This window comes from Coffea eugenioides, chromosome 8 (genome assembly GCF_003713205.1).
Source record: "Coffea eugenioides isolate CCC68of chromosome 8, Ceug_1.0, whole genome shotgun sequence".
Classification (NCBI taxonomy): Eukaryota; Viridiplantae; Streptophyta; class Magnoliopsida; order Gentianales; family Rubiaceae; genus Coffea; species Coffea eugenioides.
Window position 1 is genome coordinate 31,170,852 of NC_040042.1, and position 66,969 is coordinate 31,237,820.

The 66,969-nt window shown below is 35.0% G+C and overlaps 6 protein-coding genes and 1 long non-coding RNA gene across 12 annotated transcripts; 2 read left to right on the top strand and 5 right to left on the bottom strand.

Annotated features, from left to right (window-relative positions):
• Positions 1-1,231: 1,231 nt before the first annotated feature.
• On the bottom strand, positions 1,232-3,148 carry LOC113781176 (premnaspirodiene oxygenase-like). Of its 2 annotated transcripts, XM_027327048.1 has the most exons (3): positions 2,490-3,148; positions 2,163-2,390; positions 1,232-2,071 (listed from the first exon to the last, which is right to left on the bottom strand). In XM_027327048.1, exons 1-3 carry the CDS (start codon positions 3,063-3,065, stop codon positions 1,460-1,462), a joined length of 1,416 nt encoding a protein of 471 aa, XP_027182849.1. In that variant the 5' UTR covers positions 3,066-3,148; the 3' UTR covers positions 1,232-1,459. The 2 variants fall into 2 exon arrangements, with proteins under 2 accessions (XP_027182849.1, XP_027182848.1); XM_027327047.1 differs by having other exon boundaries at positions 2,163-3,148.
• Positions 3,149-4,114: 966 nt separating this feature from the next.
• LOC113781092 (premnaspirodiene oxygenase-like) lies at positions 4,115-5,947 on the bottom strand. Of its 2 annotated transcripts, XM_027326940.1 has the most exons (3): positions 5,726-5,947; positions 5,043-5,647; positions 4,115-4,949 (listed from the first exon to the last, which is right to left on the bottom strand). In XM_027326940.1, the coding sequence occupies exons 1-3, from the start codon at positions 5,943-5,945 to the stop codon at positions 4,338-4,340; spliced, it is 1,437 nt and encodes a 478-aa protein (XP_027182741.1). In that variant the 5' UTR covers positions 5,946-5,947; the 3' UTR covers positions 4,115-4,337. The 2 variants fall into 2 exon arrangements, with proteins under 2 accessions (XP_027182741.1, XP_027182740.1); XM_027326939.1 differs by having other exon boundaries at positions 5,043-5,947.
• Positions 5,948-32,927: 26,980 nt separating this feature from the next.
• LOC113781261 (premnaspirodiene oxygenase-like) lies at positions 32,928-34,844 on the bottom strand. Of its 2 annotated transcripts, XM_027327168.1 has the most exons (3): positions 34,186-34,844; positions 33,859-34,086; positions 32,928-33,767 (listed from the first exon to the last, which is right to left on the bottom strand). In XM_027327168.1, the coding sequence occupies exons 1-3, from the start codon at positions 34,759-34,761 to the stop codon at positions 33,156-33,158; spliced, it is 1,416 nt and encodes a 471-aa protein (XP_027182969.1). In that variant the 5' UTR covers positions 34,762-34,844; the 3' UTR covers positions 32,928-33,155. The 2 variants fall into 2 exon arrangements, with proteins under 2 accessions (XP_027182969.1, XP_027182968.1); XM_027327167.1 differs by having other exon boundaries at positions 33,859-34,844.
• Positions 34,845-35,666: 822 nt separating this feature from the next.
• On the top strand, positions 35,667-36,242 carry LOC113779078. The gene is made up of 2 exons (XR_003469433.1): positions 35,667-35,779; positions 35,975-36,242. It is a non-coding gene; the product is annotated as an uncharacterized LOC113779078 (long non-coding RNA).
• Positions 36,243-36,671: 429 nt separating this feature from the next.
• Positions 36,672-38,504, bottom strand: LOC113781091 (premnaspirodiene oxygenase-like). Of its 2 annotated transcripts, XM_027326938.1 has the most exons (3): positions 38,283-38,504; positions 37,600-38,204; positions 36,672-37,506 (listed from the first exon to the last, which is right to left on the bottom strand). In XM_027326938.1, the coding sequence occupies exons 1-3, from the start codon at positions 38,500-38,502 to the stop codon at positions 36,895-36,897; spliced, it is 1,437 nt and encodes a 478-aa protein (XP_027182739.1). In that variant the 5' UTR covers positions 38,503-38,504; the 3' UTR covers positions 36,672-36,894. The 2 variants fall into 2 exon arrangements, with proteins under 2 accessions (XP_027182739.1, XP_027182738.1); XM_027326937.1 differs by having other exon boundaries at positions 37,600-38,504.
• Positions 38,505-39,957: 1,453 nt separating this feature from the next.
• On the bottom strand, positions 39,958-40,356 carry LOC113780526 ((S)-N-methylcoclaurine 3'-hydroxylase-like protein). Its single transcript, XM_027326322.1, has one exon. It carries the CDS (start codon positions 40,354-40,356, stop codon positions 39,958-39,960), a length of 399 nt encoding a protein of 132 aa, XP_027182123.1.
• A 2,989-nt stretch (positions 40,357-43,345) lies between these two features.
• Positions 43,346-51,387, top strand: LOC113781746 (cis-abienol synthase, chloroplastic-like). 2 transcript variants are annotated; one of them, XM_027327739.1, is made up of 15 exons: positions 43,346-43,512; positions 43,608-43,657; positions 43,734-44,022; positions 44,624-44,804; positions 47,829-48,031; positions 48,151-48,271; positions 48,366-48,463; positions 48,529-48,743; positions 49,062-49,171; positions 49,270-49,368; positions 49,442-49,657; positions 49,752-49,893; positions 49,967-50,212; positions 50,854-50,988; positions 51,026-51,387. In XM_027327739.1, the coding sequence occupies exons 1-15, from the start codon at positions 43,422-43,424 to the stop codon at positions 51,203-51,205; spliced, it is 2,376 nt and encodes a 791-aa protein (XP_027183540.1). In that variant the 5' UTR covers positions 43,346-43,421; the 3' UTR covers positions 51,206-51,387. The 2 variants fall into 2 exon arrangements, with proteins under 2 accessions (XP_027183540.1, XP_027183541.1); XM_027327740.1 differs by having other exon boundaries at positions 43,346-43,497.
• Positions 51,388-66,969: the final 15,582 nt, after the last annotated feature.

The window sequence follows — 66,969 nt, forward strand, 5'->3', positions numbered from 1 at the left end:
AATAGTTAAAGTGAACTTTTATATTCTTTCTTTGCTTTAGGCTCCATTTAGAGTTGAGGTGCTTTTAGTAAAAAAGCTCTTTTAGGTACAAAAAGTACTTTTAAATTGTTTGGTGAATATCATTCCATAAAATTAGGAGTAAAACTTTGATTTTAAAATACTTATAGCAAAAACTTAAATTTGATGCTTTTAGAGTAGTTTTGTGATTTAAAAAATAAAATATCAAATTTAATCATTTTATCCTATATTATGAACCAAATAAAGAGATAAATACTTTTAAAAATTTTTAAATTACACATTATCCAATACAATAAGTACTTATTAAACTTTATCTCCAAATAATAAATTTAAAAGTACTAAAGCAGTTAATAAGTATTTTTATTAAAAACTCTATTAATAAATTACTTTTCAATAATTATTGCAACCCCAAACGAGCCCTTAAGTGGATATTACAAAAAATCAAAGAATGATATCCTATTGTGATATATTTTTTTAAACTAGAATCCATGCTATGCCTTATTCATGCTTCACACACGTTTCTAAAGCGATTCTGTGTCAATCACCGTAACTTGAGATCCTTTTTTGTCTATTTTCCATTTTACAGAAAACTATATATATACTGGAGATTAATTAAGTAATGCAGAATTAAAAGAGGATAGTGTGATAAAATGCGAAATCACATGGCAGTAAAAAGTAATTTATCCCCTTTCGGGGTTTTAGTGGTTTGGGAGTTTTACACGAATATTTCTCTTGCAATATGACACCGTTGGTAAGGGAATAATTGCTAGTGAAGCACGTACCATTCTTGCATTGACGACAGGCGAAAACGAGAGAATCTGACAACAAAGTTGTAACACAACTCCTCCCAATATGCCTAAATTGAACCACTGAACTTGGACTCAATGGCCATAAAAAAGAGACTTAATTCCTATTTGGATTGTAGGTCGGAGTTATATACCTGCTAGCCCCTTACTCAGTCTCTTTGCCATCAAAAAAAAAAAAAAAAGATATGCCTGAATTGACTGTTTTTTCCAATCCCAATTAGAATTATTTTCTTTCAGGGATAATTTGAGAAATTCCTCTCATTTTCTCCTCTCATTTTCTGACTATTTTGCTTAGCACCTTAAGATTTTGAATGCTATACTTACCTTCTATAGTTTAAGATTTCAAGTACCAAAATTAGCCGGTATGCGTAAACTCTGATAAAAGTTTAATGCAGTTTCATTCCCAACATACTCGAGTGTTGTAATCAAAGACAGCTATGCTTTAGCCTTATCAAGGCTTAGGTTGAAATTACATCTTCTATCAACAACAATTGTATTTCAAACATAAACAGAACATATGCCCCATAATATATTGATAGCAAATTAAAATCGAGAATCGAAAATGTGACAGAATCATGAGAGCCCAGTCGCAGCTCATGTGTTGAATCCACAGAAGCTTAATATGGCTTTTGAAGCTAAGGATCATATGATGTGGCTAGCAAACGAAGGCTATCTTTTCTTGATGCTGTTATTCCTACTGTCTCTGACATGTCTAAGTCACAGGGATCAAGGCCATTCGGGAGTTTCCAGTTGAAGTGGTAAAGCAGAAGAGCTAAAGGAAGGTCAACATTAGCTAAGCCAAATGAAATTCCAGGGCACATCCTCCTGCCTGCACCAAACGGTAGATACTCGAAGTGAGTTCCTGTGAAATCAACTGGATTGGTTTTGAATCTGTCTGGTTTAAAACTCTCCGGATCATCCCAATACTCAGGATCTCTCCCTATTGCCCAGGCATTGACTAAGACTCTTGTCTTGACGGGAATGGTGTATCCCTCAATTTCACATTCCTCCCTGCATTCTCTAGGAACTAGCAAAGGGACTGGAGGATGTAACCTAAGAGTTTCTTTGATCACTAACTTTAGGTACTTCAATTCTTGAATATCAGTTTCTTCAATTTTTTTCTTTCCCTTGAAGGCTGTCCTTATTTCAGATTGAGCTTTGGCCATAACATTTGGATTTCTAACCATCTCTGACATAGCCCATTCCACAGTCGTGGATGAAGTTTCAGTTCCGGCTGAAAACACGTCCTGCATTAATCCCAAAAGAAACAAGTTAAAGGAGTCTAGGGAGTTGAACGATGCAGAAATTAAGGTGAAATTTTACTGCATCAGTGCTTACTATTACAATAGCCTTGATGTTATTATTGGCGATTGGAAATTGAAGGTCACCGCTTTCTTTAACTCGAAGTAAAACATCAATTAGATCTTCATTGCCGGATTCACCAGTGGCCATATTTGTTCTGGCTAGGTTGTCGATGTGCTGATCAATTATGTTGCCAAGCAGTTTATCCATCTTAAGATGGATCTTAACCAGTTGGCTCTTGACCGAAAGGAGGGGATGAAGAATCTTGAAAGATGGAAACAGATCAGAAATATCGAAGGTACTTGAAAGGGGTGCTGATTCACTCGTTAGCTGTAAGAATTCACGGTGAAGGTCTTTGCTTACTTTCCCAAATGCTGCTCTGCAAACCATAGAACTCGTGTACGAGTACAGTTTCTCGCTTATGTTAACTAGTTTTCCAGCAGCAGCTAAAGCCTGAACAGATGCCACAAGATGCGAAGCCTCATCTTGCCTGATGGAGCCAAAAGATCGGACATTTTTAGCACTAAGGAGTTCCAGAGTGCAAATTTTTCGCATTTGTCTCCAGTAGTCACCGTATGGGCAGCAAGCAATGTCTGAGCTGTTATACATTAAGATCTTGCTCGTTAGAAATTCTGCCCGATTCGCGAAGGCAAGATCATGAGTTTTCATGATCTCTTTAGCCAAATGTGGCGATGATACAACGATTGAAGAAATTTCACCGAGTTGAAGGTGCATCAGAGCTCCATGTTGCCTAGCTAATTTTCTTAGAGCGTGATGGGGTGGGGAACCGACCAAATGGTGCATGTTTCCAATAACAGGTAGCTTTAAAGGAGATGGTGGAAGCTTTTGGGCTGCTTTGGATCTCTTCCATTCCTTGATTAAACATAAGACAAAGGCAAGGAAAAGAAAGAAGGCAATGAAGTTGAAGGGGAGTTCCATTGTTTGGCAATATGATCTTTGAATCCCAGTGGTGAAAGTAATATATCTCTTTCTTAAGATAAAACAGATAATTAGAAAATTTTGAGTCAGATGTGACTAAATAGATGAAAATAGAGAACTGGGCAAAGATCCTATTGTTGAGTGAAATCAACTTTGGCATGCGGAAAAAAGGTAACACTTCCTCTGCACGGAGTTTCTTTTCCGTCTTGGGTTCTAATTCCCCTTCTCTTTTTCCTTTCTCAAATCCCATCGCTCTTCCATTAAAAAATTTTTTAAAAAAAAAATGAAGAAAACGAGTAGTATCAGTTTCTACGTTTGTGTTTCCCGACTCTGCTCTACCAACTAATTAACCTATAGCCTGATTTTCAGCAATAAATCCACAAAGAGCTAAGAAATATGACTTTAGCCACCCAATTTTGTGACTTTAAAGCACAAAGAGATTGAATCTTTTTTCTTTTTTATTATCAGGTTGTAATTTGGAAGCACTGAAATCTGCATAGGCCAATTTTCTTTTGTCCTCCAAAATAAATTTCAAGGAAAACCGCTAGCAGATAAAGGCAGAATGAAGGCTTTAATAAGAATCCTTATATATCATATGGCTTGCCTAAAATAAGATGATTGGGTCAATCCGAGGTGCTTTCATCTATTTTCCAATTTAAAGAAAATTGCAAGGGAGTTAAGTGAAAATAATTGAACAATCGGGGATAGTATGGTAAAACGCGAAACTACAAAGGGGTAAACCATGTTGATGAAAAACAATATTGTCATATTGCCAGAGATCTTGCTGGAAGCGCAAGTATTTGGAATAGAGGCATGAAAGATAAATCTTGATTAAAGTTAGTCAAATTGTTAGAGAATCAATTTACTTAGATCAATCGCAAGCTGCAATGCATAATTTTTATTTTTTATTTTCTGCCCGTCTCCATGTAGGGCCTTACTGTTTAGAACTATGAAAGCACAAAATTGTTTAGAGACAATTTAACTAAATCCCCTTTCCTTTAAAAAGAAAAAATTAATTCATCCTAAAGAAATGTGATCTAACGCTTGAAAATTAAAATCACACACAAAATGGATAGAGCTACATAAGGCATTACCACCAACATCAGCCAAACTACAAACTTACCAATTCAAAACTTGAACTAATTAAACCAAAATTTATTCTGAATAACTCAAAATGTGAAAATGGAAATCTGGTAAGATGACTAAAATGCTGTTGACCGTCAAAAGATATGCCAATATGTCCGTCTTTGGAGGTTACAGTGCCCTATCAAGTTAAGGATCATATAGAGTGGCCAGCAAGCAAAGGTCATTTTTCCTAGTTGTAGCAATTCCAACGCTCTCTATCATGTCTAAGTCATCAGGGCTCAGGCCATTTGGGAGCCTCCAGTCAAAATGATAGAGCAAAAGAGTTAAAGGAAGCTCAACATTGGCTATACCAAATGATATTCCCGGGCAAATCCTTCTTCCTGAACCAAATGGTAAAAGTTCAAAGTGATTTCCTGTGAAATCAATTGAACTGTTTTCGAATCTCTCTGGCTTGAAACTCTCTGGATCATCCCAATATTCAGGATCTCTTGCGATTGCCCAAGTATTAACAAACAGCCTTGTTTTCACGGGGATGCTATATCCATCTATTTCACATTGCTCCCTGCATTGTTTGGGAACTGATAAAGGGGCAGGAGGATGTAACCTCAAAGTTTCTTTGATCACTAGCTTTAAGTATTGCAACTGCTGTATCTCATTTTCTTCAATGGTCTTCTTCCCCGTAAAAGCTTTCCTTATTTCATTCTGAACCTTGGTCATCACATTTGGATTTTTCATCAGCTCGGACATCGCCCACTCCAATGTAGTGGACGAAGTTTCGGTCCCCCCTAAAAACATGTCCTGCATCAAGTGTTGAATCCTCTTTGTCAGAAAGCAAACGTATTAATTAAACTTTAGATCAGGAAGCCAAAAATTTGCTAAACTACTGCTTACAAATAGGACTGCTTTGACATTGTTTTTGGTAATTGGAAATTGAAGGTCACCACTTTCTTTAACTCTTAGTAGAACATCAGTTAGATCTTCGTGGCCGGATTCGCCCATCGTCATCTTTGTTCTTGCTAGGTTGTCAATATGTTGATCAATAATTTTGTCCAAAATGACATCCATCTTATGGTGGACCTTCATCAACTTTGTTTTGGCTGAAAAGAAGGGATGAAGAATCTTGAGGGAAGGAAACAAATCAGATATTTCAAAAGCACTTGAAAGGGGCAGTGCTTCCATAACTAACTGTAAGAACGCTTTGTGGTCGTCCTTGCTGACTTTCCCAAATGCTGCTCTGCAAACCATGGAGCTCGTGTATGAGGCCAGTTTCTCTTTTAGATTGACAATTTTTCCGGCACCAGCCAGAGTCTTGATCGATGAAATAAGGTTCAAAGCCTCATCTTGACGAATACAACCAAACGATCGAACACTTTTTGGACTCAGGAGTTCCTGTGCACAAATTTTGCGCATTTGTCTCCAGTAGTCACCATATGGAGCAGAAGCAACATCTCCATAGTCATAGCACAGTATCTTGGTTGCTAGAAATTCAGCTCGATCTGCAAATTCAAGATCATGAGTTTTTAATAGCTCTTTTGCAAGACGGGACGATGATACGACAATTGAAGAAACTTCACCGAGCTGAAAGTGCATTAGAGGTCCATGTTTTTCAGATAAATTTCTGAGAGCATGATGGGGTGGGCAACCTATCAAATGATGCAAGTTTCCAATTAAGGGTAGCTTCCATGGAGATGGAGGCAGCTTTTGGGCTGCTTTGGATCCATTCCTTTGCTTGATTAAAGTTGAAATGAAGGCTACCAAAAGAAAGAGAGCAATGAAGTTGAAGGGAAGTTCCATTGTTAGGGGATGATCCGTACTCTACTCACGCTACTCCTATCCGAATTTATCTGGCTGGGCAGTTGTTGACCGGAAAGAAAAAATGATTACGTTGTCATACGATAATAAATTGGGTTAACCTTTTATCCGTTTACCGTGCATACGCCAACCAACAGTATTGGATGCATATAATAGAGGGCAAATTAAATTTTATTCCCCTAAAATTTAGTGCTTTTTTACATAATTCCATGTAATTTTAAAAACTATACATAATGCTCTCATGGTTTGAATTAAAATGTCAAAACAATGAAATTTGCATGCCATAATTTAGTCAACTAAAATGTTAAAAGTATCCCTATGTAATGTTGAAAATTATTTATTAACCATAAGGATAAAATACACTTTACTTTTCTGTGGTTTAACAATTTTTCACATAATCCCTATAGTTTCTAAAGCTATATATAACCCTTATAATTTGGACTAAATTGTCAAAGTAACAGAAATGATCCTCTGTAATGGAACCCAAGAAAATGTTGAAACTATCCTTGTTTAAAAATTAAAATAATTGAAATTCCAAAATATATAAACATAATATGCACGACACTTTAACCCTACGTGGTTTTATGTTTTATCATATAACTCCTTTATGATTTAGTGTCATAACTCAAAACCCCCTTATGATTTTCAAAACATATACATAACCACCTTGGTTAATAAATAATTTTCAACTTTACAAACATATACTTTTAGCATTTTAGTTGATTCCCTTATGAAATGCGGATTCCATTATTTTGGCACTTTAATCCAAACTATCAGGGGTTTATGCATAGTTTTTAAAACTATAGGGAGATTATGTGAAAAAGTGCTAAATCACAAGGGAGTAAAGTGTATTTTACCCTAACCATAACAGGGTTATGTATATATTTTAAAAACCATAAAGAGATTATATGACAAAGCACTAAACCATAAGGGGGTTATGTAGTAAAACACAAAATCATAAGGGGTTAAAATGTCATGCATATTATATTTATATACTTTGGTCAACTTAGTCATTTTAGTTTTTAAACAAGGATAATCTTGAAATTTCAATGGTTCCATTACAAATGACCATTTCCGTCACTTTAACACTTTAGTTCATACCATAAGAATGTTATATATAGTTTTCAAAACCATAAGAGGGTTATGTGAAAAAATGCTAAACTATAGGGGGTAAAGTGTATTTTTACCTTATCATATATGCAAATTTGAACTTTAAGTTTAAATTAAGAAAAATGACTTGTTTCATCCTTCACATTTTGGGAAAAAAAATTTGTTTTCCTTACTTTTGAAATGAAGCAAATCAGTCCCTCACATTCTAAAAACAAAGCAAAAGAAAATAATTTTTTGGGGCAAACAATGGCTATTTTCTTATTATGAGAGAGGACACAGTTTGTACACCAGGTTAAGAAACCTCAAATACATTGAAGACAACAACTAAACTATTAGACACTACCAAATCTAGGCCCCAATCGAAGTATATTCACTAGGTAAAACATGAAAAAGATATGCTTCAAAAAAAAAATGAAAAAGATACACCCCATGCCGCAATTAATTCCCAATTTTCCTTTGTTCTAGGAACCTTCCCCAATGTCAAGGCCACATGTTGCGCTGTGTATAATGTCTCCCATTATCCCGGTAGGTGGAGCCACGCAGTTAAAAAGACACGGGTAGGAGAGGGAAAAATACCCGCTAACCTTAAAACCCACCGTATCGATTCAATCTAATCTAAAAATTAGGATATTTGATTCATATTATTTGATTGGATCAAAAGAGAGTCGAACACCCGCTTAGATGCGGCACGAGTCAGAGTCAAATAATTAAAAATTTGCGGATATCTGACTTGCACTACATATATATGTATTTTTATTTTTATACACATACTATAAATAATATTTTTAGAGTAAAATAAGTAATTTCATTGAAAAAAAATTGCATTACAAATATGGGAGAATATAGTTTGTCTGCAAAATTCATTTGCAGAAGTCATGATCTTGTATCTTTTAGAAAAGAATTTAGTCAATGTGAAATATATATTTAACAAAGAGTGCTACATATTTCAAATTTTTGTTAATTTTGAATTCTTTTAACTTTTTTCATTTTTCTTGTATTCTCCTCACATGTTTGTTTTTTGGTGGAAGACTTTTTTTGAGAAAAATCTTGTATTAAATCTTAGATGAATATGTAAAATACAAAAACAAATTAGTATAAATTATTTTTTTAAAAAATAAATAATAAGTGGGGCGGAGCGGATATCCGTTGGTCTGATCCTAATTATGCGGGTACTTGGGTCCCCTATAACCGAATGCCTGCTAATATGGAGGATTGGTAAGGATTAAAAATAGCTAACTCACATGGTACAAGTCAAGCCAGCCAAATGATGCACAGGTCGACACGGGTTGCGCACTTTTCAATGGGAGACAGCAATCCATAAAAGAAGTCGATTCAATCGGTGAATAAAAGAGGCAGATGGCCAATATTTAGTTGTCCATCTCAATTCTTTATCCCAGGAATAAGAGCCCCTGTAGGTAAGACACATTCGTTGCACTTTTTACCATCCAACCTTAGTAACTCTGCTACTTAAAAAAAATGTACTTTTTTTTTTTAGGGTGTGATCCAAACTTTCAGCATCCTAAAAAAACGAAGCAAATTAGTTCTACAATAATAACTCAATATAAATTTTTGGGGTAAAATTAGAATATTACTTTAGTTTCTTCCAGATCTAGCTACACCTATTATGCACATCTCATTAAGTCAACATAAAAATTAAAAAAATTAAAAATTATAATGTCAGAAACAAACCTTCTCTCTAAAAAATTGGTACTAAGTCAACATAAAAAGGAAAAAAATTAAAATTATAAAATAAAAAACAAACCCTTCTCGCTAGAAAAACATAAATCACAATCTTGCAAGCGAAGCTTCAAATCAAGACATTGAAGTTTTTGGTGTTGGATCCGCCATTCCTAGTTCATGAAGATCAAGAAGCGGATCAAAGCTGCTGTTTTGAGTCATTTTCTAACTTAGTTATTTTGCTTAGTTAGTCGTTTGTGTTAAGAATAAAAATTGGACCAACTTGCATGTAAGTTAGATCCATGTAGTTGCTTGTTTTAATTGGGTCGTTTAAGCATCTTAGATAGGTAGAATAATTCAGCCAGCTTATGTCTAAGATGGGGTTTAATTAGTCCATTAGTTGGTTAGTTAAATAGTTTGTAAAGGAATCGTTCAAACCCTAACCCTAAAACCTTAATTCCTAAACCCAAATACGTAAATCCTAAACCCTAACCCTAAAAGCCTAAAATTTAATTTACCTACAAAAATTGTGCTAATTTCATCAACGGTGATTAATCATCCTATAAAAATTCGTTAAGGCTCCGGTTGAAAATAAAAAATTAATTGAAAATGAAATATGCCCAAGTCGTCCATTTTTAATTTTTTGGTTTTAATGTTAATGTAAATAATGATCAATAATATAGCATTCAACACATTTTTTAAATAACTTTATATTATTGCTTGAACTTGTTCTGAAGTCTTTGTTCAAAACTAAATCAGAGCCAAGCCTTTGTTAGTAATAGATGTCCAAAATATTAGTTCTTGGTTAGTACCTGAGTTTTTTTTTTCTTGTTTTTGCTACTTGCAGAATGTCTGTTTTCCTTTCTTCTTGGTTGATTTTCTTTTTGTCCGCATTAATATGCAATCTGCTAACTTGCCTCATATACTGTCAGTTGGGAAATAATTTGTTACTGAGTTGGAAACAGCTAAAAGCACTTATCGCGCTCCATTCTTCGCGATGAAAATTGTATTTACAAAAGATATGATTTTATTTAAAAATAAGTGAAAAAGGACCTAGAATGGTACTTAAAAAAATGCGACAGTTTAGGTCCAAAATTGAGTCTAAAAGGGTTTTTTAAAAAAATAGGAGTCGCCACTTGGTATCGAGTTTGGGTATATCAAGTCACCCAAAAAAATATTTTTAACAAAATACACTAAAATAAAACCCTTTTCGATAACTCCAGGTCTTTGAAAACAAGAGAAAATGAGTTCGGAAGTCACGATTGAAGAAAGAGAAGGCAAATATTCGATCGACTCAAACCTAAGGCACCCTTTCAATTTAGTATAAACTAGTTGCGAGATTTAATCAAAAATTTTTCTAGTCTAACTCTTAAATTTATCACGTTTGGATGTTTCCTATATGGATGCAAATCTAAATTTAGAAAATGTCGAAAGGGACAAAATATCCATTCAAGAGTTTAATTGATACCAATCACATTAATTGCGAAGTCCAAAATAATCCCTTGAAAGGATCACGAGCATGCAAATGATGAAATTAAAAGAAAAGAAAAGAAAATTAAATTATATACATTGGTATAGGTGATCAAAGAAAAAGGAATGCAGCATAATGGTACGGGAGGCAAAAATTCATGACATAATTTTCCTATACAGGGATTGATGGGATATTTAAACCAAAAAGTTATAATCACCCATTTCCTATGTTTGAAGAGTAATTTTCCTAACATAAACAAGCAAATGAACTAGCTTAAATGAGATGCAATTCTAAATGATATGATTAATACATATAAAGGGTAAGGGGTAGAGGATAATATAATAGGAAATATCATGCAAATGAGAAAAAATCCTAAAAAATGTGCATGAAAATATAATGAATGTCACGCAAGAGATGAATCTAATGCATGAACGATTTAAGAGTTAAGTGTTGGACTAGCCCATTTTTAAAGAATCTTACTAGCGTTAGACTAGCAAGTAGACGGAAGGAGAAGCCACAACTAGCGTTGGACTAATGTGGTGACGTCATGCATTAATAATACATAGTAAATCAAATAAGGGATACATTAAAACAAATAAACACATAAGAGCATGTAGCACGTAGCACGTAACACGTAAGCATAATATCTAGATGCAAAAATCCTAAAGAAAGTGGATAAAACATATAACACATGAGCTACATAAACATACAAAACCTACCTATTACAACGGAGAATCAAACTATAATCTAAAATGGGGAAATATAAGAAAATAAACCTATCTATTCTATCTATTACAATAGGGGACCTAATTACAATCTAAAGTGGGGAAAATATGATAAAATAAATCTATTTATCCTATCTATTATATTGGTCTATCTAATTACAATTTTTTGCAAAAATATTAACTATCTATTACATCTTGAGATATTTAAACACCTCTCAAATAATTATAAAATTAACTAAACAAACATAAAAAAATTTGAATGAACATTTGAATCAAATAAATAACAAAGCATATAAAAATATATAAACACATAGGAGCACGTAGGAGCATATAAAAGCACATAATTGACATTTAAATAATAATAGGGGTCCCTCCCTTTTTGAAGTGGTGACTAAATGGAGTCAAATTGCCCTATTTATACTCAAAATGAGCAAAAGAATCATGACACCAATTTAATTGAAAATAATAATAATGATAAAAATACTAAATTCACATTAATATGTCAAACATAAAGAAATTTAAGAACATCTAAAAATTACAAGTTAAATGTATTCAACAGTAACATAATTAGCTATTAAAGAAAAGAAACAATTATAATAGAGAGAGTAAAAAATTCACTAGGGACTAAATTGCAAAAATAGAAAAACTTTAGGGTCAAAAATATAATTTTTTTGAAGTTTAGGGGTCAAAATTAAATAAAAGATAAAGTTTAGGACCCAAATGCAATTAATTTAGGGACCTAAGTGAAAGATAATTAAAAGTTTTTGGGCTACAATAAAATTACTCCAAAAATCAGGGGCTAAAGTACAAATACATTTTTCTGATTTTTGTAAGAATGAGCTTTGGATCATTTATTTTTATTTGCTTGGACCGAAACCACCCAGCTTGAAAGAAAAATGTGGGTTGTCTTCATAAAAAATAAACACAAGTCCAGATGAAAAAGCCCCAATAAAACAAACTCTAACCCAACCAAAATTAAAGAAATTGGCCCATCAGAAAACCAAACATCAGCCCATTCATTTTTTTTTTCTTCTTTTTCTTTTCTTTCCTTTCTTTTCTCTCTTTTCTTTTTCTTTCTACTTTCTCCCCTTTTCTTCTTCTTCTTCTTCTGCGGCAGGCTGAAGCTTCAGCCGCTACCGGCAATGGTGGCTGCCGACGGCGCCACCGCCGAACTGCCTTTCGCCGGCAAATTTTCCAATCACAAAATTGCACCAAAATACACCTTCATTCAATTTTTCGCGTAGAATTCATTTTTGGGTTTAATTTTTACAAAAAAAATGAACAAAAAGTGGCGAAATGGCCAAAAAATAGCTCAATTTTATTTTTTTAAACCACTATAATCACTACTAAAATCATAAAATTTATACTACAACACTCATTATGAATTCTATAATACAACTATGAGCAGAAATCAATGAAAAGCAACAACAATGTAGAAAAATTAAAGCAAAAACAGTCCAAAAAATAAAAAAAACCTTCAATGCTTTTAAGGCTCAAAACTCCAAAAACTTTGGATAATCAAACATTTTCGGACCTATACTAGCTAATGATCATCTATTTAGCAAAACATACACACCAAATTCACTCCTTTAATTCATTTTTCATTTAGACATTTTTTCAAACATTTGGCATGCATACACAAGAATTATTTTCCTTCTCTTAATCTTGCTTGTAACCTATCCCAAAGTTTTAACAACACAACAGCAACAATAAAAACCAGCAAAAACAAGAGAAATTAATCAACCAGAATGTATCTAATATGCTTTAAAAAAAAGCTGGAAAATACCTCAATGAAAGTGGAGTTTCTTGGTTAAAACTTTGAATGAATTCCTAGGCCTCAACCGTTTGTTTGCTTGTTGTCTTCATTTCCTTCCTTCACCTTTCTTTGCTCTGAGGACAGGTGCATGTGAGAGCCAAGAGAAGGAAAAAGAATGGAATGATGTGTGTGCTTGTTAGTGGAAGTGCTGTGAGTGAGCCAAGAGAGTGTTTTGGAAGATTGTTTTTTGTTTTTTTGTTTTTGGGAAAGAGGAGGGCCCAGAGAGGGAATTGAGAAGGAGTGCCTCTTTTTTCTTGTGTGTGTGTTTGGTCTGTTGAGAGAAACAAGAAAAGGCCGAGAGAGTCAATTGAGGGGAGTTTTTTTTTCCCTCTTGTCTTGAGAGGGAGAGGCAGAGATCAGCATTGGGTTTGATTCTTGTCAAATGCTGGCTTTTTACCAAATGAAAAGAAAGGTGCATGGAAATTGAGTGTAAGAATGAGTTAATAGTGGTTTTGGTAGGGAAAATGATTAAAATGTGTAAGTTTGGTCATGATTTGATTTTGATTTTTTTTTCATAATTTTCTTTTCTTAAAATAAACCTACAAAATTGAGAAAAAAATATACATCAAAATGCAAGAAAATAAATGACTCATCAAATAGAAAATATTCAAGAAAACATTAAAATTTGACAAAATTTTGGTGTCTATAGCACTCAATGTTAAAGTAAAGATTTGGAACACACATTGAACCTCAATATATTTCATGAACCTTTTAGCATTTATAGGTACTGAAATTTCACTCCAAGCAAATCATGGAATAGTATGGTTTCAAGAGCTATTGCGCACAATTAGATGTGCGGTTTCAAAAAAAAAATTCAAATCGTCTCAAATCAGATATGCGGTTTGAAAAAAAAATTCAAGTAAATTGAATCTGCAGCGATTTTCCAGCCGTTTGATCAACGTTCCACAAATTTTGCAACAAATTTAATGTGCAGCATTTAAAAAAAAAATTTGTTCACCGCAAATTTTGTGTGCGGCAATAGAATTAAAACAAAAATTTTTTGCACCTTCAAATCACGCCCGTTGATCAAATGTTAATCAACGGTCCATCTATGGCTAAAATAAAACATTCAGCCGAAAATGTTACCTTAAAAAATTCTTAAGCCGTTGAAAAAAATTCCAAAAATAAATCGGATTTATTTTACGTTGATATTAGCAGCTGCGGCAACCCTTATTTTAGACACAAACCCTACATAACACTACATTTGCGATGATTTCGTGTATCAACATTATTCTGAGAAATTTGCTGCTTTAATGTGGATTCGTACTTTTAAAAAAATGATAGCCTTGATGTTGTCCTTGGTCTTGCTGAGGCAACTAAAAGTTATTGCTCTCATTTAGCCTTAACAGAACATCCATAGATCCACCACATCTTCCTCCTTCATCCCATGATTGTCACCTTGCTCCTGGATCACGTTAAAATAAAAAATTAACTCAAAAAATTTATAGGAAAGGGGTGATTAATTTCATTGTAAAACCCAGGTTTTTTAATTCTCTCATTGTGTTCTCGTTGGATTGATCCATTTGTTGTAACTAATATTTTTCACTATGATGCAGTGGAAATCCAGAGTTTACAGAAAGATAAGAAATTTGTGGTCAGTGATCATCGCCTTAAACCCTTTCATGAAGGTGTTTCAATGGAGAAGGTGAAGATCATACATCTTGAAAATTCCACTTATACTGTTTGAGCAATATTCGACCATATCTAACCAAAGACGTTAAAAAAAGACACTTATTGGAAGGCAACCCAATTCTTTTTCTATTGATTATCAATTATTATGTGTTTTATGATGTTTATTCTAGATTTTACATAGTTGGCAGGCTTAATTTTTATTTTTAATAATTAACAGACGTCCCCCCAACAAGACGTGTCTGCGCCTTGTGGGCATGGGCTAATGTGCAATTATCCAACTCTATGGTCAGAAGAATATGGACCAGCATGACATGTCCACGTCTTATTGACGGAGAGCACATATTTCAATTTTAAACATTTCAGCGGATAACCAGGCGACAAGACGTGCTCGCGCCTTGAGAGTATGTGCTAATGAGAAATTACTCAATCTCAACATCAGAAAACTCTAGACCCACAAGACGTGCCCACGTCTTGTTCCACAAAGGGGGGCAAAAAAAACTGACCAAAAAAATTTTCTTTTTTTCTCTTCCTCTCATTTTCTTTCTTTTTCTTTATTTTTTTCCTTCTTTCTTCTCTCTTCTCTTTCTTTCCTTTTTCTTTTCTTCTCTTTTTCTCCTTTTTATCTTTTTCTTCATCGCCGCATGATCGAGCACACCCCGCAACTTTCACACCGCTATCGCCGCCGTCGCACAACCGTCGTTGTCACCCACGCGTTGTCGTCGCCGCTGCTGTTGCCGTTGCCGTCTGCTCGCTTCTCGTAGTTGCTGTGCCGTTACTGTTCTGTTGCGGACGTTGTTCCTCGTCCCCAATAGCCGCCCACTGTCCACAATCATTGTCTCCTCGTTTGAATCGGCCGGCACCTTCATCACCACTGCTGTTTCGCCGTTAACCCGCCTCTTGAACGGCCGTCATATCTCCTCTGGTCATGCCGACCCCACTCTCGGTACCTTTGTTCAATTCTCTTTCAGATTGATGGGTTGTTACTCACGGGTTTATTGGTAGCCTTTTTGCTGGGTTAATTTATATAGTTGATTGGAATTTCTTTGCATTGCTGGACTGGGGGTTTAAAGTTGCGTGGCGGTTGAAACCTATGGTATACCCGCTGCTATTTACTTACCCAACGACGATTTGTGATATTGATAGTGGGTGTTATTCTTCTAATTACAGTAATTGCTCCTCCGGGATGTGTCGATGCCATTGCATATTTTTGTTTCTTTTTGCTATTGCAATTGCATATTGCTGCTACATGCTTTGTCTTACTAGTTGCTAAGGCCCAGTTAGTTGGTTCATTTTTGATATATTTTGTGTGTGATTGCTTGGCTGTTCGGAGTATAAGTGGAGTTTGTGTTTAGAAGTTTCCCATTCCTTGTTTCGTGCCCTTCTTGATTGCCAATTCCAATGGCTAAGAAAAAGACTTCCTCTAAGACCAGAACCACCAAGTCTATGACCACCACCACACCACAATCCACCATTCCCGCAAGTAACCCTTCACACCATCCTTCCCCTTCGGGTAGACGGGCACGCCTAGGTAGGGACAAGGATGTCCATATCTCCTCACTCTCTCACGTTGGGGTCATTTGAATTTCACCAGAGCCGTTGACAAGCAACGATATTTTACTTGTTGTGAACGGTGGATTATCCTTTGCAAATATCTTGACTCTCTTAGCATGACTGGGTTGGGTATTAGGGATAATGTTGAGAGGATGTTCACAACCATAGAGTGGCGCTCCTATGCTGCAATTCATTGTCCTGCTTTTATGGAGTTAGTTAGGGAGTTTTATGCCACTTTCGAATTTGATCTCCCTACGGGATGCTTTGTCACCACTCTCGATGTGATTCGATTTAGACTTATGGGTCAGCAGTTTAACTTTTTCATTACCCAGTTTAACTTGGCTTTTGGGTTTATTGATGACGAGTCTACGAATTTTAGGGAGTATATTGAGAGTGTCTATGACTATGTAGAACCCTTCTTCTCCTCTCACACTGAAATATGGAAAGATGTGTCTGTCAACGGGGATCGTTATGACTCAGCCAGTCCAAGAGTTTCTATCTCAAGGACCTGACTGCCCATTATGTTCAGCGTTTCCTGGCTTATAGTTACTCAGGTAGGAGGGATAGTTTGAGGACATTCTCTAAACTTGAATTCTTCTTCATTTGGTGTATGCAAAACAATGTCAAGATTAATTTGGGGTGTTGGTTGGCATCTCAATTTAAAACATTTTTAACCAAGAGAAACAAACCTTTGATCCTTAACTCCTATATCACCCACTCGGTAGTCCACTTAGAAGTGCTTGATCTCGTTAACCACGATTTACATGTTGCTTGTCAAATGGATCCTTTGAATGTGGTTTGCTTAGAAAAAATGGGCGTCGTAGAGCAGATTAATAACATATGGCAGTTTACTCCCCCGGGGCCTACTCGTATGCCCGTTCGCTGTCCTTCCATGTGGTCATTCCTCTACTTCGGCGATAGTTGAGGATGAGCTTGGACCTTCTACCTCCGTGCCTCCTCCACCATCGTCTTGGGATGTTGAGTGGCGCCACCTCCATTCTCAAGTTAACCATATGGATGAGCAGGTGTCCAATCTTGCGCTTCACATGTACCAGATGTCTTAGAATTTTTCAGCTTACTTCCACCATGTGGGTTTTAACGCCGCCATTCCTGCCTATTCCATAACTATCAGGAGTCCTTCTCCATATTGTTCAGGGAAGTCTCGTTACCCCTTCTCTTTCTTTTTGCTCTTTCTTGTTACATTGGGGACAATGTAATGATTAGGTGTGGGAGGGGTGATAGTATAGTGGGTACTATTCATTTTAGGTGTTTTTATTTTCTTCTTATCATTTTTGGACAGTTTTATGGTTGTTTGTGATCAATAATGGTTAGACGGCTCAAACTTTTCTATTGCTAAGTTTTCTTATGAGTTGAGTTTGACGTGGCGAAGTCTGAGCATACCTCTTTGGTGAATGTTGAAAATTTTGTGACTTTTGCGGTTCTTGGCTAACCTATTTAGGCAATGTGAATATTTTCTGGCATTTACTATGTAAATTGGTCGACTGTTAACCTTAGTTCTCCATATTTGGGAAATGAAACAGGTTTTGTGATTTTTAATTTAAATTTTTTGCTTTGGTGATGTTTGAATGTTGTTTGGTTGTACCCTGCTAGTGTCGTCACCTAGTAACCGAGAGTTTTCGCTAAAAGTGTTGACTTTCGCATCAAAAAGTGGTGATGTCTATGAGTATAAGGTCCTAAGGCGATGACAGGTTGAGTAACCGGACGTCTTCATTTAGCAGATGTCGGAGTTCACATCAAAAGGTTTGACTGGCTAAGAACTAAGCTCTAATCAATCAAAAAAAATGAAAAAGCACAAAAAATGAAAAAATTGAAAAAAATGAAAAATAGAGAAGAGAGTTGTGAAAAAATGAAAAGTGTACCCGCTAATCCATGGGTTTAATGTTGAGATTTTGGTTAATAGTTGAACCGTTTACTGATAAATATCGGTTTAATATTCCAACTTCTTAGATTAGTTAGCCTGAATTGGATGAGCCTTTGATTTTAGAAGCTAATCGGAGAATATGTCTTGGAACTTAGCCACTAATACTTGACATGAATTAATTGCATCTTGGCAATAGATGGTTTGAGTGATGATCATTGTCTGAATTTATTTGCTGAATTGTTATTCTCATGCTTGAGAACAAGCATGGATTAGGTGTGGGGGGAATTGATAGGTTAAAATTTGTTATTAAATTTATGATTAAACTCCCTTTAATTCTTGCCAAGTATTGTTTTAATTGTCGAATTCTACTGATATTTGGTTAATGGTGTTAATTGTAGGGAACTATGTGAAACATGATCAAAAGAAGTAATTTTCCAACATTATAAGAGTTGATTTGATGGTGGGGCATTCGGGGCCTATTTCCAAGTCCAAGTCGAACTTAGGACAGTTTTTGAAGGAAGAATTTGAAGACTTTAATTTTCATTATTAGTTTTAGTATTGGATTAGGAAATTTGGATTATTATCTTTAGTAGTTATCTTTTTCTATTTAGGAAACATGTTTTGTTATTGGTAATAGATATCGAATAGGAAATGAAAACGAAAAACAAGGACGGACCCGTTTGATTAGGAGTTCGGCCTGAAACAATCTTTGGTAGTGATTCTTTGGAGCATTAGAGAAAAGAGCCGTCGCTGGGTTCTTTCTTTCTTTTTCTTCTTGTTTTTCGTTCACTTTTGGAGAAAATCGTATGCAATTATTATCAAGAACTCTTGTGGATTTTTCTCCATGATGCGTAGCTAAACTTTTATTTTTTAGTCGAGAAATAACGAAGGACTTGGTTCATCTACGTATGTAAGATCTAATCATTTTTATTAAACTCTTTTATTCATTAGTATTTGTATGTTTTCTGGTTTAACTTCCCATGATTGTTAGTTGTTTGGATATCAAAGGCGCCTGATATTTAATTCAATCTAACAAAACTATTGTCAGTTAGGATAGTTAAATTCGTAATTATTTAATTGTATTAAATTAGTGATAACTAATGTGATTGGTTCCAGATTAGGGAGACATACGATCTAATTTAAATAAACCCTGGTAGTGTGTTTGTTAATTAGAATAGGGTTTTCTGATTTTTAATGCAATCAAGAAATTAAATCGTACGAGTGTACCTAGGATTTTTTTCTTGATTAGGAAAGTAGTTAACAGGCGCACCTTAACTATCAAGACACTAAGGAAAAGTTGGTTCTTTATCGCTTGTATGGCAACTATAACGTGTTTATTAGCGAATAATTGAAATAATTGTTAAATTGATGATCAGTTGTTTGAACTACTCCCGGAGTTATTCCCTTGGTTAGAGCCCGTTTATCTTTGAATTAAGTTTAATTTACTTTAGTTGAATTGTTTTTAATTTGCATTGATTGTTTATTTTTAGTTTCAATTGTCCAAACTCCCCCGACTAATTCTTACTTGAAAAGAAACAAATTTTCATCCTAATCCGTGCAGAGACGATCCTACTTGCCATTGTACTCGTTTACATCTTTGAGAGTAGAAATTTATTATTGCACAGGTGCGACACCTGTCAGTGGAAGCGGTAATTCTTTTGGCTCTTTAAATAGGTCTTCATAATTTTTCAAAAGAGCATCTATTTCATTAGGTGGAGAAGAGACTGTTCATGACTCCCTTCACATGAAAATACTATGATTTTTGATGTTCCATAAAGAAGACAAAGATGTGCAGATTCTACAACTACACGTTTCCTCAAGATCTATTGCGTTTTTTTTCTTGACACCATCTGAATAGTTGATTGTTTGGACCCTCTTAGCACCACCTTTCTTCCTTCTTGCACAAATTCCATCCTCAAATCTACAAAATTCCAATTCACATTTCCCAAAGTGGAGAGCCACTGTATGCCAAGCACTATCTCACAGCCTCCAATAGGCAGTACCATTGCTTCAACAGCAAAAGATTGGCCCTGTATTTTCCATGTGAGCTGGGAACATAGCTGAGTAGTAATTAATCTTCCCGTATCAGCTACTCCCACAGCCAAAAGACTCACCTCTCTAACTTGCAACCCGAAACCCTTTACAACACTTGGGTGAACAAAATTGTTGAGAGCTACCACAGTCAATGAAAATATTGACTGCTATTTTTCCCACATGACCATTAATCCTCATTGTCTTGAACTTTGGCTGTACAGTACTGGTCATAGCACAAACAGATATATATGCTAGATTTCTTCTTCCAAGATTTCTTCTTCTGCATTCACGTCTCTCCCTTCCTCATCTTCTACCACTTCAATTCTATATAGTTGCCTTTTCTTGCATATGTGGCCTCTTTCAAACTTCTCATTACACCAAGAACAAAGTCCCTTTGCACGTTTTTCATCCAATTTAGCAGTGGTCAGAGTTCTTGCAGATTTCTTGGTTGAATTCCCCTAATTATCTCTAGGAGTAAGTAATGGTGGAGCTGAACTTCTCATGGAAGGTCTTCCATAAAAAGGTCCACCAGATGTAGGGGCATGAGATATGGAAGTATGGTTCAAAGTCTCGCCCAAGACTGAGACGACTCGGCCGAGTCATCATCGGAATGGGGCTCCTCGTTCCAATACCGGGACGAGATAATTCCGAAATACCTGAATCACCGAGAACTTGGCCGAGAAGTTGTCGATAAGGATAGAAACAACCGAGTCACATCGAATCATCCCAAGTCAACTCGAATCCAACCAAAAAAACAATAAAAAGAAAAGCAAGAGAAAAAAAGGATGAAATTGCTGGGTGGTCTTGATTCTTGGTTTGAACCGTTTCACAAAAACAAGTCCGAGAACCTGAAAGAAACATCAGGAAACATGTTATTCAAATGATAGACAATAAGCAAGGTGTGGTTATTATCCGTGAGGCAAAATAGCAAAAGGTTGCACAAACCATGAAGAAAATATCATAGTTACTTGTGCTTGTTATGAGAAAATATTATGCGGGCATATGAAATAAAATAACTTTTCTGGAACATGATCCACGAAATGCATGTTACTTGAGTCTTAGATGATGTTCTATCTTGATCAGTGATTTCATGAAAGCTGTGGCTGCTATGTATTGTTGTGGTCTCGATAACACTTATCAGGGATTATAGGTTGGGTATTTCGTGTGCATTTAGATTTTTTTTGGATTTTCTAAATTTATTAAGGGAAGTAGATGGGGTAATCTTTCTTATTCTGCAAAGTAGTTGCCAGAAGTTGTTTGCTATGATGAACTTCCAGTGGAATTCTGTGAAGCTGATATTTTGGAAATATGTTAGCATAGTACTGATTCATTAAGGAACTATGTCTTCTTGTCAATTTGCTACTTCAAATTTTCATAGAGGAAGGCCTTCTGAGATTGCCGTTACTTCAGCTACTACAAGTTTGAACAGGGGAAATGCAAGTGCTTCTGTTGCTTCACAACCAAACCCCACTGCGCAAAATGAAGGAAGAGCAGTTGTTAGCCATGCCAATTCTTAGACTTAAGAAACTGTAAGCATCAATGCAGCTACAAATGTGGACTCTGATCTCATATTCTCAACAGGCATGAATATAACAGCATGCAGCAATGTTTGCTATGGCCCACTTTTCAATGTTTGCAGGTTGAACTAGTCTCTGTACAGATGAACACAATATACTAAACTTTCATCAAATAACCTCTGCTACTACATTAAAAATGAATATGAAACTGTGTTATGTGTTATCTTGATTTTGCAATTATTAGCTTTGAAATTGTGTTATGCGTTATCTTGATTTTGTTTGTGATGCCATTATATTAAATGAGTAAAGATACTTATTGTGTTTAATATCTATAAATAGTACATCTTACAGATTTTGTTTTGCTAATTTTTTATTATTTTTGTTTAGCATATTTTTTTATATTATTCACAATTTTTAGAATATTAAATGCTTCAAAATTTGCGTCTCGCTGAGACCGCGACCGATATGGCGAAACCGATGTGGAACGGTCCGAGTCATGACCGCGATTGCGACCGTGACTTTGAACCATGTATGGAAGGCCTTGAAGTTGACCCTTGAAATTGGCCGATTTTTTGAAAGTTCCTTCCAGCACCCATTATCTTGGATTCCTCCAATTTGGCTAAACCAATTGCACGTTGCAGGGTTCCAGGCCTGAAGATTCTAGCCCCCATCTGAATATCATCCCTTAAACTACTTAAGAAACAGCTTATTGCATATTCCTCAGATAAGTCCATCTTCTTGAGTAACTCCTCAAATCGTTTTTGGCACTCAAGCACACTTTCCTTCTGCTTCAGTCTTTTCAAATCTCCCATAGGATCATCATACAGGACATTACCAAATCGAGCTGCAATTGCCTTCACATATTCTTCCCATAAGGGTATATCTCTGGTGTATTGAGATTTCATGAAAATTGATGCCACTGTAAAGCTTTACCCTCCATGTGAATAGTTGCTAGTTTGACCTTAGCATTGGAAGGAGTATCATCAATCTCAAAGAATTGTTCGCACCTGTACAACCACCCCTTGAAATCTTCTCCTAAGAATCTGGGAAACTCCACCCTTGAAGGTTTGGTGGAGGCTTGATACCCTTGATGGGATTGAGATTCCTGATTTTCTGAATTGAAGGAATTCTAATTACTGGGAATCCTCTGCATATTTGCTTCGAGAATCAGATTCTTGAGAACAGCACTTTCTCTGTCAAACTACTCCTTTTGATCCTTGAGAAGATTCCTTAGATTCTCCTTCAAGCATTTGTTGTCCTAAGACCTTGTATCTTCAGCCATTTCGAGAATTGAGCTGGTATAACCCAACTCTGATACCAATGATGCAAAAGGTAGGAAAGTCTCAAATTCCAATCTAGAAGGATAGGGATGATGATGAAGAATATCCCTTAAGGAGTTGGAACTGATGTTGTATTGATAAGGAAAGATTACAAAAGATTGTTACAATGAAGATGAAAAAAAATACATGCAGCCCTTCTTCACTACTATTCTCCTGTTACACTTGTATTTAGCAATCATTCAAAGGTTAACCATAAGAAATTGAAATAAGTTTGTGGGTCAGAAATTTACCTCAAAAGTTACTTGAAGAAATGCAGGCAGAATTTTGGCAAAATCTTGTGTTTCACTTTTGTTCAAGGTAGAGCCTCCGTTTTCACCTTTTGCTCAAAAGTAGAGACTCGTGCTGATAACGTGTTGTAAAACTAATAAAATGAACTACTATAATAGGAATTGAAATATTAGAGGAATGAAGAATGATCTTCTATTATTCCAACTAATACAAAAGTCCTCACAAAAGGTGGCAATGTACCTTTATATATAAGTACTACAAGATTAAAGGTACATCAATTCTATTAAACACCCACTACTATAAGAATATGAAGAAATCTATGAAACGGTTTCTCCACTACATGAATAGATTTATGGATTATAACTTCTATACATAATGTAGTCATAAATCATGAATTAATCCTCTTGGGAATACAAAGGGACATCCACATTTTAGTTGTTTCATAACATCTAGCATTTTTTTTGATTTATTGCCTTGTTGGATTTTAGTGAAATAGGTTAGGTTGGGTTAAGTTTTTTTATGTGTCGCCTGCTTTTGATTAAAAATTGAGGTTTGTTATAGGCTTGAGAGGGTAAAGTCCACTGTTTCCAATTGGGTTTGTTTGGGTAAAACAATGGACTGGCCTGTGTATTTTGCTTTGGACTTTCACTGGGCTTGGGGAGGTTTTGGCCCAACCAAAACAAGAGGAAAATGAGAGTTGGCCCAAAGACCCAATTCCTTAAATGATTGGTGACGAAAATTTGCGAATCAGTCCTGAATTTTCATTAATAATATTACGGCCCTAAAAATTTTAGATTTATTTCAATTAGGTCCCTAATTTAATTTCAAATAGGTCCCTAAACTTTATTTTTTTAATGTTGACCCTGAATCTTTGTGATAATTATAATTTAACCCTCAAAACTTTATTAATTTTTGCAATTTTGCATGACATTTCCCTTATATGTACATCTCTTATCCCATATTTCACTATATGTACATCCTTTATCCCATACTCCCCCTATATGTATATCTCTTATCCCATATTTCCCCTATATGTATATTCGTTATCCCTATGTGTGAGACATGACATTAGATTTGCATTTTATTTAAGAAAATTAGAATTAAGTTAGGTCATTTGCTTGACAAAATAAGAAATATCCCTTGAATATGGGATATGGACGAGTGTGGCTTTTATAGTCTTAGCACGCTCGTATTCCCTCTATTAAAAGGAAAATTGAAATGACGAGTATTAGCTCCCCGCACCTGTTATGATGCATTCCTTTAGGTCATGTATATTCGTATATCATTATTTTCTTCTCTTTTCTTTTACTTTCCTTCGAGTCTCATATTTTTGCACATTCGTGACCTTTTCAAAGAATCACGTTTGAGAGTCGCAATTAATGCGATTTGCACCAATTAAAATTCAAAGAGACATATTGACCCTTCCGATAACGATTAGGTTTAGGTTTGCATTCATATAGTGACATCCAAATGTGATAAATTTTTAGGTTAAAATAAGAAAACTTTTGACTAAATCACGCAACTAACTTTAGGCTAGGTTGAAAAGGTGCCTTGGATTTTATCCTTGCCTTCCCTTTCTTTAAATGTGACTCCCGAACACTTTTCTCTGATTTCCGAAGACTTGGAGTCGTTTAAAAAGGGTTTTCTCTATTTTTTATTAAAAATTCATTTTAGGTGACTTGGTACACCTTAACTCAATACCAAGTGGAGACTCCTATTATTTTATTAAAAACCCTTTTTAAACTATATTTTGGACCAAAAATCGTCGCTTGCGATTGTGAAGAAGAAGTCGGGTTGCGAGCAAGTGAAGAAGAAGAAGTCCACTGGAGAGAGGCTAGAGTCCACATTTTTTGCTACAAATTTATTTGATAAATTTGTTACAAAGGGAACAGCTAAAGAGTGAAACAAAATTAGCCAGGGAGAAAGTAAATAGGAGAAGTACTCCAGTAATATTGAAGCTCTTGATTCACGTTGAGGAGCTCTAGTAATTGTACTTTATATTGGTTGAATCATGATTTATTTTTGTTAGTCAAAGTGTCCAGCTGGGAAAAAGCTCACGTGTATTGAAATGGCGAGCTTTCCATGTACATCAGAAAATTATGCATCCTTCTTGCCAACAATTAAAACAGGAACGATGAGGAGTCGATTCATATGTGATATGCCCAGGTCAGAGTTTCCCACGCAACTTGCCTTGTATGATAAAAACACATTCAAGTTTTTTCTTTTTATTTTTGATAGAAAACAATAACGGTTTTATTAATTAGATTGTAAGAATTCGTGCAACACCATTTGATAAAAACACTTTCTAGTTCATCACAATCATAAAATGGACAAGAACACCAATCATTTAGGAAACATAAATTTATCAAAGATTTAGTTCTTGATTGTCATACTTGTTGAAAATCAATTATCAGTGAAATTGAATGCTTGAACATTGGGACAAACTTGACCACGTAAAACATTGAATGAAGACTCACGCACCCTTAGGATTCAAACAAATTTTTTTTCAGATAAAAGTTTAGATGAGTTTGATTCCAGTTCTCGCTACAAGTCAGAACATGCTTCTGGAACTATAGGTCACTTATAAGGATTTTTACAGATCGTTCGTCAATAAAACCTTCATATCAGTAGCAGTAGCAGAGTTTGATCAAGCTAAAACTTGACAATGCATCAAAAAGGACAATTAAATAGTCAGAGCAAAAGATGTGCGTGTGACTACAAATAACATGATTGCTCCTTTTAATTTAAGAAAAAGTTCCTTTTTAGCTTAGAAAAGATGGTATTTATTAAGAAGTAGTGAAAAGGGAAAGGATATTTGAATCTTGAACTTTTAATTTTCGAAACCTAAACCTTAGCTATTAAACCACAGTCTCCTTAGGTGCTTCTACGATTCAATTGCCAGTCTAGTATGCATAATAATTTTCGTGCCCAAAGCTATTTAGCATTTTCTCTGGCCTTCTCTTCTTCATAAAAGAACAAATATTTCCACCTTTCAGTGTGCATATCCAATAGAATTGATTAGTGACAAAGGGTGACAGTAGTATAGTTAAACCTCAAGGTTTAATTTGTAGTTTTGTCAAACTGAAGGAGATAAATATAATTAATCCTTTGTATTTTAATTTTTTAGTACGTGATATCTAGGCATCTTGAGTCATTGTAGTATACTAGTCAATCTATGGAACTATCCAATTATTACTGTTTTCCTTCCCTTTTCTTTCGCTTTCTCTTTCTCTTTTTCTTTATTTCCATCAACCTTGTGCTCTCCATTTTGGAATAAAAGTTCAATCCAGCACGTGGTAGAATAGGGCTTTTGGTTTGGGGCTGCGCACCTCGGTTCTAGCAGCACCATCTCCGTACCTTCCTTCCGTATCCTAAATGGAGTCGTACATTACCTTTTAATCACTAAACGTGATTACTTGAAGGACTTTGCAATTTTTATAAATTCTTAAAAGAAAAATCACCATCCAAGCCAAGCCGTTACTTAGAGGAAATCAAACCGGTTAAGATCTTATCCATCGTAAACGTATAAAAGTCAAATATACAACAAGAACTGATGAAGATGTCTGTATCTGTGTTCACATTAATCTAAAAATATGAGATGTAAAAGCACCTAATTTTGATATTGTGTACAAATTTACCCTTTTTTTTGTGTCCAAATTTACTCGTACAAAATAATTTGTGCCCTTTCTTGCAAGTTAAACTGATTGCTTCATTTTCTTGTGGCTTTGGAAGACTAAGTCAAGAAAGATTGTTGGATTACCAACTAGACTTTAACGGCCCTTTTTTTTTATGGCCTTTTACCAATTTGGGTTGGCTCTGTTGCATAAATCTTAAGTATAAAATTGAAAACCTCGAGATCCCAATTAGGACTGGAATCTGATTATCTTTATTTGGTCTACACTTAATCTGAGAAAGTCAATTTACAAACTAGACTAGCAATAGAATCGCAGAAAATTGAATCTTTACCTAATTCTTAGAAAAGAATCTTCTAATAGTTGAGAAACTCAATTAGCCCTATGCCATCACGATTTCAGTTGAGTCAAATGTGTCTGTCGTCAGCTTACAGCTCCAATGACGGGTCCAATATTTGCTTCTTTCCGTTGCTTGTCGAGTCAAATAAAGCTGTTTAAGGTGCTGTCATTTGCTCCCTCTCCCTGCAACAAATAATTTTACTTGTTTTATTATTTTTTTTTTTGGAGAATTTATCTTCTTTAAGAAGAGTATGTAATTATTGCAAGCTATCTATGAATGAACTTACAACATGGCCCTCACATTTAACTTCTATATCTATGATTTTGTGTTTTAGCGGTATTTTTGAGAAACATGCTTCTAAAAATTTCAGACCACATCTTTGTTTTCAATCATATTTTTATTTCACGAACACATTTGGCAATAAAGGTACTACAGTGAAGGTTCTTTTAAAAAACACCCAGACTTGAACCTTTTACAACTGGTAAAATGGAAAACCTAATAGAAATTTTGGGACATTTTATAAACTGGAAACATTGTGTTAATAATGGAACGCGAGAAATACAATACATGAACAAACACGCAGATGAGCAAACTTTGAACTACAAGTAGCCCGATTAAATACCAAGTTAATTAATGTTAAAGCCCAATCCCATATGTCGATTTCTTGATGAGTAAGTTTTTTATATACAGTAAAAAAAATTCAAAGTCTTAATACGACAATATTAGTTATTAACATAAACTTTAGATTTGAACTTGAGACCACAATTTGACCAGTAGACTAAGCGCCATCCACTCGTCCACAGAAAATCCAGCCGTCATATTTCACACTTTGCCCCCTTGAACTTGAGTTTTTGTAACACTTTGCCCCTCAAAACTCCAAATATATACACTTTACCCCTTATGGTCAACCTTTTGACAGGACTAAGATGAAGTTATACTTTCATGATCAAAATAGCCTTGGCTAATTCTTAAACACACATAATAATTGTAACATAATAAATACATATTTCTCTAATAGTTGTTAAATGCATCTAAACATAATTACACAATGCATTTCTATCTTTTAGCCTTAAAATGAATTAGATAATTCACAAAAAAGAAGTATAACTAACTCAATGTATTTATCTCAATGCCGATAGCAATACTTATTTTAAATGAAATAAAATTAATTGGTGCATTTGGAATGAAAATTATTTGCTTATATTTTTTATTGTAGCACTTTTTAATGTGTTTTACATGAGATAAAAACATGATTAAAAATAAAAATGTATTAGAGAATTTTTAATTTTTTTAAAATTTAGAATGCAAACAAAATACAAAGCAAGGGTATGAATGTGATATAAAATTACTAAATAGCATGTTATTGGCTCGTGAGAATCTTGTGACAGCTACAAAGTAAATGAAAATTATCAAAACTAATTCATTTGCAATTTAAAGGAAGAAAGATAAGCGATGGAAAACTTGTGCAGGTGTTTTAAGAATTTTAAATTCTTTTTTCTCCACAACACAATTTTTCAATTTTTTAAATCACATGACTTTGTGTTTTTCCTAATAAAATATGTCATATTCTGATTAAAAGGATAGCATTATTCTAGAACTATTTTGTAAGGGCATTAATGTCATTTTGTTAAAATTTTGGATGGAGCATTCATTATTAATGTTTGACTAGTCAATAAAGGCTGCAATGCATACATATTTAAAGTTCAGGGGGCACACTGTAATTAACCCTATTTCTTATATGGTAAGTTGTATGACAAAACATACGCTGCTTTTATTCATAGGCAAATTCGATACAATAGGCATGCGTGCTTAGCATGGTTTCAATCATAATCGTATGTCCTAATTTTCTAGGTTTAAGCTTAAGGATGAAAAAAAAAAAACAGAGAGTACTCCCATTTATCTTTACTCTTTTGGTTGTTGTTGGAGTAGGAATTTACAAAAGGTAAATAACTTCTACAGTCACTTTGTTTTTTACTAATGACCTATTTCATCCCTCAACTTATAAATTTGGTCTAAATGATCCCTCCAAGCAAAATCTAAGCATGATGAATTTCACTTTGACCGATGAAGTTTCAGTGTCATGTCGATGTTCTCCCGTTAAATTTGAAAATAACTATGTTAACCTTATTTCTAGTTTAACTATTTAATTGTTAACTATTGTATAGAAGATTAAACAATAAACTTGGCATTACAAAATCTACTTTCACGCGAGAATGGAAAGTTTTCAAATCATCCATCGAGAAAATTTTCTTTTGCCAATCACGGGTACCATTGCATCATTAATCCTTTTGTTGTTAGATAATTAATTTATTATTGTAATCATATAGCATCGTACTATACGTATAATTTTTGTATGTCCATAGGCGTAATCTTTGTACTTCTTTTACTTTGTGCCAAGAAAAATGCTCAGCTTTCTATTCAATCAATTTAGGGCTGCAAGGATCATTTTTGCAACTAAAATTAAAACTTTTATTTCTAAATAGAATCGCAATAGAATTGCAGTAATTTTACAATATCGGGTATAAATTGATACAACTTTCATGTAAAATTTGAGTTGTAACTTATACAAGTAAATTTGTGTAAAAATTATGGTTACATCGAAATTGTACGAGCTCACCCTCCATATTATTTTACCGTAATAGCTGACGCAGTTGTAACTAGCTCCTCCTTTGCACTTTTTGTCTGTGATTACTGCACAATTGACTTTGACTTGTTACTATGATGATTCTCCATTAACTTTTGTTTTCCACAAAAGAACATATTGCAGCTCAAAGAAGGTTGCCCCAGACGCAACTCGTGAAAGAAACTTTTTCCTAACTCCTCCCTACTTTGTTGATGCTGAGTAGGGCGTCTAACATGTCAATTTTCAGTAGAAAGATGCCGTTTTAATTTGTTTATTTATGAGATAGAACAGACAATAAGGTGATTTGGTTGATTTGAAATTCTTAACACTCCATTGATAGTGATTGACTTGAAAATTAAGTGATACTAGTGCAATGGCATCTAAGGTGATAGCTCATAAGTTGATTTGGTTACCAACATAGGTTAGTTTGGTACACGGATTACTTTATCACAGAAGGTCATGTACTCAAATTTTGTTACTGATGTGAGAGTAGTGTTAATAAATCATATGTTCTAATTTTATGACTGATGTGAGAGGTATGTTAATTAATCATCTGTAAAAATTCTATAAGCAACCTATAGTTTTGGAGGTATTTTTCAGATTCCAAATAGTGATAGAAGCCAAACTCATTTATCTTTTTTCTTATTAGAGGCAAAAAAAAAGATGATTTGGTTTACTTGAAATTCTCCCTCTCTCTCTCTCTCTTCCCCATTTTCCGTTTACCTTTCAACTAAATAAAAGGTTGTTGTCTTGATCAAAGTAGACTGACCCGTGTCCTAACCATGTCCAAATTTGACTAAATCTAGTGATACGTAAGAGCTTTACTATCCCTCTCTCCCCCATTTTCTGTTTACCTTTCAACTAAATAAAGGTTGTTGTCTTGATCAAAGTTTTGACTAAATCTAGTGATACGTAACAGCTTTACTAGTTAACCACAGAGCTTTCGGTGGTTACCAAAGAGGGACTTAGTCCTCCCTCCTTGGACTCCTTCGATCAACTAGTTTCTTTCTTATACACAGTTTCTTTAGACTCTCTTTTTTTTAAATGAGGATAGATTAAGTTATAAAGATATTATCTTTGCCGTAAAAAAAAAACAATAACAGCTTTGCTAGTTTAGGATGTGTTACAGTATCATCACTAAAAAATTGTAGCAGTAAGGCAAAAAAATACAAAAGAAAAATTCAAATAATCTTTGATCCCAGATCAAGCATCTTTCTGCTAGAACGGAGATCCCTGTCATGACTTATGACACGTAATATGATCCCGGATCAAGGTTGTTGTCTGGGGCATCGGAGAAGGAATTCATCTGGCTATCTCTCTCAAAATCCCTGCCTTAGAAGTTGAAGTAGACTGTGTTGGCATTATTTCTTTGCTAAATTCTACTATCAACACTGATCATCTTTTACATCCTATTATTATGGACTACAGATGCCTGGTTTCACGCTTCTGCAGGTTAAACTCAGACATGTCTATCGCGAAGCAAACAGGTGTGCTGACCTTCTGGAAAATTGGGCAGTTCATTAATCCTGAACTTTGTAATTTTTTATGCATGTTCTCATGTACTTTCTTTTGCTTTTGATGAGGACACTAGGGGAGTCTGTGTCCCTCATAGTAATAGAATGGATTGTAATAGTTAAAGTGAACTTTTATATTCTTTCTTTGCTTTAGGCTCCATTTAGAGTTGAGGTGCTTTTAGTAAAAAAGCTCTTTTAGGTACAAAAAGTACTTTTAAATTGTTTGGTGAATATCATTCCATAAAATTAGGAGTAAAACTTTGATTTTAAAATACTTATAGCAAAAACTTAAATTTGATGCTTTTAGAGTAGTTTTGTGATTTAAAAAATAAAATATCAAATTTAATCATTTTATCCTATATTATGAACCAAATAAAGAGATAAATACTTTTAAAAATTTTTAAATTACACATTATCCAATACAATAAGTACTTATTAAACTTTATCTCCAAATAATAAATTTAAAAGTACTAAAGCAGTTAATAAGTATTTTTATTAAAAACTCTATTAATAAATTACTTTTCAATAATTATTGCAACCCCAAACGAGCCCTTAATATATTTCGCTGTTTTATCTCCATTTTCTTGGATTGTTTTGTTACGTGTTTTACCACCCATCTGATGATTGATATGGTTTCAATGATGGATGGACGGATAGGATTTATATTTTTAGTTGTGGTCAAAAAACCACGCTATTTCTGCGCTACAGACGAATCCTTCTCTACGTTCAGATTAAAGGTGGGCTACAATTTACTTCCCTAAGTTTCACAATCCTTTTGTTAGATTTGAGTGCAACCAAGGATTTTTTTTCTCCTGAATGAAAGCGAAAGCAATTGTGTAACACATGTTTTGTAGGAAAAGAAACTTCCAAAAAAGTAAATTACTATGTACACCCCTGGGCTTTAGCATTTCACAATATCACACCTTATTATTCAATATTATCCACTTAATTTTCTGAATATGTTGTTGGTTAAAATGCTTGTAAAAATGCTCTACTTAAGTACTAAATAGATCAAGAGTCCAACCAATTCATACAAAATTCATGGAGGGATTATATGGTCGAATGTGAAACGATGGGGGTAGTTAAGTGGATATTACAAAAAATCAAAGAATGATATCCTATTGTGATTTTTTTTTTTTTAAACTAGAATCCATGCTATGCCTTATTCATGCTTCACACACGTTTCTAAAGCGATTCTGTATCAATCACCGTAACTTGAGATCCTTTTTTGTTTATTTTCCATTTTACAGAAAACTATATATACAGGAGATTAATTAAGTAATGCAGAATTATAAGAGGATAGTGTGATAAAATGCAAAATCACATGGCAGTAAAAAGTAATTTATCCCCTTTCGGGGTTTTACTGGTTTGGGAGTTTTGCACGAATATTTCTCTTGCAATATGACACCGTTGGTAAGGGAATAATTGCTAGTGAAGCACGTACCATTCTTGCATTGACGACAGGCGAAAACGAGAGAATCTGACAACAAAGTTGTAACACAACTCCTCCCAATATGCCTAAATTGAACCACTGAGCTTGGACTCAATGCCATAAAAAAGAGACTTAATTCCTCTTTGGGTTGTAGGTCGGAGTTATATACCTGCTAGCTCCTTACTCAGTCTCTTTGCCAGCAAAAAAAAAAAAAGGATATGCCTGAATTGAGTGTTTTTTCCAATCCCAATTAGAATTATTTTCTTTCAGGGATAATTTGAGAAATTCCTCTCATTTTCTCCTCTCATTTTCTGACTCTTTTGCTTAGCACCTTAAGATTTTGAATGCTATACTTACCTTCTATAGTTTAAGATTTCAAGTACCAAAATTAGCCGGTATGCGTAAACTCTGATAAAAGTTTAATGCAGTTTCATTCCCAACATACTCGAGTGTTGTAATCAAAGACAGCTATGCTTTAGCCTTATCAAGGCTTAGGTTGAAATTACATCTTCTATCAACAACAATTGTATTTCAAACATAAACAGAACATATGCCCCATAATATATTGATAGCAAATTAAAATCGAGAATCGAAAATGTGACAGAATCATGAGAGCCCAGTCGCAGCTCATGTGTTGAATCCACAGAAGCTTAATATGGCTTTTGAAGCTAAGGATCATATGATGTGGCTAGCAAACGAAGGCTATCTTTTCTTGATGCTGTTATTCCTACTGTCTCTGACATGTCTAAGTCACAGGGATCAAGGCCATTCGGGAGTTTCCAGTTGAAGTGGTAAAGCAGAAGAGCTAAAGGAAGGTCAACATTAGCTAAGCCAAATGAAATTCCAGGGCACATCCTCCTGCCTGCACCAAACGGTAGATACTCGAAGTGAGTTCCTGTGAAATCAACTGGATTGGTTTTGAATCTGTCTGGTTTAAAACTCTCCGGATCATCCCAATACTCAGGATCTCTCCCTATTGCCCAGGCATTGACTAAGACTCTTGTCTTGACGGGAATGGTGTATCCCTCAATTTCACATTCCTCCCTGCATTCTCTAGGAACTAGCAAAGGGACTGGAGGATGTAACCTAAGAGTTTCTTTGATCACTAACTTTAGGTACTTCAATTCTTGAATATCAGTTTCTTCAATTTTTTTCTTTCCCTTGAAGGCTGTCCTTATTTCAGATTGAGCTTTGGCCATAACATTTGGATTTCTAACCATCTCTGACATAGCCCATTCCACAGTCGTGGATGAAGTTTCAGTTCCGGCTGAAAACACGTCCTGCATTAATCCCAAAAGAAACAAGTTTAAGGAGTCAAGGGAGTTAAACGTTGCAGAAATTAAGGTGAAATTTTACTGCATCAGTGCTTACTATTACAATAGCCTTGATGTTATTATTGGCGATTGGAAATTGAAGGTCACCGCTTTCTTTAACTCGAAGTAAAACATCAATTAGATCTTCATTGCCGGATTCACCAGTGGCCATATTTGTTCTGGCTAGGTTGTCGATGTGCTGATCAATTATGTTGCCAAGCAGTTTATCCATCTTAAGATGGATCTTAACCAGTTGGCTCTTGACCGAAAGGAGGGGATGAAGAATCTTGAAAGATGGAAACAGATCAGAAATATCGAAGGTACTTGAAAGGGGTGCTGATTCACTCGTTAGCTGTAAGAATTCACGGTGAAGGTCTTTGCTTACTTTCCCAAATGCTGCTCTGCAAACCATAGAACTCGTGTACGAGTACAGTTTCTCGCTTATGTTAACTAGTTTTCCAGCAGCAGCTAAAGCCTGAACAGATGCCACAAGATGCGAAGCCTCATCTTGCCTGATGGAGCCAAAAGATCGGACATTTTTAGCACTAAGGAGTTCCAGAGTGCAAATTTTTCGCATTTGTCTCCAGTAGTCACCGTATGGGCAGCAAGCAATGTCTGAGCTGTTATACATTAAGATCTTGCTCGTTAGAAATTCTGCCCGATCCGCGAAGGCAAGATCATGAGTTTTCATGATCTCTTTAGCCAAATGTGGCGATGATACAACGATTGAAGAAATTTCACCGAGTTGAAGGTGCATCAGAGCTCCATGTTGCCTAGCTAATTTTCTTAGAGCGTGATGGGGTGGGGAACCGACCAAATGGTGCATGTTTCCAATAACAGGTAGCTTTAAAGGAGATGGTGGAAACTTTTGGGCTGCTTTGGATCTCTTCCATTCCTTGATTAAACATAAGACAAAGGCAAGGAAAAGAAAGAAGGCAATGAAGTTGAAGGGGAGTTCCATTGTTTGGCAATATGATCTTTGAATCCCAGTGGTGAAAGTAATATATCTCTTTCTTAAGATAAAACAGATAATTAGAAAATTTTGAGTCAGATGTGACTAAATAGATGAAAATAGAGAACTGGGCAAAGATCCTATTGTTGAGTGAAATCAACTTTGGCATGCGGAAAAAAGGTAACACTTCCTCTGCACGGAGTTTCTTTTCCGTCTTGGGTTCTAATTCCCCTTCTCTTTTTCCTTTCTCAAATCCCATCGCTCTTCCATTAAAAAATTTTTTAAAAAAAAAATGAAGAAAACGAGTAGTATCAGTTTCTACGTTTGTGTTTCCCGACTCTGCTCTACCAACTAATTAACCTATAGCCTGATTTTCAGCAATAAATCCACAAAGAGCTAAGAAACATGACTTTAGCCACCCAATTTTGTGACTTTAAAGCACAAAGAGATTGAATCTTTTTTCTTTTTTATTATCAGGTTGTAATTTGGAAGCACTGAAATCTGCATAGGCCAATTTTCTTTTGTCCTCCAAAATAAATTTCAAGGAAAACCGCTAGCAGATAAAGGCAGAATGAAGGCTTTAATAAGAATCCTTATATATCATATGGCTTGCCTAAAATAAGATGATTGGGTCAATCCGAGGTGCTTTCATCTATTTTCCAATTTAAAGAAAATTGCAAGGGAGTTAAGTGAAAATAGTTGAACAATCGGGGATAGTATGGTAAAACGCGAAACTACAAAGGGGCAGGGACGGAGCCAGAAATTTATTTTTGGGGGGCCGAAGTGTATTAAAAATTTTTTTTTGTGACGAAATAAATATATTTAATAAGTAAAATTTAGAATCAATAATTATAAAAATAATAAAAACATATAATTATATGGAGAATGATTAAAAATGGTAGCTCTGCAGGGAGGATCTGGGTATGTTCGAGGGGTACGATATCAGAATGTGAGAGTAGATGACGTTTCAAATCCCATTATCATTGACCAATTCTACTGTGATTCGCCGACGCCTTGCCAGAACCAGGTATGATTCACCCTCTAGCTTCATGGTTTTCCAGAATAGCTGGTTAATTGGGAACCAGACGGACTTTGTATTTTCTGCTCTCTTTGGTGAATAAACTCTGAATGATACTAAAATTCGACCAAAAAAAAAAAAAGTGCAGGCAATTGTTTATCTACTCATCCTTAAAATATCCTGACAACGACTTTTTATATCCAGAGTTCTGCAGTTGAAATAAGTGAAATCATGTACAAGAACATTAGCGGGACTTCCAAAAGCAAAAACGCCATGAAATTTGCATGCAGCGACACGGTTCCTTGCAGCCACATTGTGCTGAACAACATCAACCTAGAATCTAGGGATGGTACCGTAGAGACTTATTGCAACTCTGCCATAGGGTTTGGGTATGGATACGTGCAACCCTCTGCGGAATGTCTGACCTCATCAGACAAAGAAAAAATCATCAAGCAGGAGCCTGAGCTTGCCCTCTGCGGAATGGCTGGGCTGGCCGCCGGAATCCCCTATATATAGGGGGTTTTCCGGCGGCTTGGGGGGGGCTTAAGCCCCCACCAGCCCCCCCTTAAATCCGTGGCTGCAAAGGGGTAAACCATGTTGATGAAAAACAATATTGTCATATTGCCAGAGATCTTGCTGGAAGCGCAAGTATTTGGAATAGAGGCATGAAAGATAAATCTTGATTAAAGTTAGTCAAATTGTTAGAGAATCAATTTACTTAGATCAATCGCAAGCTGCAATGCATAATTTTTATTTTTTATTTTCTGCCCGTCTCCATGTAGGGCCTTACTGTTTAGAACTATGAAAGCACAAAATTGTTTAGAGACAATTTAACTAAATCCCCTTTCCTTTAAAAAGAAAAAATTAATTCATCCTAAAGAAATGTGATCTAACGCTTGAAAATTAAAATCACACACAAAATGGATAGAGCTACATAAGGCATTACCACCAACATCAGCCAAACTACAAACTTACCAATTCAAAACTTGAACTAATTAAACCAAAATTTATTCTGAATAACTCAAAATGTGAAAATGGAAATCTGGTAAGATGACTAAAATGCTGTTGACCGTCAAAAGATATGCCAATATGTCCGTCTTTGGAGGTTACAGTGCCCTATCAAGTTAAGGATCATATAGAGTGGCCAGCAAGCAAAGGTCATTTTTCCTAGTTGTAGCAATTCCAACGCTCTCTATCATGTCTAAGTCATCAGGGCTCAGGCCATTTGGGAGCCTCCAGTCAAAATGATAGAGCAAAAGAGTTAAAGGAAGCTCAACATTGGCTATACCAAATGATATTCCCGGGCAAATCCTTCTTCCTGAACCAAATGGTAAAAGTTCAAAGTGATTTCCTGTGAAATCAATTGAACTGTTTTCGAATCTCTCTGGCTTGAAACTCTCTGGATCATCCCAATATTCAGGATCTCTTGCGATTGCCCAAGTATTAACAAACAGCCTTGTTTTCACGGGGATGCTATATCCATCTATTTCACATTGCTCCCTGCATTGTTTGGGAACTGATAAAGGGGCAGGAGGATGTAACCTCAAAGTTTCTTTGATCACTAGCTTTAAGTATTGCAACTGCTGTGTCTCATTTTCTTCAATGGTCTTCTTTCCCGTAAAAGCTTTCCTTATTTCATTCTGAACCTTGGTCATCACATTTGGATTTTTCATCAGCTCGGACATCGCCCACTCCAATGTAGTGGACGAAGTTTCGGTCCCCCCTAAAAACATGTCCTGCATCAAGTGTTGAATCCTCTTTGTCAGAAAGCAAACGTATTAATTAAACTTTAGATCAGGAAGCCAAAAATTTGCTAAACTACTGCTTACAAATAGGACTGCTTTGACATTGTTTTTGGTAATTGGAAATTGAAGGTCACCACTTTCTTTAACTCTTAGTAGAACATCAGTTAGATCTTCGTGGCCGGATTCGCCCATCGTCATCTTTGTTCTTGCTAGGTTGTCAATATGTTGATCAATAATTTTGTCCAAAATGACATCCATCTTATGGTGGACCTTCATCAACTTTGTTTTGGCTGAAAAGAAGGGATGAAGAATCTTGAGGGAAGGAAACAAATCAGATATTTCAAAAGCACTTGAAAGGGGCAGTGCTTCCATAACTAACTGTAAGAACGCTTTGTGGTCGTCCTTGCTGACTTTCCCAAATGCTGCTCTGCAAACCATGGAGCTCGTGTATGAGGCCAGTTTCTCTTTTAGATTGACAATTTTTCCGGCACCAGCCAGAGTCTTGATCGATGAAATAAGGTTCAAAGCCTCATCTTGACGAATACAACCAAACGATCGAACACTTTTTGGACTCAGGAGTTCCTGTGCACAAATTTTGCGCATTTGTCTCCAGTAGTCACCATATGGAGCAGAAGCAACATCTCCATAGTCATAGCACAGTATCTTGGTTGCTAGAAATTCAGCTCGATCTGCAAATTCAAGATCATGAGTTTTTAATAGCTCTTTTGCAAGACGGGACGATGATACGACAATTGAAGAAACTTCACCGAGCTGAAAGTGCATTAGAGGTCCATGTTTTTCAGATAAATTTCTGAGAGCATGATGGGGTGGGCAACCTATCAAATGATGCAAGTTTCCAATTAAGGGTAGCTTCCATGGAGATGGAGGCAGCTTTTGGGCTGCTTTGGATCCATTCCTTTGCTTGATTAAAGTTGAAATGAAGGCTACCAAAAGAAAGAGAGCAATGAAGTTGAAGGGAAGTTCCATTGTTAGGGGATGATCCGTACTCTACTCACGCTACTCCTATCCGAATTTATCTGGCTGGGCAGTTGTTGACCGGAAAGAAAAAATGATTACGTTGTCATACGATAATAAATTGGGTTAACCTTTTATCCGTTTACCGTGCATACGCCAACCAACAGTATTGGATGCATATAATAGAGGGCAAATTAAATTTTATTCCCCTAAAATTTAGTGCTTTTTTACATAATTCCATGTAATTTTAAAAACTATACATAATGCTCTCATGGTTTGAATTAAAATGTCAAAACAATGAAATTTGCATGCCATAATTTAGTCAACTAAAATGTTAAAAGTATCCCTATGTAATGTTGAAAATTATTTATTAACCATAAGGATAAAATACACTTTACTTTTCTGTGGTTTAACAATTTTTCACATAATCCCTATAGTTTCTAAAGCTATATATAACCCTTATAATTTGGACTAAATTGTCAAAGTAACAGAAATGATCCTCTGTAATGGAACCCAAGAAAATGTTGAAACTATCCTTGTTTAAAAATTAAAATAATTGAAATTCCAAAATATATAAACATAATATGCACGACACTTTAACCCTACGTGGTTTTATGTTTTATCATATAACTCCTTTATGATTTAGTGTCATAACTCAAAACCCCCTTATGATTTTCAAAACATATACATAACCACCTTGGTTAATAAATAATTTTCAACTTTACATACATATACTTTTAGCATTTTAGTTGATTCCCTTATGAAATGCGGATTCTATTATTTTGGCACTTTAATCCAAACTATCAGGGGTTTATGCATAGTTTTTAAAACTATAGGGAGATTATGTGAAAAAGTGCTAAATCACAAGGGAGTAAAGTGTATTTTACCCTAACCATAATAGGGTTATGTATATATTTTGAAAACCATAAAGAGATTATATGACAAAGCACCAAACCATAAGGGGGTTATGTAGTAAAACACAAAATCATAAGGGGTTAAAGTGTCATGCATACTGTGTTTATATATTTTGGTCAGCTTAGACGTTTTAGTTTTTAAATAAGGATAATTTCAACAATTCAATTGTTCCATTACAAATGACCATTTCGGTCATTTTAACACTTTAATTCATACTATGAGAAGGTTATGTGTAACTTTTAAAACCACAAAAGGGTTATGTGAAAAATTGCTAAACTACAATGGATAAAGAGTATTTTACCCTATCATATATGCGATTTTGAATTTTAAGTTTAAATTAAGGAAAATGACTTGTTTCATCTTTTACATTTTGGAAAAGAAACTTTTTTTGTTCCTTACTTTTGAAATGAAGCAAATTAGTCTCTCACATTCTAAAAACAAAGCAAAAAGAAAATTTTTTTTTGGGGCAAACAATGGCTATTTTCTTATTATGAGAGAGGAAACAGTTTTGTACACGAGGTTAAAAAACCTCAAATACATTGAAGACAACCACTAAACTATTAGACAGTCACTGCATTCGTCGTTCCATCCGATTGATGAATAATTCAGCTCTTCTTGATCAGCAGGGACAACCTTGGGAACGTACCGGGCAGAAAAAGTCCGATCAAGAGTTTTCATGAGTTCAATTGCAGTAGCTGGTGATGATCCCACAACCAAGTATTGAGTGCCTAGTTTAAGACACATGAGGGGTCCATATGTTTGAGCAAGATTGCTGAGGGTGGCATGAGGCATTTTTCCCATATGAGGAATGTTGCCTAAGATAGGCCATGGAACTGGACCTGGTGGAAGTGGTGGTCTGCCCGATGTAGAAGAAGATTTGAGTTGCTTTGAGATGAAATAGAGCAAAGGTAGGAGGAAGATTGGAAGCAAAAGATAGTAGTCTCCTACCATTACTGAAAAGTGGGCCATTACAAATTTTTCATGAAAATGTTCTGTTGCAGCTTACAACTTCCTCTTGGGAGCTGAATATAATTGCTCGCACAAAGCCAGGGGCAGTTGGTCAGCACCAGAGGAGTATGCCACGTCTAAGGGCCTCTACAAGACTACAATCCTATATTGGTGAATGTGGGGTGCAATTAATAGTGGAAATTGATTTAACTTGAAATGGATGGATAGGCTTGATAGGAGGACATAATTTTCTATGAATGTTAAAATTTATTATTTTTGCATAGGTTGTAAAATACCGTGTAAAGATATTAATTGATTAATCAAGTTTAAATAAACTCTTATCAAATCAAATTCGATTGGGTTAATTCATCTTTTAACCCTAGTAATGTTACTACAAAGTCAAATCTTGTCGGTAATGCTTCCAAATTCAAACCAAAAAGAAAATTTACTCGACAGAATTTAGACATTAGTTCCTAATGTTTCTTATGCCGACAAAAGGAGAACAACTAATTAGAAATTGCTAACTCTAACAGTCAGAAAGAAGCCAAGTGGGACAAGGGGCAGGTACGGTCATTTGATGACCGTCTCTGAACAGTTAATGGTCATGATTTGGTCAAAAAAATTTGTACGGTTCAGATAACAAGTTGTGCATCGATTTTCACATCATGTGTGGAGCTCACAAAATTTTGTATTAAAATTACACGTTGTGCAAATAAAGTTACGCCGCATTTTATAGATTTAAGTTTTGAATTTTGTAACCTATGTAATGATTAGCTTTATGAATTGATTTTGTGGCTGCAAATGGTTTACTTTTCTACAAGGGAATGTAGTTGTACCATCCATTGCCACTAAACAAGGACAAAACCCCTTTCATATACCACATAAATCTTTTTCATTGGACAATATGGTCAACTAGCATTACGTATAAAGCTGCCTGAAATCAAAAAAATAAATAAATAAAATAACATAAAAAATAAAATAAATAAATAAATTTACGTATATAACTTCTATAGTCATCAATTTAGTAGTTTGAACATGATGTGGACTGAAAATGGTTTACTTTTCTACATGGAAAAGTAGTAGGTACCATCCATTGTCACTAAACAAGGAGAAAACCCCTTTGATACCTCATAAATGTATTTTATTTGACCATAAGGCCAACTAGCACTGCTTTCAAAGCTTCCTGAAACCACAAAAAATAAAATAAATTAAAATTTACCTATATAATAACTTCTTTAGTCAAACTTGGCTGCGGTCGATTTTCGTAATGGGATGACGGGTCAATCCTGCTCTCTTCATGCTTAAGAAGAAGATACAAAATTTCTTGAAGAGAGAAGATAGTTTTTTCCTTTTTCATTTTTCCCCCTGAATTTTCTAATCCAAGAACAAGCAAACGAAGAAAAATTAGAAGTCGTGATCTTTACAAGCTGCTACAACCATTACTTTATTACAGGGTGAGAAAGATGAAGTAGTAATGTTTAGCTTCTTCGAAGATAAATTTATTCCAATGCATATACGCTAGGGCATATATTCTAATACCTAGTAAAAATTCAAATAAGGGTTATGTTCTGGAGAGCCTCCGATGCTTAAATCAATATAAACTTGGAGAGACTAACCAAATATAAAAGTAGTAAATTGTATTACGGGAGTTTAGAATGAAACAACTAACTGCGTACTTTAACTATTTACAATAGAAAAACTTTTTACCCAATGGACCTAAATAAACTTTTTGGACCTTGGCCTGTGGAAAATTGAGTAGATCCAATAAAGATAGTTATATTTTTCGACATTTTTTGTATCACCATGAACAGTTCCAAGAGACGGTGAAAAAAAAGGTTACAATAAAACGGACTAAAAATGTAAGAATAAGGGTGAGAAAGTATTGTTGGTAGACAAATATTTGTTTTTTGGACTAATTTCACCTTGCACTGCACTCCCTAAGTCACTCTGCAGGCTGAATTCCAATCTTGAAGATATTACATCACAAACATTCAGGTTTGTCATATTTGTTTCAATTGTTGAATGTGTTCAAAAAACTAAATGAAATGAGTTCCCAAATAGTGAGACTTTAAAAAAAAAAAAGAAGCGTATTTAGCAAATGTAACTTTTAAAAAACGTATTCAGTGAATACAACTTTTGAGAAATATGTGTCTAGAAAAATCAAAAAATGATTCTGTGAATGCAACTTCACTTTGGGTTTTTTACACAAATAATCCAATTTTTATTCCAAATTCCCAAGATAGACCATCCTTTTAAGTTATTCCCAAAATCAAGATTTCCCTACTTCAACTAGTGACTTTTAGCTGACTCACATGGATGTCATATTTTTACAAAAATTTATATATATATATATATATATATATATATATATATATATATGTGATATGAGGTGAAAGTCAAGTTCTGAAATATCATCTACTCAAGCTTTGAAGTGACAACTCAAGTTTCACAAAATCTTCTAGTGACTTCAAAGTCTTGATACAACTTTGTTACCTGCAAGTAAGTCTTTATTTTATTTTTTATTTCTCAAAAATTCAGGGTTCAAAGTAAAATTTAATCAATTGACTTACTGGGCATGGTGTCTAAACACTAAAAAATATAACCATTTTCTCAACGTGATTAATGAAAGGTTAAAATGTGACAAATATAAAGTTTGTGGTGCAATGTATCAAGAATTAAAATTGTGGATGCAAAGTGAGAATTAGTCAGTAATAGTTAAAGGGTGTAAAGTGCAATTAGGCTTTTGTTTTGGAAATGTTTCAAATTGTGTTTCTGTTTCATTGGAAACATTTATACACTAGGTAATAATTTGGGTAGACTTAGTCTTGCAAACATATTTAATACTTAAATTCGTGTGAAGATGTGACAAATTTTGACTCGTTAGATTTACGTAGATCAAGTCCACTTACGCAAGTGTTTGTCCATGTCCTATTGCCCCAAACGCCTCCCTAGGTTCCTCTGTATATCATTTTGATGAGCACAATTTCTTTATTGTCTCTCCTGGTTATAACTCGCCGCTGATCTCTCTCTCTCTCTCTCTGTGACAATTAAAATAGTAAGTGATAGTGATGTTGCTCAGCCCCGGAGTCACTTTCACATCCCTCCGTGAACACAAAATCAGAAATTTCAGACATGCATCCGGCAGTAGGGATTCTAAAGGCAGAGTGATACTTAGTTTGACAAGAATGGATTTATCAAATTTTTGTTTTCAATCTTTCACAAATTGGGTAACTTTGAATCTTTTGTCCCTGCAGATGGATTCCCTGAAAGATCAATGCCCAGATGCTGCCTTGACGTTTCATTGGTAAGCATGTATAGAGTTAGTTTATAAACTCTCATGGGAAGTTCTAAAAGTTAGTTGTCTGGTATTTTAATTTCAGAAAGCAGAAGGGTCAATGGCAGGGATTAAGGAAATGTTCGGGAGAAAGATTAATTTGTCAGTGTCTGCATATGACACAGCTTGGGTGGCAATGGTGCCTTCTCGGGACACCCCAAAAGTGCCCTGTTTCCCTGAATGTTTGGATTGGATCATGGAAAATCAGCACCAAGATGGTTCATGGGGTTTGCTTCCTGGACATCCATTACTGGTAAAAGACAAACTTTCTTGCACAATTGCATGCGTGATTGCTCTCAGAAAGTGGAGAGTTGGAAAGCAATCGGTACAAAGAGGTAACACATCTTCTTTTCTTGATATAAATCACATATTTATTGAGCATGAACCTCTTTACTTTATGGAAGCCATTTTCAAAGGGACCTAAGTTTTGAACCCAACTTTATGCAATGGGTCATATTCTAGATATAATAGGGACTAGGGAGAGATTAAATCCACATCCACGCAACCTAAATTCACAACCTTGATGCACTAATAATTTTTTTTTTTTTTTATCAATCTAACAACTTATATACTATTAGTATCGGTGTGCATTTATATACTATTAGTATACAATTTTTGTAGTTACTTTATTAGCAATCACCTAAAATTTTACTCATACTATGTGTTGACAATGTTCACTAACTATGTGTTGCAAATTGTTCCCCTCGATTACCTTATTTGATACTAAGTTACATTGAACTTGGAATTGTTTTATTACTTCCTTTGTCCCGAAATGTTTATCGCATTTCCAGATTCCAACTTTAACCATACACCTCCCCCTCTATTTTTAAGCGTTATTTGGGGTTCGACCTATTTTGTGGGCAAAGGACCGTATCTTCTAGGCCTTACAACTGCTTCAAGCGATACAACTTTATCCCACATTTTACTCCTTTGCAGGCCTCAACTTTATTGGGTCACACGGTTGGGCTGCAACAGATACGGATCAGCTGTGTCCAATTGGATTTGGTATTCTGTTTCCTGCCATGATCAAGGAAGCAATAGAACTAGGCTTGGATGTGCCCCTAGATCCAGTTTTGGTAGATCATATGACTATAAACCAAACTTCAGTCCTTGAGAGGTGAGTTTATAGCATGCTTTTCCAAAAATTTTGGTGTACCATATGATTATGATCCACGTAGCATTGCTGTTTTACTTTTATTTTTTTTTCAATAGAGACTATAATCTTACACAGAATAGTAGTATTGCTTTAACTCTTACATTTTGAGTATCAAAACTTACGTTTTCTTGTTGGGTCTGTCTAATGGGTGGGCAATATTCATTGGGCACTCGTTAGGACGTATTTAAGGTGTTAGATTTTTGGAAAGGTAAAATTAATTAAGGAAAATATATAAATATAAGAGAGAGTAGTTATTATTAGTGTGTACATATACATGACAGGTTGAATGGAATTTATATATTTTAACAAGTGTTCAATAGATACTCATTAGAAAAACACTTTCTAGAATATTACAAGTTCTTTTGTGGCCGAACTTCTATTTTATCTAGGGCAAATTATTTATGATCCCCTGTAATTTTACATAATGCTAAATGACTCTCCTAAGGTTTCAAGATAGCCACATAACCCCCTATGGTCTTATGTAAAGTGGAAAATGAATGGAATGCACAATCAGTTAGGGTATTTATATCAAACGCGCACTAAAAATGCGTATGATAAAATCTTAATCTCCATGTAACTCCCTTGTGGTTCGTCTAAATATCCAATTTACGCTCCTGTGATTTTTACATTTATTCACATAATCTCCCTATGCTTTTATATAAGATAGTTAAGTCGTCGATTGATTTAGCATTTAAGTAAGAGCACTAAATTAACAATGTTACATAGGCTATTTTTCGTCAAATTTCAACTTTCTATAAAACTACAAGGGAGGTAAAGTGGACATTTTGAAATATCGGGGGGTCATATGACAATAGAAGAAACTACAAGGGGTTTATATATAATTTACCCTTTTATGTATGATTTATTGTCATATTTTATATTTATTGGATTGCGTTATGCACAAAAGTTTCACATTAATAATTTTTTAAAACTTTTTTGAGCTTCATTTCTAAAAGTAAATCATTTCAAAAATCTTCTTCGACCATGTTAACCTTTCCTTTATCAGTTTCTTTTTTCACTCTAAGGTTTCATTCTTTTATGGACACGCAAATTCCCTCCCTCAAGTTTAAATTCGAAGAGGGCAGAGGCCCTTAACTTTTTTGAATGCTTCAAGAAAGTTGTTGGACGAATTTCTGAATATGATTTAGGCCACTGAAACTTTCATGTGTCACCTCTCGCACCTAGCTTCTGTAAGCAATTAGTTTTTTGCAATTCAACTTCAAAACTATGAATATTGTGGAAGTTTTGAATCTTGAAATAGGACTCAAGTTTGGTAGGATGATGAGATTTTTTGTTTTACTGAAGCTACTTTAAGTTTGATTAGATTGGAGAGGATTGATGCTCAGGAGTTTATTGAAATTCGTAAATTATGCTTTATGACCATCTTAAGATTGAGAAGATTATCAAACTGTAGCAATATATTTCACAGCTGCAGGCTATCAAACAGGCATACACATTTTATAAAGATGAAGTATCAGAAGTATCTGAATTTGAGTTTAGCTACTTGTCGGCCATCTCATACATATCCAACATGATGACATTTAAAGAAAGGAAAAATAAGTTTTTTGGTAGCAACCTTGGTGATATTACAGCCTGGTAACTTCCATTCATTTGGTAAAGGATTTGTGGCAAGAAGATAATTGGTGTGTATAAAACTTAAACCATGCTTCCTTATAATACAGCCTAGGTTTTGTTCAATGGAATACCAAACTTACCAGACAATATGGGTACGATAATGGCGGATGCATCATTCGCTTTTGCAGTTGAATGACAGTGAACACTGAACATGATTCCTTTTTAGATTCTAATTTTTTATTGTTCTTAAACTGAGGCTGCTGAGAAGGACACTAATAAAGATCTGTCAAATCCCAAGTAAGTACATCTTGGTGGAACCATTTGCCAAAAACCTGTTGCATACTTGGGAACCTTGTGCTGATTTTACGAAAACCTGTGGCTACATGGACTGCTAATTGTTTTAAGGCAAGACGACGCGTCCTGTTTCAAGTGTTTCCTGCTATTGTAAGTTCAGAAGTGTGGAAAAGAAAAAGGCTCCATTTGATAGATAAAAATATTTCTTTTCAGTGATACAGAAGATTTAAATGTGCAAGTAATAAAATCTGTTTAACTACTGATTTTATTGACAGAGAATATATTAGTCCACTTGCTTTTGTGGATCAAATAGCTTATAATATTGACCATTTACAAAAGCTCTGCAGATTAAATGCAGTGAAATAGTACATAGTTATTACAAAATCTAAAGCAGATCATCCTAATGGAGATGCAAAGTGACACTTTCAGGAGGTGGAGATTCTAGAGAACATTTTGAGCAAGTAGATTCTGATTTGGATGGTTTCGATGTATAGCAATTTACGAAAAGATTTGTTAGCCGAGACTCAACCATCATTATTTGACCTGCAACTGTTTTGGTAGGGCTATTGCATTTCTTTGGTTGAGTTGGTTCTCTACTGCCTTGTGGGAGACAGTTTAAAATTTTGTAGAGAGAGGCTTCATGCTGATATGCTGTCAAAAGGTGAAGAATATGGGTAGGAAGAAGTCACATCGTCATATCTAGTAAATAGCTATGCCTTAGCTGTAGCTTGAGGGTTTGCGAGATTTGATTGGATTAATTGTTTTCAGTTGAGAAATTTACTAGAAGTGGAATTTAATCTATGCCAGTGCTCAAGTATGATACATCAGACAAAGTTTTGATCATGCTGCCGTAGAATCCTGTTCAACTTGAAAGTAAATGAAAGATTGCTAATTGCCACCTGAATAGGAAAATCTTGAGAGTCAAGAGCATAATCTGTAACTCTTGCACAAGTTTGCAAATTAAACTACCCTTGCTTTTTAATTTCACATTTTATGGATCATAGATGGCTTTCATTTGGCGTCGGCTATCTATCAAATAACATGACAAGGGAACACTATATATGCAATCACTTGTGATTTGAATTCTTATATTCTTGATGAAACTTCTGCCAACAGTTTTATTGGTAAAGAGGCAATTTTGGCATCTGTTGCTGAAGGGGTTGGAGAATCATGTTTCTGGGAAGCGGTTAAGAACCAGAAAAGGAGTAATGGGTCGTTGGTCAATTCACCATCCACTACTGCTGCTGCTTTGCTTTACCATCATGATAAACAATCCTACGAGTACTTGTGCTTAGTCTTGAAAGAATATAGTAGTGGAGGTACGCTCAAGCCTCAATACATTTGATGAACCTTTGGATGTATACTTCACCTGATAATCTGCTATTCTCAATATTTCGCCTCTTCCAAAGCTAACAACTTCCTCCTTTTGTGGCAACAGTTCCTGTAGCACATCCCACAGAACTTTATGCTCGTCTCTGCATGGTTGATGCACTTCAACGTTTAGGAGTACAGAGATATTTCAGGCATGAGATGGAAAGTGTTTTAAAAGATGCAGACAGGTGAATTCCAAATAAAATCCTGTACATAAATTACTGTATACCAATTTGTAATTGTGATCTTCTTCAGTTGAAATGATGTTGCAATGACAAATAGGCATTGGCAGCTGAAGTCTGAAGAGATATTTTTGGACATCACCTGCTGTGCTTTGGGATTTCGACTTCTGCGGACACATGGTTACGAAGTTTCATCAGGTGCGCCCTATATAAAAGTCCCAACATATTTACTACATATTCTAATTAGTTTCGATCTACTGCAGATGAGTTAGCAAGACTTGTTGATCAACATAAATTCTCTGAGGCATCAGGCATGCAATTTATGAGTTTAGTTTCCATTCTTGAGCTTCATAAGGCCTCCTGCCTGATGATGCATGAGAGTGAAGTTGCTCTTGAACAAATACACACCTTGACAACCTCTTATCTGACGCAACAATTGTCCAATGAGGGTATTCTTGATGAAACATTAAGTAAGGAGGTAATCCCTTTTCACCTTATATTGCGTTATTGTAGAATTCGTCAGAAGAGTTACAGGTTCTGTGGTCATTTTTTAACTATAATTTTCTCCTTGTCCTGATACCCTAGACTTACAGATAACCCTTGTGGTATCTTTGTTCTGACAAAGTTTCATCTTATATAGCACCCCCAACATCCCTCCCCCCCCCTCCCAACACAAAAAAAAAAAAATTCCCCAACCCCCACCCAAAAAAAAAAGAGAAAGAAAGTGTAAAAGCAGAGCTTTTACACTCTGAATGTGTTGGTGATGAAACATTAATTTTTGTTGAGATATGTCTAGGTGGAGTATGCACTCAAGAATGAAAATGGCACACTAGACCGCATACAAAGTAGGCAAAGCATACATCTCTACAGAGAAGATAAATTTGACATTCTCAAAACATCTTATAGGTATAATTCCCATATTTCCTGCTCAGATGCTTGTTGTGATGTGGGTGTTTTTAGTTTAAACAACCAATTATGTGTTCCTCGAACTTCTGCACTACCAGGTACCCAAACTTATATAGTAAAGATTTGCTTACCTTCTCATTATATGATTTCAACTACTGTCAAGCCCACCACAAAGCAGAACTTCGACAGCTTGAGAGGTAAAGCTCAATTGAAGCTTTGTTTTTCAGAAATTTCAATTGAAGTAGATATACTAACAGCACATTTATTCAGATGGTACAAGGGAAACAGACTAGATCAATTGAAGGATACCAGACAAGTTCTACATACTGCTTATTTCCTTATTACAGCTGATGTTTTCAACCCAGAACTCACAGAAGCTCGAGCTGCATATGCTGAAAACATCATATTAGGAACTATCGTGGATGATTTATTTGATAATTTTGCTCCCAGAGAGGAATTACTCAATATCATCGACTTGGTGAAGAAGTATATTTTGCCTAAAATCATTTGTTTCTTAATTAGTTATGTACAGATTCAACTCTAACATTCGTGAGATTAAAATAGAATAAAAAACTCACAGGTGGGATGAACCCTCAGCTGGTGATTACTACTCCAACCGAGTGGAAATCTTTTACTCGGCACTTTATAAGACATTAAATGAAATTGGAGCAAAAGTTGTGATGCAGCAAGGTCGATGCATCAAGAATCATCTAGTTAGTACGGTAAGCCAGGTCATCAGTTTCTGTTTTTGAATTTGGTCTAAACTTTCAAACCTAAATTATTGTTGAAAAGCAGTGGCTAAAAATGCTGGAGGGTATGATGAGTGAGCTAGATTGGTGGGAAGATGGGGTAACACCCACAATAGATGAATATTTAGCAGCTGCATGTGAAACTATCAATGCCAGGGTCTGTATTCTTCCAACAATATTTCTGCTTGGGATAAAGTTGCCAGATGACATAATAGACGGTAAAGAATACAGTAGTCTACTCCAGCATGTCAGTATTGTCGCTAGACTTCTTAATGATCTTCAAACCTACAAGGTAAAAGTTCTTGCCCTTTCTTTAAACTTGGGACTTTTGATACTATGAATGCACATTTTACTTTCTGTATAAAGCTGAATTTTGACATCTGTTCAGCAATTTGGAAATGTAGTAGCAAAATCGAACGAACCAACTGGCCATAACTCCGTACAGACATTTAGAACTGTGCGTGAATCTGCAGCTTACGGTTCCAGAGAATTCTATTGTGATTAGAGATGAAAGTACAAATGTGTTAGAGTCAGCAACCTGAGGTTGCCTAAAGGGCTGAAATAAACAAAACAAGGCACATCCATTTATATTGTCAAGAAACAGTCTTCAAATTTCACTCTCAGTTCATCAACATTGATGACTGTGTTATATTCACTATTTGGTCATTTAGGATTAAGTTCATCTGTCTTCACGATAAACAAAACTGGTTACATCCGTTTATATTGTCAAGAAATGGTCTTCAAGTTTCACTCTCATTTCATCAACATTGATGATTGTGTTATATTTACCATAAAAGTAGAGGTTATGGTTCTGTAGCTGTCTTGAAACATCTTGCAAAGTTCACTGCTAGTCCTATAGCGCTCATGATTCTCTACTACTAGTATTTTTTAATTACAATGTTGATTATTTTGTTTTCTGCTTCTGGTGAACAGAAGGAACTTATAGAAAGCAAACCAAACTGCATTCAACAGCTTCTACTTAAAGATAATGGGGTCATTAGCGAGGAAGAGGCTTTAACAAAGACGAAGGAAATGATAGAGACTAGTCGAAGAAAGCTGCTACAGATGGTTGATAGAGACTAGTCGAAGAAAGCTGCTACAGATGGTTCTTCAAACCAAGGGAAGCTCAATTCCTAGAGTATGCAAGGATGTCTTCTGGACAACAAGCAAGATTGCTCATTTTCTATACTCTTTTAGGGATGAGTTCAGCTCCCCCAAGGAAATGATTAATCATATAAATCAAGTAATTTACGAGCCTCTTATTCTTCCCCAGAACATGGGCTAAACGAGAAAATGGGTAGTGAAAAACCTTTTACAAAATATTGAAGGGAATATGTTTTCTGTTGTCAAACCAGTACTGGACTGCATAAAACTTCCGTTGTGTAATCAGAGAATAGTCACAAGATGCAAGACTTGATACTCAGGAATAAAATCAATAAGCCTTTTATTGATTTGTTGGATCTTTAATTCAATGTTGGACTTATATGTGAATAATTATGCGTTGCAAATGCAAATAAGGTTAAGTTTAATTAAAGTGATTAATTATAGTTTGAGTTTTAATGTATTTAATAGTATGTGGGCCTTTAATATGTAAAGATATATGGGTAATTTTTATTTTTATTTCTATGATGGATTGAAATAGGAATTCAAAATATAACAGGAAAGTTATCAATAAATAGAATTATGATTTTCGGGTCACACATTTTCCTATTACAATATTTTTCAATGCTGCGTGGGGTCGTGGTGCATTCCTCCGGTTTGATGTGCTGACTCGGATCCTAAGAGTTCGAGTCGGGGCATGTTCCGGGTTACAAAAAAAAAAATATTTTTCAGTACCACAAAATAGTTCTTTCTTAATATCCCATCGAGAAACTAAAGTGCTCTCTTAAGAGATTAGCGAATACGTGTTAATCTGAAAGATCATCCTAAAATTTTCATAAATTCAAGTACTAGCTAGTCAATATGAGTCCAAATATGCTTCTGTAATTTTGCTATTAATTTATTTTTTAATTCTTTGAGGATGTCGAGTTTGGGGAAACAATACAATTAGAAACCTTGTTTTTTAAGAAGAATATGTTAATATTCCTATAGGTGTCATTGATCTTGTTCAAAATTCTATTCTTGATCTTGATTATGATACAATAAATCAAGATAATGTCGAAAAACAAACTGTTATAGAAGAACAAATTTTACCTCCTCAACAGTCAATGCCACTAAGAAGATTCATTATGGAAAAGAGAAGTGCAGTACCATATAATTACATTATTTTTCTTCAAAAAGTATGAGGATGACACTAGATTGATGGAAGATGATCCAACAACTTCCGTCAAACCATGAAAAGTTTAAATTGTCAAAAGTGCATCGATGCCATAATGAAAAGATTAAATCCATAAATGACAATGACGTTTGAGATCTTGTTTCATTACTAAAAGGAGAGAAATCTATTAATTGTAAATGGATGTTTAAAATCAGGTGGGATTCGAAAGATAATGTGAAAATATACAAAGTTCGTCTTGTTGCTAAGAATTTTACACAAAAATAAGGCATAGACTATAAAAATACATTCTCTTTAGTCCCTTTGAATGACTCTTTTAGAATTATAATGGTATTAGTGGCACATTTTAATCTTGAATTACACCAGATGGATGTAAAAAGAACGTTTCTCATGATAATATTGATTAGATGATTTACCTGGTATAGCAAAAAAAAAATTATATTGGAAGATCTAAAGAACATGGTTTACAAATTTAAAAAATTCATCTATAGATTCAAGCAAGCATCTCGACAATCGTATTTTAAATTTCATCAAGTAATCATCTAATTTGGTTTTGACATGAATTTAGTAGATGATTGTATGTATCATAAATTTTGTGAGAGCAAATATATTTTTCTGGTATGTATGCTAATGATATTTTACTTACCAACAACGATATAAACCTATTGTATGAAATCAAAAGATTTCTAATTAAGAATTTTGAAACGAAAGATCTTGATGACGTATCTTTTGTGTTAAGTATACAGATACAACGAGATCGTTTTCGAGATATTTTTGGACTATCACAAAAAGACTATATCAAAAATATTCTTAAAAAATATGATATACAAAATTGTAAATCAGATGATACCCTTGTGACTAAAGTATACAAGTTTAGTCTTGACCAATATCTTAATAATGCTTTCGAGGAAAAAAAAGATACAAAAAGTTCTTTATGCATCAATAGTACGAAGTTTAATGTATGTTTAGATCTGTACCCATCCGAATATTGTGTACATTATTGGGATGTTGGTTAAATATTTAAGTAATTTCACATTAGATCATTAGAAGACAAACGGGTCTTGTGATATTTAAAGAAAACAAAAAACTACACGCTTACATATCAGAAGTCAGATAAACTCAAGATCATTGGGTATACTGATTTCGATTTTGTTGGATGTCAAGATGATATGAAATCAACATCAGGTTATATCTACTTACTGGCTAAGGGTGCCATTTTCTAAAAAATACTAAATAGTCTCTTATAACCTCTTCTATTGGTTGAGGGTGCCATATCTTAAAATAGCGCTAAACTTTGTTTGATAGTTTACAACGTACAATTAATTACATATAAATCCAACATTGGATTAAGAATCTAATAATCTCCCATTTGGACTATATGTGTAATTTTATAATTATATTTTACAATTAATTATATGAACTGAACTTTACCATCATTACCAAAATATATCTACAACCAATTCGGTCAATCAATTATACCAATATAGAATCAAAGAGGTTTTTATGCCAATTTTGTAATTTGACTTATCAATGGTCACATATGCTGATACAATTAAATGATATGAATCATGATGTGGATGTGTAGTATAAAAATTTTATATATTGTGATTTTAATATGCCTATTTTCAACTATTTCACTTTAAATTTTTATGAGATCAAACCATACCAAATTTAGAGTATAAATAAATTCAAACTTTATTTATACATAAAATATCCTGAAAACATTAATAATTAAAAAATATCAATATTGTAAGAGCATTTAAAATAACAAATTTTCACTTAAACTGAACATCACTTAATAACATGACATTCATATGAGCAATATGCTTATGAAATATTTTGGGTGGCAATTCCTTAGTAAAATTATTCATAATTATAGAGTTTGTCTTGATTTACTTTATCAACAACTGTCTACTCTGTAATCTTTCTTTAACAGTATTAATTTGATATTTATATATTTAGATTTTATCGAACTCTCATTTTATTGAAATATTGAAATGCTGACTTATTGTCACAAATAATTTGATTGGTCTTTTGACATCATTCACTATACGTAATCTTTTGACAAAATTTCGCAACCAAATTTTATGATTTGATACCTCATAACAAGTTACGAATTCTACAGTCATAGTAGAAGAGACTATAAGAGATTGTTTAGCACTCTTTCAGAATATGGCACCCTCAGTTAGCAATTAGATATAATCTGAGGTTAATTTCATACCATCTTAGTATCCAGCAAAATCGGAATCAATATATCCAATGATCTCGAGTTTATCTGACTTCTGATACGTGAATATATAGTTTTTTATTTTTTATAAATATCGCAAGACCCATTTGATTGCTTTCTGTCGCGCCTCATTTTTTGAAAAATAAAATTAATAAATTTATAGGCTATTTGAGAAAATTTGAGTTTATTTGAAAATGATGAGTGAAAAATGAATTTTTTATTTTAGAAAATAAACAAAAGAAAAAGGGCCTAAAATAGAACTTAAAAAGTGCAACGATTTGGATCCAAAATAATAGTCTAAAAAGGATTTTTTAAAAAAAATAGGAGTCGCCACTTGATATCAAGTTTAGGTGTATCAAATCACCTAAAAATGTATTTTTAATAAAAACAGATAAACCCTTTTTAGACGACTCTGGGTCTTTGAAAACAAGAAAAAAGAGTTCGGAAGTCACGGTTGAAGAACAGGAAGGCACAGGCTTTGTATGGATTATGAGTATTCTATTGAATAATTTGTTCTTATTCGGTTAAATAGTTTGACCGGATAAGAATAACTAAATCCCGTATGGATAGTCGATTCAATGAGAATACAATATAGGATTCGCGTTTGGATAGTATATTGTATTCTTGCAAGTATTGAATTTTTTTTAACCACAGCTTTTTTGGTTATATCACATTATTCACCTCAAATTGCAACCTCTTTGAACCACTCGGTTGACACTATGTGCAAATATTTTGCAGGGACTAAATAGTTCTTCATAAAATTATAGTATACCAAATTTAATATAGAATACAGTACTTTCAAAATAGAGATTTGGCCACTCACTCGTGAAGCAAGCATAGAGGAATTAGGAAACATACAGACATGACATAAACAAGCAAATTTTTGGAATTTAAAATGATGCTAAAGTACTTGGATTAACCTTATTCGCATCACACTAGTATTAACACACAGCAGTCATTCGCTACAAATCCCTCACTTCGTCTCACACTCCGATACATATTCCACATTCCATTTGCCATTTCATCTCTCATTTCATGCCATTCATTGACCTCTTGTTGTGAGGCACTTAAGGGTTGAATTTCTGGCATTGGTGGGACCCCACCTTCTCCTTCGATATCCATCTCCTGATCATGATCATTGAATATGTCATCATCTGGCAATTCATCCCGTATGAAATTGTGTAAAGTACAACAAGCTATCATCATATTTATTTGTGTACTCATATAAAAATTAGGTACAGGACCGCGTAGGATGGTCAATCTCCTTTTAAGCACCCCAAAGCATCTCTCAATTACATTTCTAAGTGATAAGTGACGAGTATTAAAAAGTTGCTTCGGGGAGGAACAGCCACGTCGGCCCTGAGCAAGTTGTCAAGGTGTTCTACGATAAGGTGCAAGAAATCCAAGAATATTTCTATATGCCGAGTCCACAATGTAGTATTTTCCTACAAACAAAGTGGAATGAAGGTCAAATATAAGTAAAAGTACACTACTTATTACCCCCCAAATATTTTTGTACTACCATGAAAGCATATAATTGGACAAAAATTTGTAAAATATTGTCGTGCACTTGGAGGAGGCATCGGAAAATGTGTAGGTCCTGTTAGTGCTCCGTCCAAGACGTGTGCATCATGGGCGCTTCCTTCCCAACCAGCATAAATATATGAAAAGCCCATATCAAAATCGCAAATGGCTAGTACATTTTGAGTTGCTTGCCCATGCCTATTCGTATACGCCGCTTGCTGTCCAGGTGGCGGATGTGCTAGAATATGTGTACCATCTAATGCACCTACAGCATTCCAGTGGATTTGATATGTTAGTTAGTTGGTAAGTGCATAATAAAGTTGGACACGATCATTGAATATTGATGCTTGAGTGTTGGTACAAATGGGTAAGTCATACTTTATACTACTTGCATAAATTTGGTTTAACAATACTTTACGGTAAACCACTGGGCAAATCTCCTATCGGTGTAAATCTTTGGATGAACCTCGTTCTGTCCTCTTGGCTTTATGAGAATTTTTCCCAACTCACAAAGCCCCCGTAACACCTCATGAATGTTCCTGCAGATGATCTTTGGAGAATGTTGGAATCGTTCAGCGAGGCACCGCATTCGATGATTGTGACTTAACATAACTAATGTCATGCACACTGCTTCCTCTATGAGCACTCTTTTCCGGGGATTTTGTGGTACATATCCCCCACTCACAAGAATGTCACATAAGTGCATGAAAGAATCCACTGTTATTCTACAGTTCTCAAGTACTCTTGCAGGATGGCCATCAATCACTTCTTGCACATACACACGGCCAGTTAGCATGCTGTTTCTGCATGATAGAGGCAATATATATCCTGCTAGACGTTCAGCCACAGGTTGAATAGAATAACCATTGCCCATTGGATGAGTTCCCAGTCGTCGTCCTCATCATCAGCATTATTCGAAGACGATCTCCAAGTATTCCAACTGTTATCCATACTTCTATTTTGGCCGCCTATGAAACCTGGTACACCATGGCTCAAAACGAAATTTTAGCTAATATACTAAACGGATGACTCTAAAGTCACATATAACTGGGCCTGTAGAATATAGTAATACACCAGTTGCTTAGCTAATGTACCTTAGCTAATAAATTTTTCTAGTTTAGCTGAATTTTTAAATAGATTTAGCTAATATACCTTAGCTTAGACAAAGTAATTTAGTAGTCATATTTTTTAATAGTAAAAAAAAACCTAAAGTAATTTTAATAGTAATATACCTTAGCTAATATTTTTAATAGCTTAGCTAATAGACCTTAGCCAATAATTTTTTTAATAGTAAAACTAACCAAAAGTACTAGACAAGTGGAATGGCCTGCGTCTTCTACATTTGGCCTTTATAGCACTAGACAAGTTTGTGGCTAAAGTTGGATGCCTCTCTGTTGTAGGTTCAACGAAGGATGCTAATAAGCTTATATCAATTGCCATAGACTTAAATAAAGCACTAGGGGATGGAAAACTAGAAGATATCAACCTAAAACTTTTGCAGTATTTTGCCTTTGGTGCCCGAGCTGTTCTGAATCCCATGGCTGCCATGTTTGGTGGTATTGTTGGTCAGGAGGTTGTGAAGGCATGCTTTGAAAAGTTTCATCCTCTTTTGCAAGTGGGACAATTTGTCTTTGTTAATAGTAAAAATAACCAAAAGTAATTTTTATAGTTATATACCTTAACTAATATTTTTAATAGCTAAGCTAATATACCTTAACTAATATTTTTAATAGCTTAGCTAATATACCTTAGCTAATATTATTTAATAGTCAAAAAATCAAAAGTAATTTTTATAGTAATATACCTAAGCTAATATACCTTAGCTTAGCTAATATACCTTAGCTAATATTTTTTAATAGTACAAAATATCCAAAAGTAATTTTTATAGTAATATACCTTAGCTAATATTTTTTAATAGTACAAATATCCAAAAGTAATTTTTATAGTAAATCACTCTGAGCTAATATTTTTAATAGCTTAGCTAATATACCTTAGCTAATTTTTTTTAATAGGAAAAATAACCAAAAGTAATTTTTATAGTAATATACCTTAGCTAATATTTTTAATAGCTTGGCTAATATACCTTTGCGCTGCGAATATACCTTAGCCAATATTTTGTAATAGTAAGAAAAAATAAAAGTAATTTTTATAGTAATATACCTTAGCTAATATACCGTCAGTAATATATATATTGGCTAATAATTTTGCAACCCGGTAGGATGGCGTTTGATTTGACGGGTAGACGAGATGTACATATTCTCTATATATATATATATATGGTCAACCTGGAGTTTGTAACCCGACTCCAAAAAATAATTTGAACTTCAGTTGCATGTATATATATATATATACTGAATAGAAAAATTACCAACATGACAGATATTTATGAATAGAAATTCATCTCCTGTCTTGGGTTATGGCAAGAGCCTGTTTCAGGAGCAAAAAGGCCGTTGATGAACCAGAATTCCTATGGCTTGAACGCTGCTGGATTTCTGAAGCTAGTAGCTAGATATGGGAGGCGTGACGCCCCCACTTCTCTCAAAGGCGAACCCAAGGGTATCGGCGGAACGCCTGCCCAACTCTCGCCAGGACTCGGTACTAATTCAATTTCCACTCAATAATAATCAATCGATACTAAAAATCGAAGAGATAAAGGAAGGTCAATTTCTCAATAAACGTTCAAGTCTTACATCATAATCTACTTAATTACTTTACATTCCCAAAATATACAGCTTCCAAAATCAATTTCTAAACAAATACATTCACAATTCTAATCAAGTGAAGCATCAAGTAAGTTTCTCCAGAATTCCTCCAATTTCAGCTCCTGTTAAGGAAAAACAAATCTAACGGGGTGAGCGGACGCTCATGAGGCCAAGAAAACATGCAAGACAAGTAATTCAATAGCAATAGCACTTACACAATAGAGAAACCTATAACATTCAAGAAATTCACAATGTATAATAAACCCCCTTGAGTAGGATGTAGGAGCTCTCAGAAGCTAAATCTTTGTTTACCTTACCCAAGTTCAATCCAATACCTTCCTGTGACGACACCCCGTCACTCGGGTAGATAATTAAATTCATAGTACTTTACGTATTCCATTTATGTTTCTGAGACGACTTGAGAGGCACCTCCCACCCAAATCGGTATGATACTTACTATCGCTCAGTTTATAGGTCTGAGACGATTCGAGAGGTACCTCCCACCAAAATCGGTGTGGTACTTGCTATCGTTCAGAGGTCGATGAGATACCGCTCCAATCGACTTAAAATGTTTAATGGTTCTGAGACGATTCGAGAGGTATCTCCCACCCGAATCGGTGTGATACTTGCTATCGTTCAGAGGTTTAGGGTACTGAGACGACTCGAGAGGTACCTCTCACCCGAATTGGTATGGTACTTACAATCGTTCAGTGGTCGATGAGGCATCGCTCCAATCGATTTATGTGAGGACCGTAAAATTTTCTTATTTTATATCATTTAATTCTATTCCTTTTCATGCATTTTCTTTATTTTATTTTACTACCTTAATTTTCTAGACATTTTATAAGTGAATATAGTTTTCAAAATATTTTTCTAGTATAAGTTAGTTCAGGTTAATTTGGAAGTGTATTAAGGACATGAAACCCTCTAGTGCGGTAAGTGCGATAAAATTTTAACGACTAGGTTAAGTTTCGTATTGAGAGCTATTATTTTACAAGGTGTTAGGAGATAATTAGAGATTAGTTATCTAGGTTAAGCTTGGTAGGCAAAGGAATGAGAATAAACTTAAGAAAGGCCAAGTGTCATGAAACCATTGGATGGGAACTTTGACCAAATTTCTTTACCTTTACTAAAAATTAAATTTTGACCAAAATTCATCTTCATTTGCTTGCTTCTTGGCCGGCCATCAAGAGAGAAAAGAACAAGAGAGAAATATTCATTTCAACTTCCAAACTTACTTGAATCTTGAAATTTAGCCAACCACTTTGCAAAATATCCATAAAAGTGTTATCTAAGTAGGTTTGGAGGATTTGGTGGAGTGATTTTTGGAGAAGAAGCTCTAAGCTATTATCTTTCTTGAGTTTATAAGGTACCTTACTTGAAATTTTTTTTTTTGTTCTAATAATGGTAAATTAGTGACTTATAGTAGCTAAATATGTGGTTTTGTGGAAGATTTCATGATTTAAAGTAGAGTTTGATAAATTTCAGATTTTATTGGTGATTTTTCTAATTTTATATGATAATTATTGGTTGGCCATGAATGATGGCTTGATATGGTGTAAAATGAAGTTTTTATGTGTTAGTTGTGGTTGTTTGCGAAAAATTTCAATTTTAGGGTTTCAAAATTAGGGCTTTCTTGTGATTAGTATTGGAGCTATTAATTGGCTCAATGGAAGGGTATTGTGGCCTTAATTAAGTGTGTTTAATAGCTTTTGACTTCTGTGTTCAATTGTGGTTGAATTGAGATGACATTGGTGTTAATTGTAGGACAAAAAAGTAAGAAAATGTAGGGGATATGCTGTCCAAATTTTGGGAATGTTGGATTTCTTTGAGTTTGGTTTGGTTTGGGATATGTAAGAAGGGCTTTTGGAGTTGTTCGAGCCCTAGGTCTTCATGTTATCTTTTCGTTTCCAAAATCATGTTTTGCACCCTTGCATTAGTAATTATTTGAAGAGGTATACGACTTGTAGTCGAGTCTTATTTGTGCATTTTATTTACTGGATATGTGGTTGTGGGAACCATAATTGTTTCCCTTGATTATTCTAGGATTTCTTGGTGACTAAAGCCATACGTTGGTTGAAAACTTTTAAAGTATCTTTACGTGAACTAGTGAGTGTACTACTCCCCTGAATTATTGCTAAACTGGTTATCTGTACTTGCAAATTGCTATTTGAATGTCTTTGCCGACTGTTTATTTTGTACTAGATGAGTGTGTACTTTATCGCACTCGTTCTCTGGCCTGTGTGACTTGTTTCCTGTACATACTTGAATCTGTTACTTGTGCCTGATATGATGTCGTTTGGAAGTGTATCCACTGACCTTCCTGTTAAATCTGAACTCAATCTCATAGGGAGTCAATTGAATCAAGTCAGCAAGGACTTGGTTGAGGAAAATTGACAATACATGGGTGCCTGTTCTTGAGAAATCTTTGGGTATTAGAGACTCTAGATTTCTGGTATACTCGAGTATTACCATTCCTGTTCCTATTTGGCGTTCGAGCCCGGTAAGAGTTATGTTTGGTGAACGGGATTTTGGCGTAAGCGGGGTCTACGGACATGTGTGTTTCATTAACGTTGACGGAGGGTCAACGAGGTTGGATCAAGTATTGCAACGGGAAGTTGGCTCCTGAAAGCCACCTGTATCCTTTAATTTGAGGTGTTCATTCATTTCTTTTATTTGATGTGTATATGTACCCTAAAAGTGATTCCTCATGATTTCTACTGTTTATACTTTTGGTACTTCATTGAGCTTCTAACTCACTCCGTTCCGTTATCCTTGTTTTCCTTACAAGGAACAATCTTTTGGAACTTCGATGTTTTGAAGAATGAGTTGAACTAGTTATAAATTTTTTTGTTCTTTTGGTATAGCTCATCGACAATTTGGAAACCCTAAATGTATCTTAATACAATGTTTCCTTTTGGTTTGTAAACTTACTAATATGTATATTTTAAAGTGTTTCCTCATAGTTATGTGGCATATGTATTTGGGAATGTACATTCTCTCATGTTAGACAAAATTTACTTGTTTTGGTTGGAGTTTGGACGAGTGCGAAGGTTGATCGGAGAAAGTGGAAAATTTTTGGAGGTTACTATTCACAGAATCCGGTTCTTGGCCGGATATCTGGCCGGATATGCAGGGAAAATTTTGAAATTTTTGGGTTGAGCTTGTGACATGGTAGTCACTGTTCATCCACGGCTTGTTTTCGTTCTTCATTCCGTTTTTTTTTATCGGTCGTTGTAGCGCTCGACCACTGTATTATCTTTTGAAACAAGTATTTTAGGGTGTGATTAGCTTCGTAGTACTGGCGGCACTTCCATTTCGTTTTGATTTTTTTTTGTGGGAACGTTGTACCAAAGATTGATTGTATCTTTTAGTTCAGCTCAATTGGGTTCTGAATGTTTATCTTCTCGAAGTTCCTTTGAGCGTTTGGTAGGGTTTCCGTTTGTTCCAGATCCGTAGACCCGGCGAGAGTTAGACAGGCGGTCCGCAGAACCCTTTGGTTCGCCTTAGGGTGAGGTGGGGGTGTCACAACTTAGCATGGTTTAGGATACTGAGACAATTCGAGAGGTACCTCCCATCAAATCGATGTGGTACTTACAATCGTTCAGTGGTCGATGAGACATCACTCCAATCGACTTATGCAGCCATAGCATAATTTATCATTTCATTCAATCATTCATTTCATTTCAATCAAGTCTTTCATGATTCAGTTATTTCAATTTAATCAAATCATTTATGATTCATTCATTTCAATTTAATCAAGTCATTCATGATTCATTCAAATGAGACCGAGTGTGGTAAGGTACACACTCGATTTAGTATTTTCAAAATCTCCAATTACTAATAGCAATTAAGCACATATCAAGTTTACCTACACTTGACACTCACCAAGTAAACAAAGGAGAAACTGTCACTTGAAGGCTCAGGCGTCCACCGTGGGATCCTCTTGAAGGTCCTCTTGTGTGCCTGAACAAGTACTAACGAACTACTACTTAGAAATCCCATTTATCGAAGAAGATTGTACTAGAGTACAATTTAAGAAAATCTCATGAAAATGAATCTTAATTAATCGTAAATCGAGACTCAAAGGTGGGGTTTTAAAACACAAGAGAAATCTGATTTTCATCTTTGAAATCAAGTGTAAAACGATCAAATGATATCAAAGGAAAAAAGAGAGTTTGAAAAACTCCATTACCTTTAAATTAGAAATTTTCAGATTTGTTACACGTACTTTGAAAAATCGTATGTCACTCTCTACAAGTCCAAAATTAGAAAACTTGGTACCGTTGGAAACTACTTTCAAAGTACTAAAATTTTCTAGAAAACACTATTCCATGATTCCAAATGAAAGATATTCAAATTTTGGTCCAACGTTGCAGTTTTGGAATGCCAAGATAGATTTGGGTTGATTTTCGGCAAAGTTTGAAAATTCGGCAAAATTCACACAATGCGAACTAGCCTCTGAAATTTAGAACTCAATTAGAGTTACAATCAAAGTTTTCAACTCAACAAGCGGAACAAGAATTGGAGTTTCGAGTACCAAGATATGGCGGCTCAAAGTTGCTGAATTTCCTCACTGAACAAAGATTTTTCAGGTTTAAAGCTTGAGCTTTGGTACTTTAGTTGGGTATCGAAATAGACTCGGAATGGCACCAGAGTTGGTAGTATTATACTACCATATAAGGGTTATTCCTTTGTAAATTTTCATGCAAAAACTCGCATGAAAAGTAAGTTAACAAAACCATTGAAGTTTCGAGAATTTCCAAGGCAAATCTGCCTTGTACTTTCGTTTTCCTTTTCTCAAATATTTGGCCAATGAAAATTCCTCGAACATGATTCATTTATGAAGATAAAGTCTAGGAAACATCCAAAATACGTTTGGTAGGTGATTAACGCCAAGGATTTCGAATAACAAGTCCCAAATCAAGATTAGCTATAAATCATTCCCGAATTAGGGTTTTCTTTCACGAAGACAGCTCTGAAATCTGGCCACATCTCACTCAATTCAACTCAGAATTGAGCGTGGCTAGTGGTGTTGAAAATTACATTCATAAGACTACAATTTCTTAGAAGGAATCATTTTAAAATTCTGTCCACAACTAGCTCATATTTGAGCATCAAGTCACAGCTCAAAACAGGGCTTCCAGTACAGATGAGAAACAGAACAGGCAATTTTACAAGGTTGGTACGGCTCGCTTAGGTGGAATCAGGGCATGCATTTTATACTGTTGGAAAACTGGATGTGTCTAGTTTCTAATTCCGCAAACGGCACTCGATTTCGACGTCGGAATAAAGAGTTATGCCGAAACAAAATCACTGCCAAAGTGGCTCTGGTTACGTTTCCAGTTTTGCTACATTTTCGAAATCTCAACTTTTGGCCAACCAAATTGGATGATTTTTGGTGAAAACTTTCCACACAACCCACACAACATATTTACCTCAAAATCAAGTCAATTGGACCACAAAAATTGTACTAAAGGGCACGGCAATAGCAGGGGCAGAACCGGTCTTTTTTCCCATTTCACTTCCTTTGAGTTTTCATCCGCAAAACAACTTATTTTCACTAGATTAAGCACAAATCCAACATAAATAACATCAAATCTCATCGAATCAGTTCATCAAACCATTGTGGGATTTCATAGAGGCCACTCACAAGATTTCCAACCATATAAAGCTACCCATATGAATCTATGAGCTCACAAGTGCAATACAACTTCCATAAACTAAAATTCAAGAGGTTGATCGTTGATTACCTTCTTAGATGACTAAAACAGAAAATTTTGGTCCTTTGAAGCTCAAGAAAACCGTGCAAATGAAGCCCCTTCCTAGCTTGAGTTGTTCTCCAAGTGGTTTGCAAGGTGTGTGTAAATTTTGAGGTGATTTGGATGAGAATTGAGTGGTGAAATGAAGAGGAAATTTTTTGTTCTTCTCCTCCTTGGATGGCCGGCCAAAAGAGCTAAGAGAGAGAGTGGGTTTGCTGAAAAATGAAGCTTCCTTGAGAAGCTTAAGTGTGTGGCTCAAAATACTCCAAAAGTCAACTCTCCCTCCGCGCGCGCGCGCGCGTTTCGTGCTCGATTTCTCTCGAATTTGTTTCACTTGTGCACTAAACCTCTAATGTACTTCCATTCATACTATTATTATTCATTCTTAATAACTCCAAAATAAAGGTTTTAAGTCCCTCAATTAATCGCGCGCGCGAAAATGCGTACTTCAGATTTGTGCGCGATAAAGTGGAAATTCCAAGAAATTCTTATAACGATAGTATCACTAACTAATACTTGAACACTTAAATATAAAAATACCTATTTCAAGACTAATGTACAAGTCTCCAATTTTTCAAGTTTATTGTATTCTCGAATCGATTATTGACTCCAAACGCGTATTCTCTATTCTCACTTAACGAGTTTTCAAAAATTAAATTTTGAAACGAATCATTTTAAAAATATAAGTAGTCATAGTTCCATGTAATTAGGTCTAAAAAGATTGAAATAAAATATTAGGAGCAAACGGGCAATAAAATATTTAAATAAGCTGGTAATAGGAGTTTAAAATAGGTAAATTTTTGCGAGTCCTCACATCCTCCCCCCCCCTTAAGAAAATTTCATCTCCGAAATTATACCTTGATTGGTGAACAGGTCTGGATACTTTTCTTGAATGGTTACTTCCCAAGTTGCTTCCTCTAGTCCATAATCTCTATAAAACCTTCATTAGAGGGACTTGCTTGCGTTTTTAACCCCTTCACTTTTCGATCAAAATCTTTACCGGTTCTTTCCTCACGTGACCAATTTTCATCACTTTTATTTCTCCCATTCAAAACTCACACTTATGGAACTTAACTATTCTCATGTGCCATTCATGATTTTATTACAGGCCTTGAGACATGGAGCAACAGATTACAGGTACATATAAGCTGTAAAATCAATTAAAAGCAAGATAAATTTTCATATACCATAAAAGATTATAACAGTTATACTAAATTATAATAAGTTCATCAAATCATTTCAAAAGAAAAGGGGAATCAACAAGATCAAAACGTGTTAAGTCGCAATATACATCAAAAGGATGTCATCCCCTATACAAAAGATTACAACCTCTAAAAGTACCAGTTTATGTTAGGATAAAACTACAATCCCTATTTGTCGAGTGGAGTTAGATTTACCCTATTCATAGAGTTTCTACTACTTGGGTCCCTCTTACAATCATTAGCATTAATCACTCCTTCTGGCACTCGACTGATTTTGCAGTGGATTTAGCAGGTTGTTGAGAATTTTCTTTTCCCTTAGAAGCTTTAGGGAAATTCGAAAACGTATGCTCGATACTACCGCAACTCAGACATTTTCCTTGTTTTCTCCAGCACTCGGCCTCAGTGTAGTTAATCTAGCCACAGTATCCACAAGTTACGTGAGGAGTCACGGCTTGACCAGTTTGAGATTTTCCTTTTTGTTAACCTCGTCTACTCCGATTTCCTTTTGGCGGGGCTTTACTTGATGGAGTTTCTCCGAATTTTTCATGCATCTTCACTCCTCCAACCTCTTTTTTCATATTAAGGGGTTGGGTAGAGTTCTCGGACGGTTTAGGGATATCACTTGGATTACCCCGCTCTCTTTCTAGCATGAAAAGTCTTAGATTGAAACTTAGCATTTTCTACCCTCTGTGCCTTATCCAAGGCATCCTTAAAAGTGGTAATCTGAGCAGCTGTTAGGGATTCTTGAATTTCTACATTTAACCCCTGAATAAATCTCCTTATTCTTTTCCGTTCGGTGAGTACAAGCTTAGGGGTAAATTTGAAAAGTTTGGTGAACCGCTCCTCATACTCGGCCACACTTAATAACCATTGTTTTAACTTAATAAAGTCGTCCTCCCCCTTTTCTTGTATAATTGGCGGGAGAAATTTGACATTAGACTCCCTCTCAAAATTTACCCAAATCCAAGGGATTTGTTCTCTTTCCCATTTTGCACTAACAATATTCCACCACGAGCGTGCCGCCCCTTCAAATTGAAAAACGGCAAAATTCACTTACCTTTTCTCGGTATAATCTAAAGCAGTAAAAATATCAACCATCCTTTCAAACCAATTTTCCGCTACTTCGGGATCAGACCTTCCATGGAACTTAGGGGGAGCGAACTTCAAGAATCGCTCGAGGGCTCTATCCTCACCCCTCTCTTGGTTCCTAGGTTGGTCGATTGGTTTAGGTCCATGGTGCTCAGCTAAGCGCTCGAGAATATCGATCATGCGGTTAATGGTCGTAGCCACTTGGTCACCCTTTTCGTTTTTAGGATTTTGGTTTGGTCCAGTCGCGGACCCCTCACCTCTCTCGGGA

What these genes read in the sequence shown, in the direction of transcription:
- LOC113781176 (XM_027327047.1), bottom strand. Translation starts at nt 3,065, where the DNA reads ATGGAACTCCCCTTCAACTTCATTGCCTTCTTTCTTTTCCTTGCCTTT. An exon ending in ACATCAAGGCTATTGTAATA is followed by an intron (nt 2,072 to 2,162) that starts GTAAGCACTGAT and finishes GGATTAATGCAG; the next exon opens with GACGTGTTTTCAGCCGGAAC.
- LOC113780526 (XM_027326322.1), bottom strand. Translation starts at nt 40,356, where the DNA reads ATGGTAGGAGACTACTATCTTTTGCTTCCAATCTTCCTCCTACCTTTG.
- LOC113781746 (XM_027327739.1), top strand. Translation starts at nt 43,422, where the DNA reads ATGTTGCTCAGCCCCGGAGTCACTTTCACATCCCTCCGTGAACACAAA. An exon ending in CAAACTTCAGTCCTTGAGAG is followed by an intron (nt 44,805 to 47,828) that starts GTGAGTTTATAG and finishes TTCTGCCAACAG; the next exon opens with TTTTATTGGTAAAGAGGCAA. An exon ending in ATGAAACATTAAGTAAGGAG is followed by an intron (nt 48,744 to 49,061) that starts GTAATCCCTTTT and finishes AGATATGTCTAG; the next exon opens with GTGGAGTATGCACTCAAGAA.
- LOC113781091 (XM_027326937.1), bottom strand. Translation starts at nt 38,502, where the DNA reads ATGGAACTTCCCTTCAACTTCATTGCTCTCTTTCTTTTGGTAGCCTTC. An exon ending in ATGTCAAAGCAGTCCTATTT is followed by an intron (nt 37,507 to 37,599) that starts GTAAGCAGTAGT and finishes CACTTGATGCAG; the next exon opens with GACATGTTTTTAGGGGGGAC.
- LOC113781261 (XM_027327167.1), bottom strand. Translation starts at nt 34,761, where the DNA reads ATGGAACTCCCCTTCAACTTCATTGCCTTCTTTCTTTTCCTTGCCTTT. An exon ending in ACATCAAGGCTATTGTAATA is followed by an intron (nt 33,768 to 33,858) that starts GTAAGCACTGAT and finishes GGATTAATGCAG; the next exon opens with GACGTGTTTTCAGCCGGAAC.
- LOC113781092 (XM_027326939.1), bottom strand. Translation starts at nt 5,945, where the DNA reads ATGGAACTTCCCTTCAACTTCATTGCTCTCTTTCTTTTGGTAGCCTTC. An exon ending in ATGTCAAAGCAGTCCTATTT is followed by an intron (nt 4,950 to 5,042) that starts GTAAGCAGTAGT and finishes CACTTGATGCAG; the next exon opens with GACATGTTTTTAGGGGGGAC.